The sequence below is a fragment of the Bactrocera tryoni genome, chromosome 3 (assembly GCF_016617805.1).
Source record: "Bactrocera tryoni isolate S06 chromosome 3, CSIRO_BtryS06_freeze2, whole genome shotgun sequence".
NCBI classification, from domain to species: domain Eukaryota; kingdom Metazoa; phylum Arthropoda; class Insecta; order Diptera; family Tephritidae; genus Bactrocera; species Bactrocera tryoni.
In genome coordinates, this window is record NC_052501.1 from 60,667,452 (window position 1) to 60,727,462 (window position 60,011).

Below are 60,011 nucleotides of genomic sequence, written 5' to 3' on the forward strand. Positions count from 1 at the left end.
GCTTTCCCGAACCAGTACAAATGGCATCAGGTTCGTAGCGACCACAAGAGGAAGTAACGCCAGAAAACATCTCAAAACTCCGTGAAATTTTGTTGGGTGAAAGTGCACTAAGTGAAATTGAGAAAGTCAATTAACATCCTTGACATTCATAGTTCACTCAAAATAGTGGATGAAGATGAAAACATACGCCTATTTTGAAGACCTTGAATTACACACTATTGAACCGGTATCGAAATATTGTAGGATTGTACCAACAAATGTAATAACTTAAGTTGAATATTAAGTAGAAGAATAAAGCCACGTTTTCATGCAAAAAAATTTAATTGATAGTTCAGAAACTTTTAGCCCACAGTCTGCACACTTATTTCTTAATTGAGTATCAAAATTTGCCTGCTTGGTAGGCTGAGAAAAGTGCGCATGCAATCCATATGATACTGTTAACTTGTACAATTATCTGTTATTATTCTCAAGCTTTCGCTCTAAAAGCAAAACTTTTATACTCACTATTCTCAATCTGCTATATTTTATGTATTTTTATACATTCGCAAGTTCATGCCAGTCAACCTTTTTCTTTCGGCTATTAAAATTCCTTTGCTGTTGCTGGTACAGATAGCAGTGCTGCTGTTTCATCGCCACTGTGTAGCTTTGCCACTGTAGGCATTTCATGTTTAGCTTTTTCAAGTCATTCTAACAGTCAGATGTGTTACTTTGGTGTGGACGGACGTGTTTGTTCCAAGTGGTGGTGCGTGGTAATTTTTTAAGTTGAATCTTCGTGCAAAAAAAAATATATACATATGTATATATATATATGTACATATATGCAGATATAGAAAAAGTGCGAATCATAAAAGTTTAATTCTTCCTAATTATTTTGATAGATTACGCATGTGCATATCAAGGAGACTTTCGCTATTTGTCCATATAGAAAGTTATTGAAAAAGTTGGCGAAAACCCCCTGCAAATATTCTACTCAATAAGTTGTGATTTTACATAATTATTAATTCTAAAAAAATAGAAATTGCACAGTCACTGTTGAAAATGGTGGACGTGTGTAGTTGATTTAAAAAATTTTTTTTCTTTAATTGTAATTATTATATATGTATATTTTTCCTTTTTTATAATAGACAATAAATTGTGCAGCAATAACAACAACGACACAGAGTAACTGCAGTGCTGTGAAGTTTAAATAGTGACAGTTACATATGCACATACGTACATTCATTTAAACGTATGTATGTATGTATATGTATGATTTGAATGCGTAACACATGCAAATACGTCGAAGAGGATAAGTGAAGAATAAAATTCTAATATATATTTTATTTGAATATACATACACAACGAAGGATACACGAAAAAGCAGCAAGAGTAGCGAAAGGAAACACATATCTGTGCCGAAAGTCAATAGAAAACGTAAGTGAAAAATCAAAACAGCTGTGATATTTTGTATGAAGTTAACAGATATTATAGTGAGACTTAACATAATTATGTTGGTTTAGTATAATTTTGGTAAAGGACATAACATAAGACATATGAAAGTACAAATGTACATACATATATATTATGTTAAAACCTTTTAAACATTAATATGTGTATTATAACTATAATTATAAAACATTTAAAATAATGAATTAAAAAAATAAATGTAAAGAACGTTTAATAACATTTTCAATAATATTATAATAAAGTCAAAAGAAAAATTAAAAATTGATCTAACTAAAAAAATTTAACCAGCAAAAATAATAAAAAAAACGCTACAATATTAAATATGGCAAATTAATTAGTATAATATATTACTGCAATATAATACCAAAATTTGAAAAACTTAACACAAAAAAGTAAACAATTCATTAAAAATGTAATATTGTTATATAGAAATAGTAAAACAATGCACTTTATGAAAATCATAAAATTATTACAAAGTAGCAATAAAATGTATTGGACAATTGGCTATTTATATTCTGGGAACCACATTCATTACACATTTTTTTTTGAAGTAAATTATGATTTATTACACACAATAAAATATTGCATATTCATTTAAGTATTTTGTTGAGTAACATGCATAATGCATGGTTAGAGAGCGAGCGAGAGTAAAGTGATAGTGCAAGAGGTGTAATAAATGTTTTGCACAAATTAATTGCAAATTCTTTGCTCTTTGCTTATATTGTGCCAAAGCGTTAATATGTACATACATACATATACAAATATGTACATATGTACGTATTGTAGGTACGTAAGTCTTTTCCACTGTTTTCTCAATTACATAATTATATGTATATTTTAATTTTTTTGTTGGCTATTTCAATGCTTAAACAGAGACATACTTATGTAAGTATATGTAAGTACCTCTTGGACTTTTTACATTGCAATTTCATCATGACCGTTAAGTGCTATTGTTCTTACTTAGGCTTTTTTATGGGCGCGTCCTGATTCTTTAAGCAATCATTATGCGATTATATTCGGTAGTCGAGTTAATTTACATTAAATTAAGCAATTTATAAATAAATAAAAAATATTAAAAAAGGTTTTTTTTTTTATATATTTCTAAATTAGAAATTGTTACAAAATTTTATACGCGTTCAGGTATGTGACAGCACATATTCAAACTTCAAAAATAATAAAGGAATACAAGATTTCTCCAATTAGTGAAGTCTTAAGTATGCAGCACATACCGTCACTAATTATAAAATGAAGTCAACAACAAATTTTAAGAAAGAATGATGCAAATATTTAGTTGGCACAACATAAAATATTTTCGATATTTTGAAGCGTTTTGTTATTTTTTTGAAATTGTTTTTAACGAATATACATATATATATATTTTATATATTTAAAATTTTTTCTTTGTTTATTGATGACCAAGAACAGTAGATTTTTTAAAATTTTCTTAAATATTTGCGTATATTGCGTATATATGTACATATGTATGCAAAAATAAATTTAAGTGCTCGGTAATGCAATATTCATATAAATATGTATGGTATATTCCACTTACATATGTATATTTCTTTTATTTACGCATGACGTCGCTGAGTTCATTAAAAGACTTTATAAAAATAGAAAATAATTAAAAACGAGAACAAAGAAAAGGTTAAAATTTTCTGAGAAAAAGTCAAAATACATTCGCTTATTTTTTTATTTTGGATGTATAAGCCTAAAATTTAGCAGAAGATATTGGTAGCCAATGTTTGGTCTTATAATATTATTATGTGAAATTTATTTTTTTTAAGTAATTAAAAAATAAAATGCATCAACAAATTAAAAAAAACCTTTCCAATCAAATGTGTAATTTTGTAAAAATATATGTACCTGCATATCACTTAGATTTTTGGGATAGATTTTTTAAATACATAAATATTATAACTTTTGCCCTTTTTTATTATATAGAAAAATGTTCATAAGAAAAGTCTAAATTTCCGAAGCCGAAGTTATACAGTAACAAATAAAATAGTTGCGAAATGTATAGGTTGCTTAGAGTCAGATTAGATTTGTCTTATTTTTTTATTATAAATACTTTATTATACCCAAAGCTTATTTTCAGCTACAATTCTGTTTTATCAGTTGAAAGTGCGTGCAAATTAACATAGTAATTATAGCATCTCAATAAATCAAACTTGCTGTGAACAATGTAGTTGTATATAACTTGAACTTGAAAAATTACTTATTAAAATCTCACATATACATATACATATGTATGCACGCACATATCGACATACATACATATAATCATTGCGCGTTTGTATGATATATTCGTGCTACATCAATTTAGGCCGATCACGTGAATTAGGCGTGCCTATATGCTTATATAAACGCTCTCACATAGAAACAACAACAATAAGATAAGTGTATATGAACTTACTGCATATTAGTAGACATTTATGTACATACATACATGTGCAAACAGTAATATACAAATACATAAATAATTAATTTTTTAACTAAGTCCACACACGTGTTTCCGCGTCTATTAATATACCATATGCGAAAATAATGTAACACAAAAAGTGCATTGGCCACTCAGCTGTTAGCGAAAGTTTACTATTTCCTTGCTAATTTTCATTTATTTGTGTTTCGTTTCCTTTTTTATTTACATACATATATTTGGCGAAAAATCAATTGACTACCCTTCACATTTATCTAATTGTAGACCTCTAAAGCTGCGCAAAATTAGCTTGCCATGCCAAAAATCCATCTAGTGCACCGTGAAAAATCCGTGTACGCTTTTGAAGTGACGTTCATAAATCTGTATACATAATATCAATCACAAGTGACAAACTCGTATGTATGTCTAACGTTAAGGCTCTAGTTGTGACGCGTTTGGAAACGTGTACGTACAAGTACATACATATGTACATTAGGGTGAGCTAAAAGCTACACCAACGAGTTTACATATGTGTTAAAATTAACCTACATACATATACACTCAGAAAAAATATCCATGCCAGAAAGGTGAACTTTGAAAGTTTCTCATAAAAATAACTGAATTTTTTAGGAAATTGTATCTGTACAAAAATACGTAATGTAAAAAATTTTACCATAAACCGTTGAAAAGTTATGGTATTTTTAATGAAAAATATTTTTTACGTGTAATTTTTATGGGAAATTTTTAATGCTTTTTAGTTCATCCTACTGTACATACATACATATGTATATTTAATCTTCGTTTTTATGGCCTTACTATCACTTTATTACGTCGTGTGCACTTTCCTGTTGCCGAAATGGAGTAGTTGTTGACCGCTACATGACACTGATCTCTGGCGATATCTCGCTGTGTTGAATTAAAAATGTTTGTACAAATGAACTTCTAAGCTCAAACCATATGTTTCGTATTTTTTTACTCAATATCATTTATTGTCTGCGTGTGGAAGACCTTCAATAGCAACGTATACAACAGTATTTACTATTGAAGTGCGGGCATTCATAGTTCCGAGATTAGATTATAGACTAGAGCAGTTGTTAATCGAGAAGCGAACCACTTGAAAAATTTAGATAAATCAGTTTTTTGTCTTTTAATAAATTAGTCACAACTTTCATTTGAGATAAATATATATTTATAGCGGAATTCTGTAACCAGTCTCTATTTGAGACATTTTGTGGTAAAGTCTCAATTTGTGACTAGTTACTATTCATTTAACAGTCTCTAGCGTTAGTCTCAAAATATTGCCTTAAATTTGAGACCTGATAGTTAGCAAGTCTCAAAACTAAAAAGAACTCTTGTCTGCCATTTTGAATATACTGAATAGAGATCATCATAGATATTAATCAACTGTCGTTTTTTTTATATTTTGTAAGCAACTCAAACTCGAAAAGGTTAAAAATAAATCAATTTTACATAAATGTTGTAAATATTATCATACAAAAGCAACATAGATTTTTATTTTTATTGATAACTAGCTGACCCCGCAGCCGTTGTCCTGCGTGAAATTATGTGTTTTGAAATGAAAAAAAGTTGAAATTGTATTGGGTCGAAAATGATTTATTTTCTATTTTTCTACATTTTTTTAATGTTGCGCAACTTAATAAACATAATTTTTTGATTTCTGTTCTGGTGCGTAAATATACAGAGAAGATGGGTTTCCAACTCGTCAACACGCCACATACTTATATCTGGCCGTGTGAAAAACATAGCATTTCCCGATTTCCTTGTGTCCTGTTGATTGTCAACGCAAAGGCAATTTTCCCTGGTAATTGAATACATTTGAACTGAAATGGCTGTCTTTTGTATTCGATAACTGCGTCATAATCAGTCGGGTTCCATTACACAGTTTCGGCGCATGAAGATTGTGAAACATAATAATGACAGATCCAACTTTTAGACGCAAAAGATGCACTCAAGCAATTGCAGTTACGATACTTTGACCAATGCTCGGATAAACATTCGTGATGAATTCATCTTCCGTTGAAGTGAATTGACAAAAGGGAGGTGAAATTGATATCAAACCACTGGAAGTATCAACCGAAATTTGCCCATTTCCAATTCTAAGCGAATATCCGTACAATGTAAAATTTCATCGGCAATGTCATTTTTTCGTATCCCATAATTAACGCGAATTTGAAGGCTGATATGTCGAAATGATCTTCGCGAAAAGTATGCGAACTTCAGTGGCATGCGAAGTAACTATCGCATTGTCCTGCACAACAGTCTACAAACTTTCATGAATTGCAAAAGTAAATATCCTACAAAGCGCTTTATTGCAGTTCCCACCCATTCGATACTGCTGATCTCATATCGTTCAAGGCCAATAACCGCTATGTTGTTTTCTTTGGAGACGTACTTGCAAACGTATTTGATCGATTTCACCAATCTGCAATATTCAACATTGACATGAGTTTTGAATGTGAATTAGACAAAATGGCGAATATGGTACGATCCATGTGTTGTCAACTTCGATGTGTTGTTAACGTCGATATTCACGCCTCTAAATGCTAAATGTTCTGCCATTGTCGTCTGGTGAGCGACGCCGATACAGTGAATATCCATCATTTCCCATTTCCGTTTCCGAAAGAAAAGCACATGAGTAGTGTTTCGTGCATTTATTGTCAAACATACAAACCAAAGTGGGATTGTAAGGTTCGCAAGGTCTATGAACCATATTGGTTTCCACCACTTCGTATAATTCTGGATATATCTCTGAATCAGGAAATTCCGCTGTAATGATTTCACCAATTTGATCTGGTGTAATCACCATCCACATCCAAAGAAGAATGTGTGTGTGCGGCAAATCTCTTTTTTGCCACTCAACAGAATACATTCAGCATCTAACAGCACCACATATACCATATGTTGCTTCAAGATAAAGACCATCAAACATCGCAGCTATTGTTTAATAAGTCGTGCTGTGATATCGTTACGATCGCTAGCTGATTGACCGCGATCCATAATTCCGCACGTATGTCATCGCATTTTGGGAGTACTTCTTGCCTTTTCTTGGGCAAAAAGAACGCCGACCAATATTAGCGCGACCTCTTCGTGGCTTCGTAACAAATTTCAATATGCAATTGATCATATTGTGTGAAACACACATAAAGTTTTCACTGAATAATTTTAAATAATTTTTCCTTTGGATAGCCGGAATAAAAAAGCAAGCGACCGCAATTGAACAATTTAAATAATTTACAAATCAAAAATTGAAAAACAAAACAAACAAAAATTGAAAAAAATGTGTATGGAAAATGTTACTTTTTAGAATTGTCCAATTTTCCGACTTCTCCTCATGAAAAGTATAAGGTATTTGTTTCTAAACCCTTCCCGATCCACAACAAATAACCTTTAAAAATTTCATCAAGATTGGTTCAACCGTTCTCTTAGTGTTACTAACAAACATTCATTTTTATATACATACATATGTATGTACATATGTATGTACATATGTATGTACATATGTATGTATGTAACGTTTGTATGGGGGAAAAGAAAAGGGCTGTTTTTAGGGGTTTTCCGGAAATTATTCGAATTTTTCGCGCCGTAAAAACCATCTTTGAACTTCAACGAACATTTAAGAAAAAGAATTAGCAAAATTGGTCCAGGCGTTATTGAGTTATGCGCGTACATACATTTTTGGTATTCATTTTCATTTATATAGATTATGTTTTTTGACTATGTTATAGAAAATTTAATATTTGTTATCGACATATTTATTTTCATTCAAGTGTAAAAACATCTCTGAATAATGGAATGTAATAGATTTTGTGACTGTCACTTACAGAATAGCAAAATCGTCTCAAGTCTCAAAAATTGTCTCTAACTTAAAATCTCAAATTGAGACTGTATCATAGCACACAATCGCACGGTTATTTTCAGTCTAGTGCAAAAACATCTCTGAATAATGAAATGTAATAGATTTTGTGACTGTCACTTATTCTGCAAAATCGTCTCAAGTCTCAAAAATTGTCTCTAACTTAAAATCTCAAATTTAGAAACTTGAGACTGTATCACAGTACAGAACCGCACGGTTAGAATAGTTAGTTCAGATTGTTGAAGTAAATATATTGAGATAAGTTCTCATCAATACACTTTCGATTGGATCAAAAGTGGTATCTTTATTCAAAGCTGTTTTTTTGAAACATCAAAAAATTATTTCAGATAATCATTTCTTGTTCCAAAAACTAAAAAAAAATACATTATTTCAAATTATATCTTTACATTATTATTATTAAAAACTAATTTGTTTATTATTAGTTCAAGATTTGCAGTAATATTTATATTCAGATATAAAAGTTTCTTTCAATTTGCCAAAATGTAGAGCGTGGCGATTCGAAATAAAAGGATACTCCTTCTCTGATAATGGTATGTCTGTGTGTCAAAAATTGGTTGAATCGGAGCAATATTTCCATTAGCCCTCATATACCTAATATAAAGATTTTCGAATTTCTGGGTGACTTTGTATACAGGCCAATACGTATGTGAGTTATCTCAATGAAAATAAGAGAGCGTGTTTCACTGATAGTACTGTGTCTTTTTATACTCTCGCAACAATGTTGCTAAGGAGAGTATTATAGTTTTGTTCACATAACGGTTGTTTGTAAGTCCTAAAACTAAAAGAGTCAGATATAGGGTTATATATACCAAAGTGATCAGGGTGACGAGTAGAGTCGAAATCCGGATGTCTGTCTGTCCGTCCGTCCGTCCGTGCAAGCTGTAACTTGAGTAAAAATTGAGATATCATGATGAAACTTGGTACACGTATTCCTTGGCTCCATAAGAAGGTTAAGTTCGAAGATGGGCAAAATCGGCCCACTGCCACGCCCACAAAATGGCGGAAACCGAAAACCTATAAAGTGTCATAACTAAGCCATAAACAAAGATATTAAAGCGAAATTTGGCACAAAGGATCGCATTAGGGAGGGGCATATTTGGACGTAATTTTTTTTGGAAAAGTGGGCGTGGCCCCGCCCCCTACTAAGTTTTTTGTACGTATTTCGGAAACTAATATAGCTATGTCAACCAAACTCTACAGAGTCGTTTTCTTCAGGCATTTCCATATACAGTTCAAAAATGGAAGAAATCGGATAATAACCACGCCCACCTCCCATACAAAGGTTATGTTAAAAATCACTAAAAGTGCGTTAACGGACTAACAAAAAACGTCAGAAACACAAAATTTTACGGAAGGAATTGCAGAAGAAAGCTGCACTCAGGCTTTTTTTAAAAATTGAAAATGGGCGTGGCCTCGCCCACTTATGGACCAAAAACCATATCTCAGGAACTACATACTCTACCGATTTCAATGAAATTCGGTATATAATATTTTCTTAACACCCTGATGACATGTACGAAATATAGGTAAAATCGGTTCACAACCACGCCTTCTTCCAATATAACGCTATTTTGAATTCCATCTGATGCCTTCTCTGTATAATATATACATACATTAGGAACCAATGATGATAGCGGAATAAAACTTTACAAAAATACGGTATTTGAAAAATATGTAAATGACGTATAATGAAATCTCGATTATCACTTTATCATGCGAGAGTATAAAATGTTCGTTGACACCCGAACTTAGCCCTTCCTTACTTGTTTAACCTTGTTTTACTTATAACTTTCTTCTTAAAAGTAATAAAATTGTCTAATGATTCTTACATTAATTTTGAACACATGCTTATGATTTGAGATATAATTTTGGTATTTATGAATTGTATTGATTTTTAACATAAAGCTACCTCCTCACCAATTTTCAGCCAAATCGGTTCAGCCGTTCTTGAGTTATAAATAGTATAACTAACATGACTTTCTTTTATATATGTATAAACATAGATTTGAGTACATATATATTTACACAAATTTGAGAATTTTTTTAATATTTTTTTTTTTATTTTGAGGTACACAGAAGATATTGGTGAGTCCATAGTTTTGCGATATTTTAGAAACCGCAGTTTTCATCTGAAAACATAAGAGGTTGACATTTACTTTTATTAGAAATAAGAATTAAACTTTTTATTTATTTTTTTATTGGGTTCAAAACAATATATCACTACTTTTTACCATTTTTTTTAATTTTTTGGCGAACAAAATTTAAATAATAACACCTTATCATACCGCTAATTTTGGAAATGATAAACTTAAACTAAATAAAAATATTTCTTTTAATGTGGCATATGTAGGTTAGTTTAAGCAAAGCATATCATAAGCAAATTCAAAGCATTTCTTTTTTATTTTTGCAAAAACTCATAGCAGGGTTGTTGATTTCGGAAAACACTCGCTAACCAAAACTTCAGAGATCCGAAACCGTGAAACCACAAAATTTGAAGTACAAGTATTTCCAACTAAATTCTCTATCTATATACATACATATTTACATATGTATGTATCTGCAATAATAAACACTTTAAAATTTCCTTGTAATTATAGAATCTGTAGCGGCTTATACGTTGAGAGGACTGCTAACACTAAGCTTTGTGGTTAATGACACAAAGCAACTGAGATTATTATTTATAATCATGGACTATTGAGAATCAAACTCGATATTTTTACTTGCTAATTTATTTATATAAAAACATATATGTATGTATACATATACATATACTTATTTACACTTACATGTATATAATATAATGTGCAAGCTTATAAAGGATATTTAAAATGCCTTTTGCGTTCTCTTCAAGCAATGTTATTATATTAAAATACAAGCAAAGATATACACATGCAAAGCCGCTTATGTTAATATGTACCTACAGCAAATCAAGTTTCTAAATAGAAATTGTAATTTTGCAATAAAAAATATATTGCGGAGGTGTCGCCGGGGATGCAAAACATCACGAGATATTCGCATAGCACTCAAAGTGAATAACAAATATGTAGGTATTAAAATAGCGAAAACGTTTCAGAATTTTTTTAATTCAATTGTCTATGGTATGCACACCCATATACATACATACATATATTCGTTTATAACACGAAATAAAAATTGTCAGTCACATGACATTTGTATAATAGAGTTAGTTGTTTATGCGAAGCCGACTCATGTTGACAATAACCTAAGCTTGAAATAAAATACTAATTTAAAGCATAATTTATATAATACACTCAATAAATTGCGACTAGAATCAATTTATTTAATTGAAATTAAATTAAATAGTGGAAAATTATTTGAACTACAAATATTTTTGTACTTTACGTTAGACTTAGGTTCGCAAATTGGTTAGATGAGTGACTAATTATATGTTTTAGATGCGCTGGAATGTGTAGCACAGCGTATCAAACAAGCAAGTGGTATAAATGCAGGATGATACTATAAGCTAAAAGTGATAAATAGCGAGCAGTTATACCAATTTTACTGAAGTATACACGTACGAGAACTCGCTTGATTTGAAATCAGTTGTTTGATTTAAAAAAAAAAATAATTTTTAAAACCATTTTAATGTTTTTCTTTTGTTTATGTATGTATTTACTTACCAACTGTTACATTTTTATTTGCACTTTTCTATTACGTCTATACATACATATGTACATGTATATTTGCATTCATATTGTATTTGTTAGTATAATGAAAGCTTTCTGTGTGTTATCAGCTACGTAAATCTGTACCACCCGCGCTATTGAGTACCGTTACTCATTACGACGCTTTGTTATTAAGTTTTGTATATTAGTATTATTTTGATATCAATATTTGTACTGGTCTCTTGGATTACGTGGTTGTAATTATAAAAAATGTTCTAGGCGACAGAAATCCGGGTGATCAAAGGTCGTAATACATACAAATCTACATATGTACTTATGTATGTACTTCAAAGTGTTTTTATAACAGTTATATAGACCTACGCTCCAACCGGAGTTAAAGGAACTGTATACATATGTATGTCTGTCCGTCCATATATACATACATATATGTATATTATACTTATATATACTTATATATGATGATACTCCATGAAATCTATTCTATATCTAAAAATTAAGTTACTTAAAAGAAACTTGGTACACATGTACCAGTAGCCAAATAAGCTTGAGACAATTCTGATAAGAACTGTTTCTAACAGTGTGTAAATGAATGAAATCGAATGATAACATACACCCTTATCATGAAACGGTACTGTTAAAAACTATTTAAATCGCGATAAATCTATAACTAAATACGCCAGAGACATTAAATTATACCCCCGAGATGGTATGATAAGTAAAAAAGTTTTGTTATGGATTATGGTGATTCGAGTTATGAAAGTTCAACTATGTATGTACTTGTACATATGTTCTATATATTTTCTTCTATTCTGGTCCACTGGTTGACGGTTTGCACCTTAAAGTATTACCCTGGCTTTGATTGCTGCAAGTAATCCGACACAAGCCCTTCCCTACTTGTTTCAATTGATATTTTTAATAAAGTTTTTTTTTACATTTTCATATTTTGGCCAGGTTATATTAAGTTTGCCACGAAAGGAACGTCGGGGACTTCATGAAATACATGTACATACATACATACATACAGCTGTTGACAGCTAATTAGAAACGCTTCCTTTTTATAAGGTGCTGATAAGTATAATGATAAAATGTTTTAATATACCGCTATTTATATTCCAAAAAACCTTGCATTGTTTGTGTTACTCTATTTACTACGAAATTCGCTCAGTTTTGTAGTTGCGCAGTTGAAGTTTTGTTAATTTTTTCCCAAATAAGTATTAAATTCGTTACGATATACAAGTAGAAGATGAATTAAGTGCGAAAGCTAATCAAGGTGTTAATTTTTATTAATAATATTATTGATTTCTGGTAAGGGTGTGTTTCAAAGTTGTGATTTAAAATATATTAAAATGTATTATTCAAGTTTTTTAATGAGGAAAAGCTGCAGCTGTACACCTGTCCTTCGCAGCTTTATTTTTGACCTTCGTCGGTCTAGAAGGATGTGCGAAATATTTTGAATAAGGTCAAATGCTCAAAATAAAAGTATTTGAATGTCATTAAGCATATACAGAATTTTAAAACTATATCCAATGTTGCACGCAAAGAAAAAACACGAAAAAATGCAACAGAAATAGACCACAGAATTAATAATATCTCGCGAAGAGATCCAAAAAAGAGTTCCACTGATATTCTACATGAAATTCAAGGGGAATACATGAAATTCAAAAGAACAACTTTGACTAAAATTCGTAGAAATGACGCGTAAACTTTGCCAACTCTTATTGATCTAGGACAACAAATCAACGGAGGTACATACATATGTCGTTTGGAAGGATGTAACAAAAAATTAATCGCTTAGGTCCTAATGGTCGAAGGTATGTTCGCCGTCCAATAATTCAAAAATTTGATCGCTATGTTCCACGCGTAGTTGAGTATGGTGGAAGATCAATCATGGTGTGGGGATATTTCATCTGGGATGGTGATGGTCCACTTCATAAGATTGATGGAATTTTAAACAAGGAGAAATATGTCTATCAGCCTAAAAAATATCATGTTGCCATGGGCTGAGGAAAATTTGCCTGTTATAAGGAAAATAACAATTCAAAGCATACGTCTAAGTTGACACAAAAGTTTTTTAATGAAAATTCTATCAATGTTTTGGAGTAGGAATCGTCCAGCCCAGACTTAAACCCTATAGAACATCTCTGGGTGATGTTAAAAGAGCTATATGCACCAAAAATATCCCAAATTTGGATGTTCTTTGTGATGAAATTAGAATGGCAAGCTACACTATTGGTCCGCTGTCAAAGTCTTATAACGTAAATTCGGAATCGATGTGAATCAATATTAAAGTAAAAGAGATAACCAACAAAATACTAACTGAAAGTAAGCAAGTTTTTGTAATATCATTATTTTTTGTTGATAAAATATTTTCGTTTCTAAATAGTTGTCGCACTCAAATTGTTGATTTCACATGTATTTGCTAAAATCATTAAAACAAAAACGAATTTTAAACAAAAATTTTTACTATTAGACTTTAAGTTTAACATAGGTTTTAATAAACTAAGTGAAAATATAATATATATACATATGTACGTTATTTATTGGAAAATAAAATCATTTACTTCAAAATAGGTGTTGTTTCTAATTAAATGTCAACAGCTGTACATACATACTTATATCTAAATGTTCAGCGTGACGAGCTTAGTCGATATGGCCATGACCTTCTGTCTGCCGGTCTGTATGGATATTTGCGAAGGAGCTCCTCAGTTTTAAGCTACCATACAAACCGAACGATCAAAATCAAGTTTCTTGTATAGAACGAGATATCTTCACGGAATTCAGAATGAATAATAATGCAAGGCAATGGTATAATCTGCGAAGAAACGGATCGGACCACTATAGCATATAGCTGACATACAAACTGGACAGTAAAAATTAAGTTCTTGTATGGAAACTTTTGTATTAGTCAAGGTTATTATAACTTCGATGTAACCGAAGTTGCAAAGCTGCAATCGAACGACTAATAGATTTCATGAGAAACTTTTATCTGTGAAAAAATAATCGAAAGTTTAGATATTATTTGCCAAGGGGAGATCACCAGCAAAAAGAAACTTGTTGAGTAATTTTGGATATTCAACGAGTGGTAATCAGTGTATTTGGTTTATACCAGTTCTTTTTATGATTCGCCACTCTCAACCACTTTTGGCATATGAATATCTAAGGCGCATTAATATTTTACGTTTGTGACGTATGACCATATGAAATATGGTAATAAATGTGTATTAGATTAAGAAGTATAATAGGAAAGTAATTATTTACACATACAAATGGTATTTCCGATAATATTTACAATTATGTTGCTGGAATTACACATACCTACTAACATACATACATGTATCTATGTACGTATTTCTGAATTTATAGGTTTAGATAACAGTTAAAGGCGTGCTATGCAAAGCAACCAAAGCATTTGCATAAAAGTTGCAGTAAATATTTCAACAGACGCTCTCAATACCAGCGCAATGACACTTATGTACGTATTCGGCCAGTTAAAAAAAATAATGTACTAACAAGGTAAATAACACTTCCATAGATAAAATAAAAAGCGTTAGAGAGTCAACACTCCTCACCGACAATTTGCCAAATTGGCTCTAATAGCCATTATTGTTTTCTATCTCAATTACACAGCCATTCCGCATATTTTACGTGCATGTATAATTAAAGACCCTATTTATAGACAATTTCGTTGTTTATTTTCTGTGCAAATAATGGCTCATAATATGCGCCATTGATGATTTTTACGCCCAATGTTTACACCGCATTTAAGGTCATAATTATTGCATTATATGTGACAGCAATTACTTTTGGATGATTTTCAGTCAACAAAAATATAACCGACTAAATTAATTTTTGTAATAATTCCCGTTTTGACAGTTTAATGCTTTAGCACCACTCAAAAGCTTTAGCGCTTGAAAATTAAATATTGTTTTGTGGTTTTTTAGATCAGATAAACGCAGTGATGTACTCCGAAAAAAAATTGTATAAAGAATTCAGATTTGTTTGGTTACTGATATAAATAGAGAATTTAAACTTTTTTTAACAAGTTTTATAGCATTTTCAATAATTTTCTTAATTTTTAATTTAATATGAAACGATAAAAAGTGGATATTTTATAAAGTTCATAGTTAAAAATATATTTTTAGAAGGTTTGCCTCCTCTCAAAAATTTAATAATTACCTGAAATTAAAAAAAAACAACATCGGTTTTCACACATTAGGGTAGAAGACAAAACGATATACATGCATATGTACTTATGTAAAATATAAACTAATCTTAAGGAGATTTATATTGGTTATAACTTGGCTATATTTGATGGCAGTACATTTATGTAATATTAGCCTAAAGCCGTGGCTCCGCTAGTTCCTTGTTTATGTAATATGATGAAGTGAATTGTAATCAACAAAAAACTCAATTTCTTATTTTTTTGACTATAACATAACTCTACAAAAAAACATTTCGTTTGACTGGATATGTTAGCAATTTTTGATTTTTTCAAATTCCCAAATCATGAATTTTTTTCTTGTTTTTAAGATTTTTGCATTACTTTCAATTTGATCAGTTATCGGTTTGTTAGCAATAAAACTCATTTTTTCAGTCATGTGTAGGATTATGCGCACCATTTTCACGCATCCAAAAATCATCAGACTCCCACCCTCAGTCTTCTTACCGAAAATATACGAAAAATTATGCCAAAGATACTTTCTCTAACTCAGTTTTTAATACTACATATACATATGATCAAGTTAGGAACGATGAAGCAATTTGTCAAACAAAACAAAATACACTATAAAGATGACGTCTATTTTTCATATTTTCTGATTTTTGTAATGTAAAATGAAAATAAGGGTTTAAAAATAGACGAGAGCAAATTTTACAAAATCATTGATCGTTCCATGAAACTAAATATATCAAAAATCGGTCTGTGGGCAAAAAATGATGAGACTTTGTTCATAATTTTAAAATTCTTAATTTATTCTTCAAAATCTATATCGTCCCCCTCAAAGTAACCCCCTTTGGCTCCAATACACTTGTGCTAACTAAACAGTTGTTGAAGTCTGAAATAGCCTACAATGCGCATAGCGATTCACGTTTAACTTATCAATTGACTCAAAACGTTTCCTAGGAGCGGCGCGCATTGGCAAAATTATCGTAAATGCAATTGCTTGAGTGCACGCGCAATTTTAGTTGCCAAAAATACCGATGTTAATGACTTAAACTGGAAGATTCAAAGTCAAATTTCGGGAGGTTTGCGCTCATATAAATCGATCGATCGTCTTGACAAGAAAGACGAAACCGTAAATTATCCAGTGGAATTTCCAAATTCTTTGGAGAGCCTTGGTATGCCCCAGCATCATGTAATGGAACCCGACTGATTATGACACAGTTATCGAATACAAGGGACAAGGAAAATTGGCCAGATATATGTGGCCATTTCATTTCAAACGTATTCAATTTCCAGGGAAAATTGGCCAGATATATGTGGCGTGTTGACGAGTTGGAAACCCATCTTCTTTGTATATTTACGCACCAGAACAGATATCAAAAAAATTATGTTTATTAAGCTGCGCTACATTAAAAAAATGTAGAAAAATCGAAAATAAATCATTTTCGACACAATATAATTTCAACTTTTTTTCATTTCAAAGCATATAATTTCACGCAGGACAACGGCTGCGGGGTCAGCTAGTTGTTATTATAATTTTCTCTACGTTCAAATAAATGTTATTGTGTGTTCTGATATTTAAAAAATAATTAAATACATTTTTTACACAATTCTTTGTTTTCTACACGTAAATCCAAATAAATTTATTAATTTTTTCAATGAAACTTAAGATAATTAATCAACACGACCAAAATAATTAAATTTCAAACTAAAATATTTTTGTCCCCCTAGCTTGTATTAAACGATACACTGTGCGGTGGTTTGTGTTTGCTGAATAGCCAGAAGTCTCACGGAGCTAAATCTGGAGAACACGGTGGTTGCGGCACGGTATTGGTTAAAAATTTGGCTAAAAACTCACGAAGAATCAATGCAGTATGCAACGGTGCATTATCGTGATGCAAAAATCAAGAGTTGTCAATCCATAATTACAGCCTCTATTTACAAACAGCTTCGCGCAAAAGACGCATAACACTCAAATAGTATTCCTTGTTGACAGTTTGGCTCACCTTTGCCATGATATTTGGCCGATTGATCGTCTTTTTCTGGGTGGTAGGCATAGATTCAAGACTCACCGCCATTAATAATATGTTTCATGACATCCTGGTAATCAGAAAGCACTATTTCACAGACGTTAATGCGACGCTGTTTCCAAAAAATTGAGTGATTTTGGAACTAATCGTGCTTTCGCTATTCATAGGATGAATAGTGGTTTTACTGATCCTTTCGATATTCCAATGAAGGCAGTAATATCTTTGACTGTTAATCGTCGATTCTCAAATACCAATTCCTTTATTTGTTGATCATCAATTGATGTTGATGGCCGTCCTGGACGTGGTTCTTCGTCAATGCGTTCTCGACACACTTTGAATAATTTCGCCGAATGCATTTAATGTACTTCAGAAAACCACAGAATACTAAACACTAATGATTATTTTAATGTGCCATTGGCACAGATGTCACTAGAAAAATTTCAACGAATGGCTTTTATTAAATTATTTGTTTTGTAATTTAGGTAACGATAGATAGGTTAAAAATATTTTATTTAATTCAATTGATCGAAAATAAGGGCAACAAACTAAAGAGAATTAAGTCGCAAATATAATTCAGCAATGTTGCCACATGTCTCGAAGCTGTAATAGACTATTTGTAATAATGAAATATTTTTATAAAAGTAAAGAGTTGCACTACACTTTTAAAACTCTAACATATCACTGATAGAAATAGTAAATACATTTTTTACATCTAAAAAATCTAATTTAGATAAATATCTAATAATTAATCCCACATATATAGCTCTTTTCTACTTATTTTCTATGTTTATAGTACATCCACAGAAGTTTTATTTCAGTCCACAGTTTTTTTTGGAAAACAAAGTACATTTTCACTTGCTTCACAAAATTTTAAGGTTAGACCAACAATGTAACATTTATTGAACAATGATTCATTTGAACACTGCATACATACATACATACATATATAAATATAATGCATATTTATAGCTTATGTACATATACATATGTATATTAGGATATAAATATATAAAAATCGTTTGCTATACAATATATTACTACATATGTATTTATTACCCAATATTGTACTATACTTAATATGAATTGTGATTTATTGAACAATTACAAAATATATTAAAAACTAAAACATCATTTTGAGGATGTTATAAAAATAAACAATATAGTTAATTAGTTTAAACAATTATTTATAACACTTAGACAGGTAAGAATATTTAACGTAAATATTATTGAGTAGGCATAATCGTATTTTCATTTTCATTTAGTATAAATATTGTTACGACAGAGTAATTATTGCGGGAAGAGTTAATGGAAATGTTAAATAAAGAAATTTCGGTGGAATGTATACATCTAGAAATTTTTTAAATCGTTCTCACGATCGTGGTATTTGCACAACAAGTACAAAATTTGTATTCGGTTAAAGATCCTCATTTGTGACTATCTTATGGCGCAACACCAACTACAATCACGACAATACTGATTTCAGTTGTTACGATTTTAAAAATATCTTCTTTGCTTCTTAATTAGGACGACTCACACTAATATTTTATAACATACTTATGTACATTATAATATGTATTTTACGTATAGTATAGAGTATTTTTAGCGTATGAGTCTATATTTCTGCACGTTTTTTACATTAACCATCTAATTAAATAAAAATTTCACACACCAATGATATACAAATAATCATATACTTATTTTAAGCAAAGTAGCTAACGTAACACCCAAGTAACATAAGAAGTTTATATTTAAATTAAAATTCGTTATGATTTGCAAAAAAAAAAAAAAATGAAATGACAAGAATAAATAAAATTGAAAAGTAATAATAAAGAAAGAAGGAATGAACATTTCAACGCAAAAGAAGGCGACACAGGAGTTAATAATCATTTGTATATAGACATACATACATACAAGTATATATTTGCATATTTATATGAGAATTTGTTAATTAAAACACAACAACAAAGTAACAATTAAAAAAATAGTGTAATAAAACCGTGTCTGTCTGGCAATACTAATGTTTATTTATAAGCACTGTTTGTGCTACATATACATACCTATACATATGTATGTACTATTTACTACAGTTTATAAATATATACAGATGCATTTATACTATATATTAATAGTATTTATATTTGTATGCGTGTGTGCCTGTCCAATTTCAATACGCATAAATATTGACTGTCTTATTTGGCCTTCTTGAAGTGCAAAGTCCGGATCGTTACGGTGTCTGGCTTGATTTCTTCAAATTTGTATGTGTGTGCGTGTATAGAAATACATACATACATATGTATGCTAACTTTTTAATATTTTTTTGCAAATTGTATTCCTTTTGCTGGTTTGCGAATAAAAATTTATTTGCAATAACTGAAATGTCATCTCTACCCAACAGACAAATCAATATGTTGACATAAGTGAGCTACGCGCGGAGATATTTAATAAAATCTTATTTTGAGTTGCATTTGATTTTGACAATGTTGTTTATGTTGCTCTGGTATCGACAAAAATACAATTTCGCTATAATTTTAAGGAATGCCTCTGAGTTGACAGTCCTCGAACGAGTACAAAACTAGGATCGTTCATTTACGAGAAACGGTATTTAGTAATTTGATTCAAAGAATTTAAATTTCATATTATATTTTCGTAAATACTTTAGTACTCATTACATTAACTATAATTATTTTAAACACTGTCTTTTACTTTAAACCCGTTATTCAACAGTTGTAACATTTCTGCAGCACACAATAGTTGTATTCTTCAGAATAAACAACTGGTATAAACGAAAAAGACGGGTCTAAAACAGGGAATTACGAAAAATCGACGTGCACTCTTCTACAGGTAATACATATGGTTTTCTTTTCTGATGCAATTTTTGGCAAGAGAGTTTATGTATGTACATAGTTGAAACATAGCTAGCAGAGAAATAGCGACTCGAAAACGCTTAATGAAAATTAGCCGTTTTTCGAAAACTTCCGAATCTTGATAATTAAATGCAGCTCTTAAATTTGTTATCCTTTTATACATACATTACTATCTGCTTGAAATGGTAACGCAAATAATATACATAGGAAAGATATAATGTTGTTATAGGTGATATAATCAAGTGAGAAGCGATATTAGATAAATGCTAATTAGAGGAATTCTAGTCAAAGCAATCAAATAGTATATGCAAGTGAAGGAATAAAGCAGAGGATATGAGTAGGGGGACTTAAGCCGAAAATACGTTACAATATTTCTCCGGAGCACAGTGTAGTTTCAATATACTTATCTGCTAAATGCCTTTACGCTTGAAGTTCAAATTTCTTCTTCTGCCTCATATGAAAACGAACATAGTATGAGAGAGTATAAGTGTCCGCCAAAAAGAGGGGCTCGACTGTTGTCAAACGAGTTCTGTATTTATATAAAGATTAAAGACAAAACTTAACTACACTGGTGCACACTTCACATGTGTTCATTTGTCAGTGATAAAAAAGTCCAATGTTCACAAAGCAGAGACGATTTCGCACACTTATTAAAAAAACCTATTTACATATACATATACTTATGTACATACTTATGTACATGCATGCGAAAATTTCTACATACAGCCAATCTTCCATACATATTTATGTATGCATAACTCTATTTATGTACATATGTACATATATAAACGCAAAAGGCTAGCAGAAAATAAATTAGTTGTATTAATTGAATTTTGCAGTTTTATATAAAAGATAAACACGTGCTACTTTTGGGTTCGATTTTTGTTATAAAAGTATTGATGAATATGAAATATGAAATGATAATCAAATTTTAGATGAGATTGAAAGATGTGATGAATAGATACAGACGTCTGTATGTATATAAGAATATATACAATTTTAATAAAGATTAGATTAGTACAACTTACTATGGTAAATATGGAATTAACAGAATAGCTTTTGTAGCCAATTTAATTTTCTACAAAAATTATCTTTTATTTTTTCCTATTGAGTTTTGACGATTGATATTTCGTAAATGCTTAACTTGATCAAAAATTTATGAAAGACCATTTTGTAGAGCTGTAAATTTCCTACGAAACTGTTTTAAAATTCAAAATTATTTTTTTATATACATAGTTATGTAGTACGAGTACAATTGAAAAAAAAATTAAAATAATCAATCTTCAGCCGTGAATATCTTTTATTCTGTTTACGAAAAAATCTTAAGAAGCCATTTTGTAGAGCGTTCAATTTCTTACAAATTTTATGAAACCAGTAATTTTTCAAGTAGTTGGAAGTGAGATACATACTTATATCTGACTATAAGAAGAAATAGGAAAATGTAAGTGGAGAGATTTTCGTAGAGATGTCTGAGAAACTATTTTTCAGATTGCAAGTGGAAAATGTGGAAAATATTCGGTTTCTTTATCCACCTTAGTGGACAATTGCAGAATTGGGTCTTGTTGTAATGTAATTTACTTGGTCTAGTAACACTCCTCATACTAAACTGAATTCGTGGGAATTAGAACTATTCTTTAGCGAAAAAGTTTGAAAAGATTGATCTATCTTTATACATAACTAGCCTTTTTTCGTAGCAAAAATTAGTGGTGGAATTTAGGATAGCGAGTGGATAACAGAAATAATCATTAACACAATCTCTAGAGGAAATTTACCCTTTATTAAATAACAATCAGTGTTACTTTAAATATATGTACATATAAACATACGATATGTGTATATTCTCAAACTGGCATACATATGTATAGTATATTATGAATAAATCTCTATAAGTAAAATTCTTACATAACAGTACAAAACATATAGCTCTAACATTAAATCATCACTTTTCTTTAACGAACACGATTTAATTTTATTTTTAAATAGTCAACAAGTTTATTATTACATTTTCATATTTTCTAGTACTGGTAACAAAACCTTATCGAAGCTAAAGTATTATAATCGCTTGTTTTTTCATTGAAATACTATTAATGTATAATGATTAACTTATAAAGGCACATTTTTGTGTTATCAGCTTCAGACATAATTTATATAACCTATGTATATCATAACTTATTTCCAACTTATCGTCTTATCTGTACTTCAATAAAATATCATTGATACCTATCTAGTTAGCATTGCAAGTGCTTAATGTTTAAGTTGACTATAAACGTCCGGTATTTTGTTTACAACACCAAAAACATGCATTTACATACTACTTTCACAATATCAAGTACGAGGTAGCAGTTATGTTAGAAAGTAGTCTGACATAATACATATTCATACAATTTTTTGAACAAGGTCTAAAATATTCCTAAATTAGTGTTTGTATTTTTTGAGTGCATATCTGTATGTTGTTATGAGTGTTATACTTAGGTATACAGCTGTTTTAATGTCCTTCAATTAACATTAAAAAATTTCCAATGTAGTTTTATTTAAATTTTGGTTTCACATTGTTTTTTTTCTAAAAGTTGTTATTCAGTGCAGAATTTACTAATTGCATCTGTAGTTAAGTAGAAGAGTGAAACTATAAGATAGTACATTGGTAACGGTACATATGATAATTCATATGAACAGCAAATATGTAACTGGTTTGAAAAAATATTTTTTGAAAGTAAAGCCTTCAAGTCTAATATAATTTAAATTAACAATTGTTTGTAAAATTTAGTGTGGGAGTCGTTTGAATAATCATCATTGTTGAGAAGCACGAAGGTTCCAAGACAGTCGGTTAACCGGAATGGACTCGGTTTTATATTCAGCCAAAGGTTATTCACTCGACAGTGTTCTTCTAAACTATTTGAGAAGAGGTTTATTGCACTTTAACAATAAAATCAGGAAATCCGGACGACCTCGGCATTATATTTACTGAAGTTCTAGTTAAATCATATTGTCATATGGTACTTGTCTGTAACTAGGCGCACTATTCCTTTACTTTTCCTCTTCAAAAAGATGATATTTGCCGAAACCGCCGACGTCGGGCCACTATATCATATAGCTGCCATACAAACTGTACGATCAAAATCAAGTTCTTGTATGAAAACTTTTTTTATTTGTTAAGTGTATATTATAGCTTCGGTTCAACAGAAAATTATTTTTTTTCTTTTAAATCACATAATATATCACTGGCCAAATACTATCTATATATAAATCAAATAAAAATTTGATCTTTCCGATTGAGTTTATATCGGATATATCTTATTTGATGATGATTTTAATTTAATTTTCGCCGACGGAAAGAATATATATATAAAACTAATTTAGTTTATGACCTCTAATATAAGTAAATAAGACACAAATTTATTTGCAATCCTTTTATGATTTCGTCGAACAATGTGCAAATTTTCGGTTACATCCGAAGTTAGCCCTTTCTTATTTGTTTTACTTCATGTTGTAAAAATTCATAAAAATATTTTTTAGCTGTTCTATAATCCGTATATCAAAATGTTATTTTGTTCGAGATACCGGACTTTTTTTACAAAAAGCGAAATACTTTCTGGAATTCAGTATACCTTTCATAGCCGAATGTACATGTATGCACGCGTGTAATAAACATATTGCAAATGTCAAGTTCAAGTTCAATTAGATATGGAGTTTAAATTTCTAAATATTTCAAGGTTAAATTAAATACCTGAAAATAGATTTTCATTTCATGTTAACACAAATTATTTTGTTAGTCAACAAATTTTTTTCCTGTCTGCCCAAAATATTTATGTACATATAAATGTACATACGTATTTACTAGGTAAATCAAATATTGTCTTAATTATTTTTTTGTTCGTTTTCTTAAAAAAAATGCATTACAAAAAACCGGTTTTGGTTAATACGCCATAAAATTGCTTTCACTGCGAATTGCAGCGACGTAGTTAATTATTTTATAATTTTTTTTTATTTGAGGTAAAGAACAGCAAGACTGGCTGTTACTTTTCGATACTACACACGATATAATAATATTAATATATACAAATACATATTTTCGAAGTTATTTCTATGACAGTCGAATTATCTTCATGTCTGGGGCAAAATATAGAAGTAGTCAATAAAATGCGTAAATTTTTATACAGTCACATATTAAAAACAAATATTTGGAGCGACTTTTTATATGACATTCATATGTATGTATATATGTATATGTACATAGATAAACATTTTACCAACGACAATTTATATCAGATAGTTAGAAGTCCAATCCAACCCAATTCAAATATCTCTACTAATTTTTAGACGCAGACACAAGATCATGGGGTTTATGGCGTATATTTTGAAAGTGTCCATACAAGATTTTTACGATAAATGGAGATGATCATAAAACTAATTCAGTACTATTTATTTGCGCGCTATGACGTGCGTTGTTTGTTTGGGCGTTTTATCTAAACCCCAAACTATGCGAGTGCTTACAGTGTTTTATTAAAGATTTGCGGTAAAGAAACTCTAAAACATACTTAATTGTTGAATAATAATATACTTAAAAAGATTTTTTCTTTGATAATATTTATATCAATGTTTATAATAGAATAGTCAATTACGTAACGGGTACTAACAGTTATTTTTATATTAATTATTACTGAAAATTGGAGATAAAGATGCTATATATTAAAGCCATCCGATAAAGTAGGTTATGACTAATAAACATTGCCTCACTTACTTCGATACTTTCTAGTTAGATTTGAGCTCAGGTCTCAGATTTATAAGCAAAGGTAGGAACACTGCTGATTGAACTGAGAGGCTACAGTTTAGGAGGTTGTAACGCAAAAACTATTTAAGATACCGTTTTGAAATATTAGTGTATTGTTTTTAAAGCTACATAAGTATGTAGAACAACTACCGTTTTTACCACTTTAATTGGAACTGTCAAAATATAAAAAATCGATTTTTTTTCAAAATTTCACACTAGGTGTTCAATTAAAGTGGTAAAAACGGTAATTATTCTACATACATACATATATGCAACATTTGTAATATACATAAGTGCGATATCGAATTATCTAAAAACATATGTATATGAATCTGTAATACCTGGACATAGAATTATGACAGTCTCTCGTATGTATGTACGAGTTGTTTCGTTCGGTTGATCAAGTTCGGGCGCATGTGGATATATTTTATAAATTTATGTCAGATATCTTTCAAACTAGGATGTCTGCAAGATGAGAAGACATACATAAATACATAAACAAATTCAGCTAACATTTCTGTATATTTAAGTTAATGGTAATATGATTAGTATGTATAATAATTTTGTGGTAATATAAATTGGGCACAAAATATTCGAACGAACATATGTATATATATTTCCCCATCCTTTGGCATACATATTTATAGTTGATATAAAGTTTATTTTTTAATCCAAGGCTCCAATTGTAAAGAAATTAACAGCTGATTTCATTAGCAGATGATTGAAAAATGAGTGTCGCTTTTGTTATGATCCTCACGGATTTTAAGTTACAATACTGTTGAGAAGCTACTGAGTTTCTTTTAAGTATAATTAAGTGTTACAAATCGGTTAATATATAGTTATAAGTGTTTAATTATTATTGCCAATTAATGTATGATAACACCAAAATATGGTTCATCATTCAAAATTTTACAAAATGAAGTATCCATTCTTTGCGTGAGACAGTTTCGCTTAGCCTAGATTGATGACTGGCCATCAATTATGACATATTGGTGTTTTTAACAACCATTTGTTTGTAGCGTCTATATATGATGATATAGTAGGTATGAAGTTGTTCGAGCTACGTTGTATATACCAGAACTGAAATAATAGATGAAGAAATGGAATTAGATATGGAGTGGATTCATATAGTATTTTTGACATACGTAGAGATTATTTTTTCAAGCGATATTTGAATTTTTCTATCGATAATAAGAAAAAATAGAAAACTGTAAAGCGGTTACAATTAAGAGCTCATACTTCGAGCGACTTTTTTAGAGATATCTAAAAACCTAGTTTTCAGAGTACCAAGAGTTAAAAAAATATTCGTTTTTTACACACCTTAATGGACATATACATATGTATGTATGTGGGTATATGTATATAAATCGTTCGATCTTTAAACAGTTCAATTTATAGAGTTTTTTATCGATTTATTCTTTATATATAAGTAACTATACATGAGACAATAAAGTTGTTTGATCATTAAGTTTTGATGCTGCACTTTTTATTAAAACACTTAAGCTTATCAGAAATCTTCTTCTTAATTGGCGTAGACACCGCTTACGCGATTATAGCCGACTTAACAACAGCGCGCCAGTCGTTTCTTCTTTTCGCTACGTGGCGCCAATTGTATATTCCAAGCGAAGCCAGGTTCTTCTCTACATGGTCCTTCCAACGGAGTGGAGGTCTTCCTCTTCCTCTGCTTCCCCCGGCGGGTACTGCGTCGAATACTTTCAGAGCTGGAGTGTTTTTATCCATCCGGACAACATGACCTAGCCAGCGTAGCCACTGTCTTTTAATTCGCTGAACTACATATGTCAATGTCGTCGTATATCTCGTACAGCTCATCGTTCCATCGAATGCGATATTCGCCGTGGCCAATACGCAAAGGACCATAAATCTTTCGCAGAATTTTTCTCTCGAAAACTCGTAACGTCGACTCATCGGTTGTTGTCATCGCCCAAGCCTCTGCACCATATAGCAGGACGGGAATTATGAGCGACTTATAGAGTTTGGATTTTGTTCGTCGAGAGAGGACTTTGCTTCTCAATTGCCTACTCAGTCCGAAGTAGCACCTGTTGGCAAGAGTTAAGCTTATCAGAATGCCGAAATAAATTTGCGCTTATCACATACATATACATATGTATGTAGTATAATAAAACAATAAGCAAACTCATAACTTAATAATTATTTAAAGCTTACATGTGATTTTTTCAATGAAAAACTTTTATAATTTTTTTTTTCTTTTTTTTTATAAAAAACTTTTTAGTACATTTTTTTATAATTCACCAAGAAAATTAGCTCTTAACTTTCATAGAATCAGACCTTAAAAATATTTAATCAGTAAAATTTGATAACCTTACCCTCAATTATTAATCATATGCAAGCTTAGGTGCATTAATAATCAAAAAATACACATATTTGGACTTTAAGCGGAGAAAATGCTTTTATGATTGTTGTTTGCATATTTCTAATAATTTTAAGGAAACTAAATATTTCGCATTGCTGGAAAAAATTTCGTAGGTTCAAAGTTAAGGCTTAGCATATAAAATTAATAGGATTTTTCATAAAAAAAATATATATATGTATATATTTAGAGCTATTTTTAGGAATATGGAACGAAAGATTTCAGAATTGCCGATATTTCGTCTTATGTTAGACTAATTTAATAATTATAGCGATTTCATTGGGACTTACCTGAAACAATTACTTAATTCTCTTAATATTTTTTGAATAGAACCACTCTTGACTGAATCAAGCGTTATGTGCAAACGCTTTAGATGTAGTAAGTCTAGATAAGTTTTTGTTTTGTCAAATTCTTATCAAATTTTATGAGGTATTTTATTTTAATATCAAAATAATAATTCGTATATTTTTTTTTGCTTTTTGCAGGCAACTTCGGATACCAGCTTTATATAGCAAAACAAATATTTTTAGCTATCAATACTGTAAGTGTTCATAATGAAATCAAGCACCCACTTTAATTCATTTTCTTTAATAGAGCCAAAAACCTTAAAATGTTCATACCGGTTGCACAGTCGGCCTTTAAGGCTTTAAGACAATCTTCACCGCGTGTTCGTGTTTTTCTTATTAACAGAAATGCCTACTCTACTCAGGTAATTTAGAAAAAAAGACTCATTTGTGAGCAATTTAATTTTTATTTCCGCTGTCTCTTACAGGTTGAATATAAGCCAATACGTTCGGTGCTGGTCGCCAATCGCGGTGAGATCGCCATTCGTGTCTTCCGTGCTTGTACAGAATTGGGTATCAAATCGGTGGCCATCTACTCCGAACAAGACAAAATGCATATGCACCGTCAAAAAGCTGATGAATCGTATATTGTCGGTAAAGGTTTGCCACCGGTTGAAGCTTACCTGAACATTCCAGAGATTATACGTGTATGCAAAGAGAATGATGTGGATGCTGTGCATCCGGGTTATGGTTTCCTTTCGGAACGAAGTGATTTTGCACAGGCTGTCATTGATGCAGGGCTGCGTTTCATTGGTCCCTCACCGAAAGTGGTGCAACAAATGGGTGATAAAGTAGCTGCACGTATTGCTGCAATCGAAGCTGGTGTACCGATTGTGCCCGGTACAGATGGACCCGTCACTACAAAAGAAGAGGCTGTGGAATTCTGCAAGAAACATGGTTTGCCAGTGATCTTTAAGGCCGCTTATGGTGGCGGTGGACGTGGTATGCGTGTTGTACGCAAAATGGATGAAGTCGAAGAAATGTTTGAGCGTGCCAGCTCGGAGGCAAAGGCCGCTTTTGGTAATGGTGCTATGTTTATTGAAAAGTTCATTGAACGACCACGTCATATTGAGGTGCAATTGCTTGGTGACAAGGCTGGCAATGTGGTGCATTTGTTTGAACGTGACTGCTCGGTGCAACGTCGTCACCAAAAGGTGGTTGAGATAGCGCCTGCACCACGACTACCCCAAGAGATACGCGACAAGATGACTGAGGCTGCTGTACGTCTAGCCAAGCATGTGGGTTACGAAAACGCCGGTACAGTAGAGTTCCTGTGTGATGAGACGGGTAATTTTTACTTCATTGAAGTGAATGCCAGGTGTGTACCAGAAAAAATTTTTGTTTTGAATTCGCTTAATCATAGGATTATGTTATATTTTAAAATTTGCTTAGATTACAAGTGGAGCACACTGTCACCGAGGAGATCACCGGCATTGATCTAGTTCAATCGCAAATACGTGTTGCCGAAGGCATGACTCTACCTGAACTCGGCTATACACAGGAAAATATACAACCACGTGGTTATGCCATCCAATGTCGTGTCACCACCGAAGATCCCGCCAATGACTTCCAACCCAGCACCGGTCGTCTGGAGGTATTCCGTTCGGGTGAAGGTATGGGTATACGTGTGGATAGTGCTTCAGGTTTTGCAGGTGCCATCATCTCACCCTACTACGATTCGTTGCTCGTCAAAATTATTTCCCATGCTAGCGATTTGCAGAGCTCGGCAGCTAAAATGAATCGTGCACTTCGAGAATTCCGCATACGTGGTGTAAAAACCAATATACCGTTCTTGTTGAATGTCTTGGAAAATCAAAAATTCTTACACGGCGTTTTAGACACCTACTTTATTGATGAACATCCACAGCTCTTCAAATTCCGTCTCTCACAGAATCGTGCACAGAAACTGCTGAACTACATTGGTGAAGTGCTTGTGAATGGTCCACAAACACCATTGGCAACCGGTTTGAAACCCGCTGATATTACCCCACATGTGCCAGAAGTGCCTCTAGGTAAGTAAGCAGTTTGTATGGGTTATCTGATCTCGTGAGAAATAAGTTATTGCTTTGTTGTGCAAAAGCTTTAAAACACTTGATAGGGAGCCTCAATAATTCCTTTGCCCTATAACATATTCATACCCACTCCTTCTCCACATATTATTTCTCTATTTTGGGGTGAATTGGTAATTATTTATGTATGATTACTTTTTACCTCAATGAAGATAAATTTGAACTAATCAATTTTTTTACAAATTATATATATTTTTTTTTTAATTTCAAAAGAAAAATTAAATCCATCGTGTTTTTTTTTAACTTATTAATAACCTTTAAAATATCAACTTGTATGTTTAGTTTTATATTTATTTCGTAATAAAATTTGAAGTAAATTTTATAAAAAATTGCAGTAAAAAAATATTTTTTAATTATCTTACAGTTATAGCCGTATTATTTTTATACCTATTCATATATCACCCACGCACCCTAACCTTTCCTTTCAAGAACTCTTATCGTTTATCCCTCGGTTTTATATCTTTTTTGTTTACATTTTATCTTGCCTTCCGTAGCGTCTCATAGCTGTTCTATAATATTAACCTTTCTACTAATTCTTATTTTACCTTAACTCCTTCCACATTCACTCTCTTTGTTTCTTGCTTTTTGTGAACTTTTCTTTACTTATATCTGCTCTGCCCTAACTATGTTAGTCCTTCCATTCATACCATTGTATTCACCTAGTTTCGTTTCCCTTTGTGCTGAATTCATCCATTCCAGAACTAATCCTTTAATGCTGCATTTCTTTTTCCTTCTCTTCCTTTTATCGTCGTAACCTCCCACATTTCTTATTTCTCAAATTTAGGTTTACGTTAATTATTACATTGCTACTCAAAGTTTATAAATATTCGACAATTAACACTATTATTAGTCCTCTTTCGTGTACGTAAGTGGCAAAAGTACACTCAATTTGGTTAAGGGGATTAAGAATTGAACGTTATTTAACAAGGCTGTGATTCTCTCAGACCCACTGTCTTAATACATTTCAATTATTTCGTTTCCCCAGAAGGAAAGCTGAGTCGATATAGCACTATCCGCCTGTGTCTATATATACGCGAACTAATATCTCAGTTCCTGAGATATCGATCTGAAATTTTGTCGAATCGGAGGATATTGGATCTCTATAGCATATAGCTGCCAAACAAACTGGCCGATTAAAATCTAGTTCTTGTTTATTTGACAAGATATCTTCAAGAAATTCGGTAGAGGTTATTGTCCAAAGCAACTCTACAATACCCGAACAAAGTTTCATAAAAGATACTTTTTTACATTAAATAACCTTAATTCGACACGAAATCGTGTTCCCTTAAATTTAAACCATAGCCGGTTAAGTCTTCTATATACTTGTGAATGGTATCCGTATTATAGCTTCGGTGCAAACGAAGTAAACATTTTTTCTTGCCAATACTACATTGAGTGCGTTTTCTCGATCAACCACGCAGAACAAAATAGACGAGTTTTTATTGTTATATTGTTTTTAATGGTGTAAGCTTTTGCCGTTTGCCTGCAGAAGTTGTTATCTTATATTATGTTTTATATCGTTTCATTAGTTAAATTTTTGTACGCTTTTATGTTATGGTATATATAATATTACGTTAATATATATCTATACCATTAATTATCATTACTCAATTCTTAGTTTAGTCTGTTTCCTCACCTGTTTTCCATACCATTCAGTTTATTTTAATTTCCGTTGTATATGTAGTATATATTAACTTTTCTTTATCGCCATTTTGTAATCCCATCTGTCACTACCTGGCTTACTCTCCTCGTTATTTTCCTTTTGCTACTTTTGTAAATATGATCATTTGCAACTTCGCATACCAAATTTGATTCAGTACTCTTGCTTTAACCCAACAACCTTTTTAACAGTTATTATGTTCAATTAACAACGCCTCGTCCTCTTTTTGTACTGTTTTAATAAAACAAATATCGCCAAATTGTTTCCTCTCACTTTTCCTCCGCCTCCACATCCCCACTCTCCTTTCGCTGCTTTTGAAAACACGCAATTTTAGCGTAACTTTTCAAAAACTTTTTAAAGAATTCTGCATATGTATATGTATGTACTATATAAATACATAGTTTAATGTACATATGTATGTACGTTCTTTTGCTTACTTCTCTTTTTGATTTCTTTAATGTTTCTTATCATTTTACGATTTTATTTTCTTTGTTTCATCGTGTGATTAATCCAAATATCAATCGAAAAACAACAAAATTTTCTATGCAAACAAAAAAATGCAATAACTCAAAAAAAAAAAACAACATCGCAAACAACACCATTTTGTAACATCACCGAATACAAAAACAAAACTCACATGATCATGCAAAACATACGATTTTTGAAATATATGATCACGATCACTTGAAGACCTGTCACCCGAGGCAATAAGCCGTGAAGAGCGCGGAGAAGCCAAAGGTATGTTTTGAAAATCTGCTACTTCTACTACTACAACAGATATCATTTTGAGTCATGCCGATTTGTAAATAAATATTTGGTTTAGTTCTATACATCCATATATATCACAACACATATATACATAGGTGTATTCAGGTGTGGTGCAAAGCTCCATTTCTACATATGTAAACATCATGATAAAAGGTTGTACAGAAAGTAACTTAATTGGAACAGTGTGCGCAAATTTCCAGGCGCTTAACTTATTTGGTATTCAAATTGGCCCATATGCTTGTAAGACATCATCGAGTTCACTGATCTTAAAATGTGTTTACTACTTTTTTCGCTTATCTTTTTCAGCGGTTTCCGGCACTCGATAGCGTTTGCAATTCCATTATTTTTATTACTTAATTTGGTTTTTAGTTTATTTTTTTGCTCCATACGATAAGGGTTTTGAATTAGGTTATACAATACCAGTTGGTGGTAACAGAAGCGTTCCTCTTTAGCGCCTCAAACTCAACCATTTTGCATCATCTTTAATATACTTGTTGTAATTATTATTTATGCGGTTTGATTTTATTTTCAATTTTTCCACGCATCTGTTATTTATAGTCGCTTAAGCTAAGGGTTTATGCTGCATGCCAAGGCAAGTGCTTTACTCCAATTTATACGGCAAAGTAGGCACTAATTATGTATTTTCATGACCTAAAGAAATTAAAACGCCTTAATTAGATTCAGAGCATAATGATAGTTAGCAATAATTCTTGAGAAAAACTGAATTTGATCTGACTTTGGAATTTTTTTGTATTTTCTGACAGAGAGAAGGTAATATACTCTAACATATGTACTATAATTTGAAAGAGAGCTGCGAGAATACTTTCTGGTCAATTGGTCTAAAAATAATAAAAATACATATATATTAAGTATTATATTTTTTCTATTTAAATATTTATTTCTTTATGAGTTGAACCTGTCAGCAAAAGCCTTTGACTTGTGACGTCATGAGCGAATCGATAGAAAACTTTGTTTACAAATGTTATGTAAATTTAGCAGTTAAATTTTCTATGACCGCGAAATCTCTTTTGTACAATTCTTGACTCAACTCAAATATTGTAAATACTAGAACATTGAGTAACAAAATTTAAAACCAATTTCATTTGCGTACCGAGTACCAATTGTGCGATTTGAGGTCAAAAATTTCGTACGAAAACCAAATTTTCAACTCCAAAAATGTGGAATAAAACCGGCTACACGTACAAAACATGTCCGTTCGCCGTATATTTGCGGAGTAGATGCCTAACTTGCTTTAAACTATACGTTTATAACTTTCATAAATAAAAAAAATAATAATTTACTTTGATATTTCCATGCTGATGCAGTCACCGAACCACCAAAAGGACTACGACATATACTCAAAACACAAGGTCCCGAAGCTTTCGCAAAAGAAGTACGCAGCCGTAAGAACCTTATGTTGATGGACACATCATTCCGTGATGCCCATCAATCGCTGTTGGCGACACGTGTCCGTTCCCATGATCTGCTTAAGATCTCACCATATGTCGCACACAAATTTAATAATCTCTATTCGTTGGAGAATTGGGGTGGTGCCACCTTCGATGTAGCATTGCGTTTTCTACATGAATGCCCGTGGGAACGTTTGGAGGAAATGCGTAAGCGTATACCAAATATTCCATTCCAGATGTTGTTGCGTGGTGCCAACGCTGTTGGTTACACCAGTTATCCCGATAATGTCGTGCATAAATTCTGTGATTTGGCGGTAAGTTTTTTTTATAATTATAAAATTATTTCTGCGGCGACAGATAAAAAACGCGAAAATTTACTTAAGTTAACTCTTTCGATTTACATACATACATACATATGTAAGACCTTAGTTTCATCTTAAATAATAATATAAAAAGCTTCAATATAATTTAATATCATAAAATATAATTATTTTTATCAATATCGATGAAATTTTGCATATGTCCTTTTGCCAAGAGGCTGCTCATTTGTCGAAAGCGCCAATATCGGCCTTTAGCAAAGAGCTATCATGCAAACTAACCGATCGACATCAAGTTCTTGTATGGAAAATTGTTTTATTTGATAAATAATTTTCACGAAAGTTGGCTTCTTGTACGGAAAACTCATCAGACGACTTTAACCACAAAATGTTTTCCGTTAACGTTTTTTCTTGATTTTCAAAAGTTTTAAAATTTTTCGATGGACTATTTATGAGACCTGTATTGCTATGATAGAATTAATAAAAAATATGATTACAAAATCTTCAATTTAAGTAAATTTGTTTTATATAAAAGAAAATTAGAGATCTTTTAGCAAAATTGGTGCCGAAAACGAACTTCATACGGTCTTAGTTTCTTCTCAAAAATACATTCGAGTGACCGCTATTTTAGAGATATTTAATAGCAGAAGTTTCTTAAAATGTATGGTTTCACTCAATTAAATAAAGTTGTTATGATTTGAACTCATACATTACAAGCTCATTTTAGTATTCTTCTTAGATTAAAAATCATAAAAAAATGCACGATACTTTTTACAGGTACAAACTGGCATGGATATTTTCCGTGTCTTCGATTCACTAAATTATTTACCCAACTTGATTTTGGGTATGGAAGCTGCCGGCAAGGCCGGTGGTGTTGTTGAGGCTGCGATTTCCTATACCGGCGATGTAAGTGATCCCGCACGTACCAAATATGATCTCAAGTACTACACCAACTTGGCCGATGAGCTGGTGAAGGCCGGCACACACGTACTTTGCATCAAAGATATGGCAGGCTTATTGAAACCACAAGCGGCAAAGTAAGTCACTTATTTTTTTATCGACCTTAATCACTCTCTTGTTTATCTGATATACATGCTAATTAAACGATACACTAAAATGATACTAATGTCAACCCCAACGTATCTATATTATCTTTACACCATACTACAATAGATTACTTATCACCGCAATACGCGATAAGCACCCCGATATACCAATACATATACACACACACGACACTTCAGGTGCCGGTGTCGCTTCTATGCTCGCTTGTGCCGAAGCGGGCGCTGATGTTGTTGATACAGCAGTGGACTCTATGTCCGGCATGACATCGCAGCCCAGCATGGGCGCTGTGGTGGCGTCGCTGCAAGGCACACCGCTCGACACACAATTCGATTTGCGTGATGTTTCCGAATATTCAGCTTACTGGGAACAAACACGCACACTTTATGCACCCTTCGAATGTACCACCACCATGAAATCGGGCAATGCCGATGTGTACCTCAATGAAATACCCGGTGGTCAATATACCAATTTGCAATTCCAAGCATTCTCATTGGGTCTGGGTGACTTCTTCGAAGATGTTAAGAAAGCTTATCGCGAAGCGAATTTGTTGCTGGGTGACATTATTAAAGTGACACCATCATCAAAGGTTGTTGGTGATCTGGCGCAATTTATGGTGCAAAACAAATTGAATGCCGAACAAGTGTTGGATAAGGCTGAGGAATTGTCATTCCCTAAATCGGTGGTGGAATTCTTACAAGGTTCAATCGGTATACCACATGGTGGCTTCCCCGAACCACTACGCTCACGTGTGCTCAAGGATATGCCACGCGTTGAGGGACGACCCGGTGCCAATTTACCTGCTTTAGACTTTGATAAACTTACGAAGGAGCTAAAGGAATCTCATCCACATATTAGCGAACGTGATGTTATGTCGTCGGCGCTTTATCCAGCTGTAACCGAAGACTTTTTGTACTTCCGTGAGAATTATGGACCAGTTGATAAACTAGATACACGCATCTTCCTTACTGGACCCAAGGTGGGCGAAGAATTTGAAGTTGCCATTGAACGCGGCAAGACCTTGAGTTTGAAGACTCTGGCTATGGCTGAAGATCTGACGCCAAACGGCGAACGTGAGGTCTTCTTCGAGATGAACGGTCAACTGCGTTCAGTGCTGATACGCGATAAGGAGGCCGTAAAGGTGAATATTGAAGCCATATAAGTGAACTCTGCTTTGAATTCATCATTTATTGTTTGATAATGTTTTTGATATTTATGTATTTTTTTCATACACAGGAACTTCACATTCATCCTAAAGCCAACAAGTCGAACAAAAACGAAGTGGGCGCACCCATGCCGGGTACCGTGATCGATATTCGTGTGAAGGAGGGCGATACTGTTGAAAAGGGTCAACCTTTGGTTGTGCTTTCGGCCATGAAAATGGAAATGGTTGTGCAAGCACCAAAAGCGGGCGTAGTGAAGAAGCTAGAGATCATCAACGGCATGAAATTAGAAGGTGACGATTTAATTATGCAGATAGAATAAAAGTCACGTGCCACAAACCACTGAAATACACACAAACATACATACATGCTCTCAAAACTATTGCTTAGACCGAATACTCAGCTAATATAAATTATAAATGTAACTACAATATTTGGCGGTTTAGCTGGTCTCAAGCAAATACTGATATCTACTTAAATAAAAGAAACTTGCAAGCATAAAATTAATGTGAATGTGGAAAAATCAAATGTTACAATTAATGTTGATATTTGTAGTAAATCAAAGGAGGAAATTGTTATATACAAGCATACATACTTACATACATACGAAACGGGAAAACTAGATACTTAAATATCTGCTCTATATATTTAGGAATATTTACTAAACCGGCATACATATATACATAATAACGGAACTTTCGGTCAAAACGAAATCTCTCAGAGAAAACCTTGGCTGTTTAATGCAAAAAATGACATTGTCAATTTAAGAAAAATAGTAAAAGTAATGTGCATACAAGAACATATATACATACATAACACACACAACTTCATTTTAAAGTTTGAACTTTTGTACCTTCATAGAGAATTTATATGTACAATATGTATAACAAATATAAAACTTAATACTGTTATTGCTAATTAACGCAGCAAAAGTGAAAAAGTTGTTGTAAACAACATTTTTTTTGTACTTTATGAGCAAACCGTTTTTACGCACAATTTTTTTGTTTCATTCCGACCCACTGTGCAGTTGCCTTGAATTGTATATATTTTTTTAGTATAGAAGTGAAAAGTGCAAACAAACACATATACATATGTAAAAAGACAGCTCCTAACAAGCTCAGACATGTGTATTTTGTTAGCAAATGTTAAGAAAAAAGCTAGCTTTTATTGTAAGTGATATAATGGTTTCCTTACTTTTTTTATATGTGCGTATATAGTGTGTGTTAAGTTAAGAATTACTCTAGTGAGCGACATATTTTTTATAGAAATTCTGTTGATTATTCGATTATTTTTATTTTTGATATCATGTTTCGTTTAAGTTTCATTAAAACAATTTAAAATATGTTCCAATTTATAATAATGGAAATTAGTTTAAATAAAATTTATTTCTGTAATGTAAAACATGTAAAAAATATGTATATGTTTAAAATTAAATAAAGAAATGTTGACAAAAATCTTGCACATTCTTTTCTGTACATAAAATTTAAATATTGGTTGAACCTGGGTTATATCTGAAAGCAGAACCTTAAAATGATAGACGTATGAACTTATATGTACTTATGTAATTTGAAGTAGTGGATCGTAATCAATAAAACACTCAACTTCAAATTTTTTGATCATACGTTATTTTGCATTTAAGGTGACGATATGTATGTACATATGGATGAATATTTCCATAAATTATTATTATTTTCACAATCTTTGCTGAATCAATAGATAGCGAAAGGTTCAGAACAGCCTGTGATCATTCAGTATTCATACCACCGCGATTATTGCCTCAGACCCTAATCAAAATCCTCAAGTAGCCGGCAGATCCTGAGGCAAGGACAAGGAAACAAGACAATCGGTCGGCCAGTCATCAACTGGATGTAGTGAATCGCAGGCAAGAACACCTACTTAGAAGACCTGCATTCTTGTGGTACAGACACACAATGCACTCCTCTCCAAGTAATTTCTGTTGGAAGGTTTTTGCAGAAAAACTTTAAACACATACGGTCCGCCATTCACAGTGCAGCCGTCAACATCTTCAACGACTCCGTCCCAGTGATTGGCATACTTCTTTAATCACCATAGCAGATGAGGAGCTCGAGTTACCACGGGAATTTAGGGTGACCCTCATTGTACAGTGAACTTCGTTATGGACACTGTATCAGGTTAAATTCCTACCTATCCAGAATCGAGACAACATACCATATGGTCATATATTTATATGTACAATGTAGAATGAGTCCCCGCACGTTACTAATTACCTCTTTGCATGCCCCATGAAGCCATCTCACTTAATCCCTTTCTCCCTTTGGTCCGAACCCGCGAAACAGATCATTTCCTGTTCTTCCTGTCACATGTTACTTTCCCCCAAACAGGGTCTACAGGTCAACACGCCCTGAAATCTAACACACCTCTCCCTATGGTACGACCCAGTCGAAAGAGTACATTTCCTGGTCCTACTGTTAGATGATTTCGATGAACCTTACCACACAAGTAATAATTGCAGTATTCATATTACTTGAGTAAACGTAATGATATAATAAGTATAATCAAAAAACACCCTAAAAATTTCGTTAAAATAAAATCTTTTGTTTTATTCATAATTGTACATTAAAGAAAACATAAAAATCAATATTAGCAAATTGTAAACCAATCAACTCCATTCGAAGTCAAATATATGTACATACATACTTAAATGCCATTGACGATGAACTCGAGGAACATCAATTCCTTGGTCAGCTCATTGACACGTTTATGGTGCCGCTGCAGGTATGGCGTAAGCACCTCCACTACATTACGCATGCCAGGCACGCCATGCTCAGTGGGCGCGGCAATGTAGTCACTCAGTAAGTAATGCAAAACAAGATTGGCAATTTTGCAGTGCCGTGAATTTGTCGTCCATGCTTTCGTATGCTCCATGAGAGTAACACGTTGATCACTGTTCAATGCATTAATTAACTCACGAACAGGCTCTGTGTTACGTTCACGCACGTAGTCACTCAGAATGTTATAAGTTGTTTTAGGTTTGCTTAGTTTTAGCGCCAACATAAAAGCTTTTTTCAAATTTTTCTTCTGATGTAGCAGCGATTGCAATGTTTGCTCTTGTTGCACCAGCTCGGCACGTTTATCAATTTCATCATTTCGACATACCGTTGTCACATCTTGCCATTGTATCAATTTGGAGTCTGCACCGCCGCTATAAAAGCATTTACCACTGCGTGTGGATATTGCTAGCGACCAAATGCGATCTGTATGCGCATCTAAAGTTTGCACACATTCGTTTGTTTTTATGCTCCACAATTTAAGTAGACCATCAGATGCTGCAGATACTACATATTTGCCATAGTCAATGAATTCAGCACGTAATACCGTACATTCTTGTTCGAACCGTTTAATACATGTTAGCGTAGCTAAAGACCAAAGGCGTAGTGTGCAATCGCTAGAAGATGTTAGAACGACTTGATCGGCTGGGGAGAAGCGCACACACCAAACTCCACGCGTATGACCACGTAGTGTACCAACTAATGCATTGCTGTCAGCGCTCCACAATTTTGCGGTTTTGTCTTGCGATGCTGTGGCCAATAACTTATTATTTGGTGAGAAACTAACGCTATTCACTTCTTTGTCGTGAGACAAAGCCGAATACTTCAAATTGAAGGAGTGTGGAGCATCCTTATTTTTCTTCAAATTCCAGACTTTAAGGCTGCCATCTTGTGAGACTGATGCGAAAAACGCTGCGGTGTTACAACCAAATGCAATGCAACCAATTGTGGAAGTGTGACTGCTGTTATTGCGGGCCACACAGTTGAGTGTAAACGTATTTGGATTCACTCTCCATAAACATATGCTAAGATCTTTGCCGGCTGAAAGCAAGAGGTTAGTACCTCCAGCAGCTGATAGCGTCATAACGGTGTCATTGTGACCACTCGCAATTTTGCAATTCATATTGGCTTCGGTATCATAAATTTTAATATTTTTGCTGTTAGACGCTACAGCTAGGAAACGGTCATTCTCACCCCAAAAGCAAATATCCAATATTTCATCATTAAAGCCGATTAACTGTTTTGCACATTCTACGTTATTTGCAGCTACACATTCGTCAGTGGCTTTGTATATCAATATATTTTGTTCCACTGTTATCACAGCCAATTGCTCAGAGCGTTTACAATGTAATAATTGGCGAAATTCTTGGCTGGTATCTTCCGTCAATGTTGTTAATTTTGATGTTTTACAATCCACCAATTTTAAAGCTCCCGCTGCACATGATACAACTACGTTAAGAACATCTGGGTCATTATTATTTTTAACCAAACACGCTACGCCCTCTAATTCTTCAAACATTGGTATAACTTTATATTGTGATGCATCGGCAAGACGCCATACAATTAAAACTTTGTCCCGACTTACAGATGCCAGGTAATCGCAACCATTTTCACCGCCTAAAAATGTTATAGCCGTAACTTGCGAAAGATGACCACGCATTTGAAACAATAATCGCTTTTCAGCATAATTCCAACAATATATCGTGTTGTCAGCACCAGTGGCATACACCTCTGTCCGCTTAATATCTGGATGGAATGCTAAAACCAATGCAGGTCCACTAAATTCCCGTAGAGCACACATACATGTGCTGCGCACATAGTCCCATATGCGCAATGAGGAATCAGCACCACTGGAACATATAATCTTTCCGCATGTGCTAAATTGTACTTTCACAATTGGGCCTTTATGCTGACCTTTCCACAATTTAACAACCTTTCCAGATTCGACAGACCACAATCGCAACAAGCCACTACGGTGAGCAGTTACAAGTAATGTATTATCGGGCGAAAGTGAAAAACAAGGAATTTCATCTTCCAGCTGATCATCTTCGTTCCTTTCTATTTTATTACCCGGCGTTAAATTATTTTCCGCTATTTCTGCCGTGGTACCATAAGCACGTACAAGTTGACCAGTAGATACATTTATGGCAGAAACTTCGGTGTTGTTTAAGCAATAAATGCGTTCACCATCTTCAGACCAAACAACGTCTCCCCCTCCATAGAAATTGCTGAATTTCGTTGCAACTGCAAAACTATTGCAATGAGACAGATATATTATTTAACATTGTATATTATTCACAAAATATTACTGTTCCTCACCTTTTCTCGCACAAACCTGACATATTCATATTTGATCATTAACAAACATATAATAATTTCAAAAATATCCTCGTGCTAGTTGTTTACGTTTTTCGTTTTTCTTTATCTACTACTTAACAACGTGCAAGCTACAGAGGCACTCATACGATTAAAAATTTAAAATTTTTTATTTACACATATGTTGCAGGGTAGCTATGATATACCATCGAACACATTAGGGGTATTCGCTTGCTCTTGCAAGATTGCAGATTGCAAAAATACTATACCGAAATATACAAGGGCACGAGAGCACCCATTGAAGAATCTAGTGATATATGAATGGCTAATTCGGTCAATTTGTTGTGAATGACTATTAAGCATGGCTATTGTGAATTGGCGCACCTTCTGCATACATTTTTAACAAAAAAAAACTGTAACAAATCTTTATATTTTAAATAGAAATAATAAAATCTATTTAAAACTTACCTTCCTCAACAATTTAATGACGTAATATGTCTTTATGTAAAATGACAGCTAAAACAGGGTTGCAATTATATTTTTACGTGACATTGCATGCAATATACATAGGTTTTGGTCTGACATACATATTTTACAGCCATTGCAAATAATTTTCTGCGTGTATTTGTTGTTGTGCCGGTGCATCAAGAGGAAATATATGCAATTCTTGCACCGTGCAAGGGTTTTGCAAGAGCAAGAGAATACCCCTATTTTATAATACTTATATATAAGAAGTTAGTTAAATTTAAATAATTTAGTGTAATCTAGGTAAATTTTGAGCAAATAAGAATTGTGTATTTGGGAGAAAAACATATTAGGGGTATTCTCTTGCTCTTGCAAAATCCGGTGCACGGTGCAAGAATTGCAGATTTACAACGGCACAACAACAAACACACGCAGAAAAATATTTGCAAGGGCTGTAAAATATGTCAGACCAAAACCTATGTATATTTGCGTGCAATGTCACACAAAAATATAATTGCAACCCTGTTGTAGTTGCCATTTTACATAAAGACATATTACGTCGTTAAATTGTTGAGGAAGATAAGTTTGAAATGGATTTTATTATTTCTATTTAAATTTTAAAGATTTGTTACAGTTTTTTTTCTTAAAAATGTATGCAGAAGGTGCGCCAATTCACAATAGCCATGCTTAATAGTCATTCACAACAAATTTACCGAATTAGCCATTCATATATCACTAGATTCTGCAATGGGTGCTCTCGTGCTCTTGTATATTTCGGTATAGTATTTTTGCAATCTGCAATCTTGCAAGAGCAAGAGAATACCCCTATTGTTAATATATTGATTTATAGAGTTCGTTACTATCAAAAAATCCGAAGGCAGAAAAAAAGTAAGAATAATTTCCTAGGTAAGAATAATATTTAAAATATGTTGGAAGGGAAAACCCTCTTCACAAAACCAAGGGGCCATTCCCTTTGATCTCTTCTTATAGCAGGAGTATATGCCTTTTTTATTAAAAAGTACTTATTATTTTAGTAAAATAATTAATAAAAAGTTACTCATACGCGCCGACGAATATCTGTCATTTAAAATCACAGTCATTTTAAATTTTTGGCATCAAGCATAATTGTGGGCAATTGCAAACGCAGTTCATGGTATACTATGTAGGGATGGAGTTGTAATGACCATTGAGAATTCAATGACAAATCCGTTAAATTTCAAAAGAACCGTTATTACAGTAGACAATTGTAGTGGAGTGGTTGCCAGATGGTCGTGAACTGTGTTCGCCAAAGAAAGAGCACCATAATTCATTAGAAGAGTTTGTCCAAAATCTTGTCGACTTCGACTTATACTACATAATTTGTACTATGTGAGGCAGTATCATCTGCGATGGTTATTTAATAAATAATATTTTTTCATTGTCTTTGCTCCCGTTAGAATATTTATATGAAGACTCTCATTTACTGTATATAGTACAATGGAAGTGGTTAAGAACGAAAATCGTGATGCTGCTGTGAGAAAGTGATGCTGGTAGCTTAACATACATATTATAATAGTACAATAAAATATAATCAAAGGTTTTATTTTAAAACAATGAATCATTCACCGTCGAACTGTCATCGTAACCGGTTGCTTTTCGCTCTGTGCTTATTGAGTTTGTTAAAACGGTATAACGGTTTGTTCTGCGTTTATATTACGCTCGTGCTTTGTTTGTGAATTAATTTTTTATCGTTTTATATCTTTTCAATCACTTAATTTCTTAATTTGTTAAACTAAAATTCGCGTTTACTATGGCCCCTGGGGCCACCAAATTAGGGGATAATAGGTTTTCCCTATTATCTCCAATAATGAAAAAGAAAAGAAAAAAACCAAATCCGATCCCGTTAGACCAATTTCCAGAATTACCAGTCTCAAACACGGATGATCCAAAATTTTTGGTCATGTCATCGCTGGACGACAACAAGCCACTTAATTCGTCATCATGCTTCGCTACGTATAAAGGTATTCAAGCAATCAGTAAGGAAGTAAGTAAAGTTACTGAGCTACGTGATGGTAGCCTACTGCTCTTTGTAAATAACAACAAAACAGCTAGCAAATTTCTTTCTGCAAAAATTTTACCTGGCGGAGGTCATATCAATGTCAAGCTTCATAATACTTTGAATACGGTTAAAGGCACCATATACGCCCCATTCTTGAATAACTTATCAGAAGAAGATATTGTTGATGGTCTTAAGGAGCAGGGTGTTTCTGCTGTACATAAGTTTTCACGAATTGCTGACGGCTCCCGTAATCCTACGGGTGTAGTTTTATTAACTTTTGATAAATACAAACTTCCTGAAAGAATTGATGTTGCCTGGAGGAACCTCACTGTCCGTCCGTATTACCCTAATCCTATGCGTTGTAAGCAATGTCAATTAATTGGCCACACAGCAAAATACTGCCGTAATTCACCTTCTTGTGTCTCATGCAACCTCCCTTCCGATCATACCCCACCTACTGAATGTAAGAGAATAATGTGTGCAAATTGCTCGGGCGACCACCCGGCATCATTTAATACTTGCCCTAAATATCAACAATCCAAAGAAATATTAAAAATTAAAACTATTTATAAATGTAGTATGCGTGAAGCTGTTACCAAGTATAAAATTCAATTTTCTCATACAACTTCTAATGCAAACTCTTTTGCCTCTATAGCTAAAATTTCTAACAATACTTATCAAATCAATAATGAAACAACACTTAATAACAAATCCAACAATCCTACCAAAACTAATCTAACAACAACTACAGACATCAATTCATCTAAACAATCCCTTCCAACCCATCCTACCTCCTCTTCTGTCACTTCTCCTTCCCCTCTCTTTTCCCCTTTATCCATCTCTGACTCTCCTCTCAATATCCTTTCCTCCTGTCCTATCACACCCTCCCCCACCCTCTCCTGCTCACCAAGATCCTCTTGCATTACCCAATTTTCCTTCTTACAATGAAGACATTTAGTTTAAATAAAATATTCGTAGCTTAACTTTTTTCTTTTATAAGTTTACATATGATATGATTACACTTCTTCAATGGAACATTAACGGTTATGTTAATAATTATATTAACTTAGAGTTACTTATGGGATCGTACAATCCATCTATTATCCTGTTGAATGAAACTCACCTATCTTATAATGCCTCAGCTTTTACCCCTAGGGCTTATGTGGGATATTTTATTAATCTCCCACATAACACCACCAACAAGCAGGGAGTTGCCATCCTAGTTAAAAGAAATCTACCTCACGTATTACTTCCCATACCCCTTTCAATTTTTTCTTCTGTAGCTATTGAGATCCTCGCCCCCTATAAAATTTCAATCATCTGTGCTTATTCCCCTCCTGATCAATCATTTTCTACTACTGAATTTTTAAATCTTATTCCTTCCGGTTCAAATCCTTTTATCTTGTGTGGTGACTTCAATGCTTGGAGTCCCCTTTGGGGCTCTGCTTCGGCTAACTCCAAGGGACGTAGCATTGAGGATGCCTTACTAAGATCCAACTGCATTGTTTTAAATGATGGTTCCCCCACCCATTTTTTCCACTCACTCTACCTTCACTAATATTGATCTTTCCATATGTTCTGCCTCCCTCTCCTCAAAAATATCCTGGTGTTGTATTGATGATCTCCATGGCAGTGATCATTTTCCCATCCTTTCCAAAATATCTACTTCTCGCCCTCATTCATTTTTTAAGCCCAGGATTCGGTTTAAAACTGATTCGGCTGATTGGGATAGGTTTGAAGAAGCCTGTTTTTCGCATTCACGTTATTTCCCCTTTTCTTCCCAATATAAATCAAGAGGCTTCTAGAATCCAAAAAATTATACGTTCTGCTTCTAACTATTCTTTTCCCCTTTCTTCTTCTAAACCAGTCAAGCTTGCTCCTCTTTGGTGGAATAATGAGCTTTCTGCACTAAGAAATCTGAAACAGATCGCATGGCATCAATTTAAACGTTTACGTTCTAGTGCAAACTTAATAGCTTACAAAAAATCCAATGCACTTTTTCGCCATAAAGCTAAGGCTGCTAAGGTTCATTGTTTCCAAGAATTTACGAATAATATCACTTCTTCTTCGGATTCTAGAAAAATCTGGACTGATATGAAAAGACTGGCTGGTTTATCACCTTCTTCTCCTATCACTTATTTAAATACTCCTCGGGGCACTCTACTATATCCCAAAGATATAGCCTTAGAGTTTGCCACCCACTTTTCCAATATTTCTTTGGACTCCAATTTCTCTTCTGATTTTTCCTCTAGTAAACTTTCTTCCTTTTGCTCTCCTTACCTTCCTCCTTCCACCTTATCTCAATCAGCTGAATATTTAGATGCCGATATATCTGAACTTGATTTTAATTTAGCCCTCTCGTCAGTCAAGGGCAAAACTCCTGGCATTGATAAAATCTCTTACCTTATCATCAAGCACCTTCCTCCATTCCTTATATCCCGTCTAGTCAAACTTTACAATAGTATTTTTCTCAGTGGCAACTACCCTGTCCTCTGGAAGACTAGCGCGATTATTCCTATTTTAAAACCTGGTAAACCTCCTGGTGTGGTCAGCAGTTATCGTCCCATTTCCCTTCTTCCTTGCCTTGGTAAATTGATTGAAAAGATTATTGCTACTAGACTCGCCTGGTATGCTCAATCTAATAATCTCATTTCGCACAACCAAGTTGCGTTCAAGAGGGGGCAGGGTACGTTGGATGCTCTCCTGCACCTTGATCACTTTATCTCTGATACTCTGTCCCACAAAAATCATGTTTCTATTCTTTCTTTAGATTTCCTAAAAGCATTTGACAGGATTGGGATTCATGTAGTGTTAAGACAGCTTAGTAGGTGGAGAGTGGGTTCTCGTATTTTTAACTTTGTCAAATCTTTCCTATCCAACCGTAAATTAAGTGTTATCATATCCAATGTTTCATCCTCTGTTCTACCATTAGATAATGGTACCCCACAAGGGTCACCGCTCTCGGTGATCCTATTTACTATTGCATTTGATGAAATCAGTACCATTCTATCAGATTTTGTTACTATCCGGCATCAGATTTATGCTGATGATTTAATTTTATTCTCAAAAACTTCAAATTTGACTTCAGTAACAATTACTTTCTCTGAAATTTTATTGCGTCTTTCTCGTTGGTCCTCTACTTCAGGCACATCAATATCTTTTCCTAAATCGAAACTTTTTCATATTTGTAAAAAACATCAATGTACTATCCCAACGCTCACATTTGATAATACAAACATTTTGTGTACAGATAGTATTAAGTTCCTTGGTATTGTATTAGACTCTAAGTATACATTTAAGAAACATTGTCAGTATATAAGAAAAAGACTTTTTGTTAATTTAAATATTATTAAATACCTCTCATGTAAGCGCTCACTCATCGGCTCGGCTTTACTGGTCAACGTCACTAAAGCCCTCATCTCATCTGTAATTAATTATGGCTTGGAAATTTATGGACATCATTCTAAGAATCATCTAAAGATGCTTGCTGCGCCCTATCATTCTTCAGTTCGTTGTTCTCTTCGAGTGTTTCCAACATCGCCAATTAAAAACATACTGACGGAAGCTGGCCTACCTTCTCTAAAAGATGCAGTGGAAGATAGCTTAAATAAGCTTTATTCAAAACTCATACTCAGCACGAACTTTACTATAAAAAAGGACTTTCAATCATCACTTTGCAGAAAGAGGTCTCCTAAAATACCGTCTTCTATTTTTAAAAGTGCTTTGTTTGCTAAAACCAATGAGTTGCCGCTTAAAATATTGCTGCCTTGCAGTAAATATATTCCACCGTGGAAAGTAAATGAATCTTCTTTCATTAGTGATCTTACTTTTCTTCGCAAATCCATCACTCCAAGCACTGTGTATAAATCTCGATTTTTGGAATTATCTGCGCACTTCAAATCTTTTGGTTGGCAGTTTATATATACTGATGGCTCCAAATCGTCGCATACATCTTTTGCTGTAGTTGATGATAACCAACAAAGAATATCGTATGGTTTATTATTTCCATTTTGTTCAATTTTTACCGCTGAAGCTACGGTATTCTCAAAGCTGTCCAGTATGCCCAACAAAACCTTGGTAAATTCATCATCTGTACAGATAGTCTATCGTGTTTTCAAGCTTTAAAAAACCGCAGTAACTACAATGACGTCATTATTGGCATTAGATCGCTGTTGTTTTTGTTAGCACATAGACTAAAAATAATGTGGATACCCGGTCACTCTGGAATCATTGGAAATACTTTTGCGGACTCGGTGGCTAAGGAGGTGTGCATCACTCCAACAACTACATCTGCCTTGTTTGTTAAGAGTGATATAAAACGGCTTATTATTCAACAAAGATCCACTAAATTGGCGCTTGATTGGATGAATTACAGACACCACTACTCTAGAATAAATTCAAATCGTATCAAACCATCCTTTCCGTCATCGCTTTCATCTAATTATATCATTCCATATATCAGACTTCGCATTGGCCACTCCATTATCACACACGCTCACATACTAAATGGCACTCAGATCAACCAATGCCCGTTTTGTGATTCAGATTTAAATCTATTGCATCTTCTGCAACATTGTCCAGCACTTCAAACTCATAGACTGTCAATCTTCAATAATACTGATCCAATAATTTTATTGATGGATCCCTCAAGCAACAACATTTCGAAAATCTACAACTTTTTGAAAGACAGCGACCTTCTTCGACGCATATAACATAACCAGTCGGCCGATAGCCCATGATGCTAGTGCTGCGTATTTTCTTAAGTTTGTATAATAATTGTATTATTATGTAAGCTTTTATAAAATAAAAAAAAAAATAAAAAAAAAACAATGAATTTTTTTTTTAATTTTTTATTTATGTTGTAGCTATTCTGCATAACAACAAAGGATAGCGTTATCGAGTTTTACAGTTAATTGCAATTTAAAAAGTATAAATAGTGCTTAATGACAAAATAATATAATCAATAGTGAAATGGTTTCATAAAAGAAAAATATTGAATTTCAAAAGCTTAATAAGTAGTTATATTACCTTAATTAGATCTGTGGAATGAATATTTGTATCCATTATGAATTTATGTAGGAAAATAGGTCGAGCAAAACATTGTTCAGAGGAGGAAGGATTGTGCGTCCAAAATTTGCAAGGAATGGGTCACAATGAGAATTGCAAACATATTGAATGTGTCCCAAAAATTTGTGTTTGATGCCCTTAAATTTCCGAAAAAGTTTAAAAAAGTAGAGCGGATGTTGGTCGAAATATTGCTAGATTGTCGAAACTCGATCCGTTTAACATCGCTACAGCTATTCAAAAAGAATTAGGTGCACAAATTTCTTCAAGAACGTTAAGCAGACGACTTGTGGAGAAAAATCTCTTTGACATATTGTCCTGAAAGGTGCTAATGCTAAAAAAACGGTATAGATGCAATGTTATTCCGTTTGCAAATCGACACTTTTATTAGGGTAGAGCTGAAAATTAAAAAAAAAAAATATTCTGTGGTCTGAATGCAAAATTAATGTGATAGGTAATGATGGTCGGACGCAAGAATGATAGAGAAAGAGATTACGCAATGCGCATGTTTGCTTTCAGTCAGCTGTTCTTGCTGACGTCACGGTTGACTTATTATTCGCCCGCGCTATTGAAAGTGAATTCGAATTGTGTTTTCAAGTGTTATATTATTTGTTAAATTCTATATTTTTAAAATGCGTTGTGCAGTGTTCGGTTGTAATAATAACAATGGTAAAAATACTGCTACGAAGTGGAGATTTTTTCATTTCCCTAAGGATAAAGCCGCATTAAAACAATGGATTCAAATAATGTACTGGAACAGATGACGGAGATGGTTTCATCAATGAGAGTCATTGGTAAAAATGGTTTGCTTCCATTCCAAAAAGGTAATACTCAAGCTACATATGTATGTATATATTTAGATAAGTTGATTTTCTACAGTTTTTGATTTTGCTTATGATTTACAGGTATACTCCAAAGCAATAATGCTTTGAAATTGCTGCTGGATGACTTAAGACAGCAGCACAAAATTGATTACGTTTTGACCTATCGATTGAACCAGGACGTTTTGGAAATTTTTTTTGGCGTAATCAGGTCAAAAGGCGGTCTTCACGATCACCCTGACAGGCAGGAGTTCAAATATAGGCTGCGTTCCTATATACTTGGTCACAAAGAAGGAGCGATCACAGAAGAAGGCAATGCTGAAGTCGACAACACACCAGATTTGGAAGGAAATTACTTATCTCTAACCGGTAATTATCAAAATATTACACGTACATAGTATTATAAACCTAAAACTACAGAAAACATTATTATATAAAATTGTATTGATGTTAACAAATGCAAATATGTACTTACATACAATCTAAGTTTTTGCATACTAACCACTGTTTTTTATCCTAATTATACTAATAATAATAACTAACAATTTATTCCATTTATTGATACGCATGTACATACGTATGTTTATTATATTTTTGCAGGTAATATTTTTCAACGTGTGTCAGTTGATCTAAATTCCACTGACCCAATCGAAAAAAATGATGACTTGGAGATTCTCTCAACGGACGGACGGAAAAAGAAAATTAAATAAAACAATAAATTGATACTTGGTTACAAAATATTCAATCCTTTTATTTACATAAATGTATATGGTTGAAACAAACACAGCAAAGATTGTCTCTTTTTAAATAATACAATGAAAATTCAATTAAATGAATATGTAGGTAAATGTCCACTATAAAATATTCACTTATATTGATATCTTTTATTAATATTCACTTATATTGATGTTAAATTTGATGATATTCATGATTTTGTATGCCTGCAATACAAAATTGCTTCTTATTGCAAAGAAAAACAACCAACTGAAAATCAGCTGATTGTAAGTTGGTCAACCGTGACGTAGATGCGCAGAACGAACAAAATTTGAACTCGTCATTGCGCAATCTTTGTCCGTCGGAGTCACGTCCGACCCAAGAATGATAGAATATAAGATTACGACACTAGTTTACAGTTAGTTTTTTTCGGTTTAGCTCGTGGCAATTCTTACAAAAACAAATACATTGTTCAACAATTTCGTGACGTAACAGTTTTGCGTTGAGAAGAACAAGCATAGAAATGCATACAAATTGTAAACAGAAAAGTAAACACTTTTGGAATTTCCAAAATAATATTAATTCATTCGTCTTTGCAGGAAAAATTTCAGTGGAATGTTTAGAATATTGTTGCGAGAAAATATATAATTAGTTTTAGGCACATCCACAATAAATAGAGTAAGTAGCATGTGTGGAAATTGTTCAAATGAAGAAAACCAGTGAAAGTGTACTGTTGTATTTATTTAAATTTCTAAGCATAAATATATTAATTTTTTAAAATGAAATGTGCAGTGGCTTGTTGTAATAATTATTATGCAATTAAAGGATCGAAAACGAGTTTTTTCAGTTTTCCGGCCGATTTAAAAGTTGCCAAAAAATGGGTGTTATTTTGCAGAAGAAATGATACCTATATTTAATACTAAATCCTCTTTTAATATGCAGAGATCACTTTAGAGATGAAGATATTATGAACCTCAGGCAATTTATCTGATACATCTAAACTTATAATATATGTATATATTTATATACAACACAAGAAACGTCTTTTCCATTTGAATCACAACTTAATAGACAATTTTATTATCAGTAGGCCGATATATTTCTTTAGAAATGATTCAAATCTTTTCACTCAACAATATTCAATCGCTTCACTAAAACTTTTCATTAAAATCGAAAGAATTAATAATATTTTGCGAATTTACAAAAGTGTTTACTTTTCTGTTTACAATTTGCAAACTATTTGACAGTTTTTCACTCTTGTTCTTCTCAACACGGAACTATGACGTTTCGTAATGGCGGTCGTCGTAATCTTGTATTCTATCATTCTTGACTCCGACGTCCATAAAAACAAAAAATGTGCATCCGCTACACGACTAAGTCCTTTAAACCCTGTGGCTGCAATATAATGGTTTGGGGCTGCTTCTCATAATGTGGTGTGAGAATTATTTTTTTGGATTTCAATTGATGAAACAAGTGCACGAGTGGTTTCAACGTTTTCAAAGTGGTCGTGAGGACATAAATAACGATCAACAATGGGGTCAATCAAAATCCGTGATCAAAAACCTGTGCGTAAATTCATCAAAAATCAGCCGAAATCATTATTGAAATTCATTGAAATAGAATTGAACATCTCCAAATTATCGATTTATACATTTTGACCGAGTATTTGGGCTTACGAAATGTGTGTGCTTGCTCAGAATCGAACATTCGAAGGACGATTATTTGACCAAAAATCACATTTTAACCATTAACCACTCCCCGTATTCACCTGATATGGCACCGTGCGACTTCTTCCTTTTCGGAAAAACGCATTTGCCCATAAAAGGAAAGCGTTATGCAGACGTAGAGGCCATTCAAAAGGCTTGCACCGGAATACTGGCGGCCAACGAGCTAAAACACTCGTTCGACATGCTTTTGGACCGTGCAAAAAGATGTATTGAAGCAGAAGGAGACTATTTTGTATAAAATAAATTGATTTTGCCGAAAAAACTTGTTTTTTTTTTAAGTCCTGTTACTTTGGAACGCACCTTGTATTTTCAAAACAGTGTGCTTAAGCAAAGATTGGAAAAAATCTGAGTAAATAAATATATTTTCTATATTCAATATAAATTCGTTTTTAATTTTTTCTCTCGCAACATGTTACACAGAGTATAATCTTTTTGTTCATATCGGTTAATTTGTAAGTTATCTAATCGAAGCGAGTAGGAACCTTCCCCTGATTACAATGCAGCCTAGTGCCAAAATCAGTTCCGTGCTATCCCTAGCCCACAAATAATTTATATAATTATTTTCAACGATCCGGTTGACTCTATCTAAGCAGATAGATTTTATTGGCCACAATGAGTTCTAGTGTCGAAAATGAATGAAATCAGTACAGACCTTGATCTAGTCCATATATCTAATATAATTATTTATACTGCTCTATATTTATACTTCCAATATGTATTAAGTGACTGAAGTGAACATGTTAACTCTTCCTTACATGTAGAAGTTATAAGCAACTTATTGGCAATCACCCAAAAAATTTTAGTTTAAAAGTAAAAAACAGTAAACAGATCTAGTCAAAGCTTAATATATACATATCAGTAAATATTTTGAAACAGCTTAATCGCTGAATCTCATTTGGACAGAAATTCGTCCTTTGTGTTAACATAAGCTCCCAAAGGTCGGTAACCAGATCTTCATTGATCGATAAATCGTTTTGTGCTGATTACAAATTTATTAAGGCGTTAAATTATCAAAGGTGTTTCTACCGAAATATTTCAATCTCAGCCTCAGAGAAGGAAGTGATAAGATGATTCCACCTCGTCTTCCTCCAAACAGCTTTGGCAAAGAGCCTCAGCGACAGAATATTTAGCCACACCGAGTGTATGTATGTAAATATATTTTACAGACACCAGTCAGAACACCAATAATTATAGAGAAATTAACTTTGCTAAAAGCCAGAAAATATAATTGGACACAATTTAAAGGAATGCATTTTAGATATTATTACGAGTATGCGAAAGTTTTGCGCACTCTTATCACATGCACTTTACTATTGTTGATTATCAAAACGTATAGATGGCGTTATCTCTTCAAAACAAACATAATATAATAATAATCACTAAAACCTAATCCAATACACAAAAGTCAGACCTTTGTTTAGATGTGCTAGTCATATTGTAGAGATAAGAAGCCTAGGATTCTACTCAGAGCGATCATTAACATAAAGCTACAGCAAACGACGCCTTAAACAATTGAAATAGTGAACAGTTTTTTTTGAGCTTTCACGTACGCAACAACTGCAATTTACATTTTAAACGCTTCGAAAATAAATTTACTGCATTTAGTGTATATTATATTATATTATTTATATTATAATACATAAACATATATTTGAAAAAGAAAATGGTTTTTGTTTGTGTGGATGATTTTGAAAAGAAGGCACATAGTGTGCTGGAGAAGAACGCTTTGGATTATTATCGCAGCGGAGCTGGTGAACAATATACACTTAATTTGAATCGTGAAGTGTTTAGAAGGTAAATTATAACGGCGTATTTATATTTCAAGGGTTTTTAATATTTAGATACAGATGCATGGAACATTTTGACCCGACATCATCCCGTGCTTGTATTACGATATAACATTACCAGATATAGAGCAAATTAATTGATAAACCCAATAGATGTACGAATAATATGTTATAAAGTCATGGGGGCTTAGGAGGGCAATAATCCCTGATTTCATCTATTTGTGATAAGGGGATATTCTGTTATTAGAAAGAGGTTCCCTCTGAATTTTATGAAGATTCCTTACATATTAAACTATAGATGCAATATAAAATCAACGGGAAGTTCCAAAATATTTATATTATCATTTTTAAAACGTATGATGGGTATTTTTGGGTAACCTCGCAAACCAAATTTGTTTGCTAATGGTCAGGTTGTTCCTGAGATCAAGGGTTTCATCTAAAGGTGGGCGGTGCAACACCGCTTGTTAAGGGATTAGATGGGTTTCAGAGGCACACAAAAAAAGTATTTTTACGATTTTTTTTTTAATTTAAACAATCATATATTTCAAAAATATAAAATGGCATATCAAAGGTACAAACAATGTCTCAGGAGAGATTTTGATATACAAATGTTGAAAATTCAGTCGTTGAGACCTCATCTCCCTGGGTCTCACAAAAAAATGCTCTCGCCGTGGACAGCACAACTTGTTATTGGTTTATTTAAAATTGAAAAACTAAAAATATACTGTTAGTAGATAATTAAATCTCGTTTTTGAACGAGAGAAATAAAAAAATTTAAATTTAAATTTTTCTCAGACTTTGAACAACATCAATTTTAAATTTTTGGAACAATATTTTAAGCATATTGTACTATTTAATACGATTTCTGAAATTTTCAAACCCACCCAACCTCTAAACTCCTGCTCCTATTACGGAACACTTTTAGTAGTTTTCAACATAACCGTTACATGGAGAGTGGGCATGGTTATTATCTGATTTTACACATGTTTACAGTCTCCATCTCAGCAAACTTGGTTGTTTTATATTCACCTATGCTAACGGGGTTAGATCGACGAAAAAACAGCCCTTGGCCGGATAAAATCCGGGTCAATTCCGGTGCGTAGAACCGAGTGTCGTGGGAATTGTCATGCAGCATCACTCACACCGGTTGGGAGGAGCTGGGTTTGCCTCGCGACTTAAGCCCCTGTACCACGACAAGATGCCTATCATTCGCAGAAGATCCTTTGCAGTTTCACGTCGCCCCAATAATTCGACGTAACGGAGCGCTGTCACTTTTTCCATACTCCATGTAATCCATGTATGTAAATCGCACCTTATAAATCTAAGAAAACGATGGTTATAATTTTTACGGCCAATACGACCGTCTTCGTTTTCTACGGAACAGGACCTTACTCTCTCGTTAGTTTTACTGCGCAATGTCTCTTACAAAAATCAAAATTACTGGTATTTATTGAGCTTTTTCCGTTTTTTTTTTTAATCCGCGGACACGCTATCTTCAGCACGCCATCTAAACAATAAATAATTTTGCTACTACGAGTATATTGGAAGGATTTGGTTTTTGGACGATAGAACCCACTTAATTTCTCAATAGATATCATATCTATATCTATTTCGATTCTTATTGACAACATAGTTTTTGAAATAAAGCTAATCCAATCTTTAATTTAACTGATTATTTCAGAATCCGTATACGCCCGCGTTTTCTGCGTGATGTCTCCAACATCGATACTCGCTGCAAAGTATTGGGCATTGATCTAAAATGGCCCTTGGGAATTGCACCCTCAGCTATGCAAAAATTAGCGCATCCGGAAGGCGAGGGTGGAAATGCGCGTGCAGCCGGAAATGCCGGTTCTATTTATATACTGAGCACACTGTCCACCATGTCAATTGAAGAAGTCGCGGCTGAGGCACCCGATACCAATAAATGGTTTCAACTTTACGTTTATAGAGATCGGTAAATTCATTATATGCCGTTGCTATTGCAATTGCTTTATCTAATTAATTTTCTTAATTTTTAGGGCGCTTACCGAACAAATGGTGCGACGTGCTGAGAAGGCTAATTTTAAAGCAATAGTTCTAACTATCGACGCACCAATATTTGGCCAACGTCGTTCGGATATTCGTAATAAATTCAGCCTGCCGCCACATCTTCATCTCGCTAACTTTGAGGGTATCAAAGCAGATGGCGTACGTACTGATGAAGAGGCAGTTTCTGGTATCAATGCCTACGTTTCCAGTCAATTCGATCCGACCCTAACGTGGAAGGATGTAGCATGGTTGGTAAACCTTACGCGACTGCCTGTAATCGTTAAGGGTGTACTAACACGTGAAGACGCCATTTTGGCGCGTGAATTCGGCTGTGCCGGCATAATTGTATCTAATCATGGTGCAAGACAAATAGATACTGTACCAGCTTCCATTGAAGCACTTCCTGAAGTGGTTAAAGCGGTGGGTAATGATCTAATTGTGATGTTAGATGGTGGTGTCACACAGGGGAATGATATTTTCAAAGCATTAGCTTTAGGCGCTAAAATGGTTTTTGTTGGCCGCGCCGCACTCTGGGGTCTGGCATGTAATGGACAAAAGGGTGTTGAAGACTTGTTAAGTGTTCTTAAGAAAGATCTTGAAATTACACTTGCTTTAGCTGGTTGCCAAAAGTTAAGCGATATCAGCGGTGATATGGTGGCATATGAGTCCACTTATGCCAAATTGTAGACAATATTTGTAAACATATTAACTACTGGAATAAAAATTGAGAATATCTAAAATTAATCAGTTTCATCAATGTCGAAGGGGGCCGTCGCCCTGGGCGCAACGTCTTGGGGGCGGAAAAACGATCTTCGCTGTATTTTAAAACTCCAATTCGGGCAAAAATTCCTGAAAATTGTGTCAAAAGTGTACATGATATAGGGCGAAAATGGGTTTTAATAAGATGTCTTGTAAATTTACTATCAATTTCCTCAAAAACCGTATTGTGAGAATTTTGGAACTTCAGAATCAGCGGTGGTACGTGGCCTTCCTAAATTTTATATACTTAATATCGAAGATATTTAGGTAGGTAGATAAAGGGGGGCGGCAGAACATCCTTGGCCCCGGGCGCCCGAAGTTGTAGCTACGCCACTGTATATCGCAAAGGTTGTCACAGTAGTACACAATTTTTTTATTGTCTGGTTACGTACTGATTTGCTTACAATCTTCATATAGCATTCATATCATAACATTTTATGGATGAGCAAAGTATGAGTTAGTCTGCACTACTGAATTGATAACTCGTCTCTCATTATAGGGAATAAATTGCGTGAGATGTATAAATTTGAATAGAAGTGAACTGAAGTGTTTAATATTAAAGCATTTGGGAACATAAACTCTTAATACGTGCCCTGCTGAAGTTCTCAACCCTTAAAAGCCCGATAACTCCGATTCATTCAAAATTTTGATATATACATATTATAATTGTCGGTTACCAACCACATTTATTGTACGATTTTTCTTAAAAATCATAATTTTCGAATTTACAGGGTGTTTTATTGATTGGTCCTTTGAAGAACCACTAGGTGCTCATTACATTTTAAGTACATATTTTTACACATATTTTTATATAATTATTATTACTTTCACAATAATCACTTGAAAATACAAAATTTTTCTTGAAATTATTTTTTCGATGCACTCTTACTCAAATCAAAACGTAAATGACTACAAAGCTCACTCACAAGTGGCGACTGAGCTAAAAGATAACTGATATATCAAAGCAACATGTGACGTCATGTAATATCTAAAAATGCATATTCATACATGATAATTTTACAAAAGCAGGGGTTGGTTCCTGGTAGAACCGCCAGCCGTTTAAGGATTAAGTTAGAAGGTGGTGAACTTATTGCAACATACAAGGTGCATTCCAAAGTAAACAGGACTTTCGGTTTTTCGGCAAAATCAATTTATTTTATTCAAAATAGTCTTCTTCTGTTTCAATACATCTTTTCGCACGGTCCAAACGCGTGTCGAACGAGTGTTTCAGCTCGTTGGCCGGTATGGCCGCCAGTATTCCGGTGCATGCCTTTTGAATGGCCTCTACGTCTACATAACGCTTTTCTTTCATGGGCAAATGCATTTTTCCGAAAAGAAAGAAGTCGCACGGTGCCATATCGGGTGAATACGGGGTGTGGTTAATGGTTAAAATGTGATTTTGGTCGTCAGTCAATTTGTGCGGAACAAACCGTGCACACACCTTTCGTAAGCTCAAATGTTCGGTCAAAAAGCGATAAATCGATGTTTTGGAGATCTTCAATTCCATTTCCATGAATTTCAATGATGATTTTGGCTGATTGTTGATGAGTTCATGCACAATTTCGATGGAATTTCCGGTGATCACGGTTTCATCAATTGAAACATTTCGGTAAAAGTTTTACCAGTTTTAAAACAAAATTTAGTGTTCGAAGCTCATTTTCGCACCGATAACGAAACGCAATAACTTCACTTCTAATCTATGAAGTGTCATGAAATTCTCACTGGACAATCGATAAAGATAGCAGATTCTAACGCACCAGTCGACATATACATAAATTGCGCCACCAGGGGCGCTAGATTCAAAAAGTCCTCTTTACTTTGGAACTCACCTTGAACAATGGTAATATTCCACTGATCTTGGTTAGCCAACGGGTGTGGGCCCATGGTCTTGTCCAAGTTTTGTGTTCGTAAGTCAATTGTAAAAAAACCATCCGATACTGCCGTAGCCATTTCAAGCAAACACTAAACATCAGTGGAGAAGTCTCTCTTCCAATCTTTCGATCAAGAAGGTGGCCTGGCCTTTGGCAGTATGGATTTAAAATCAACTCTGAAGAAAACATAAAACTTTTATTTTGCTTAATAAAAAATTTTGGATTTTTTTTTACCATACAAGTTGTTTGGAAATAAAACCATTTATTGAGAAATTTAAATAGGTGTCGAAAAAGCAATTCATTACAATGTAGAAGACATACATATAAGCCGATTCGATCTCAAAACGTCGTACTATCCCATTTAAAACATCTGAGTTTGTGTTTTCTTCATCACTGCAACTGCCTATTAAATTATTTAAACGGAAACCCTTTCCACTGAAAACCCTCTAAGCTGCCTTTGCTTGCTAAGGCTCTCATATTTATAAATCCCAGCTGTTTTTGTACAAGCTTTGTAGAAATAAAATTTTGTTTACACGTTTTGCTTGTAGTTTATTTACCACTTGAGCAGCCTTCGAAAAAAGTCTTTCAGAAGGTAAATTGTAAATTGCTGTTTAAAATCTGTCCATATCGCCAAAGGATTTTCATTTAACCGACCATCTAATGCTTTTAAGTAGACTGATAGCTCATCGGAAAGGCTTTCCTCGCTTCTATTGAATTTCCAATTTTTGTGCACTAATTTGTGGTGGTCACTCCAAAGACTGAAATCTTCTAAAGTACCGTACGATCTACCTGAATCGGATTCAATATGATTTTCGCCAATACTAATATTTATAAGATCTTTAATTTTTTGGATTTTTTTGAAACGTGGGTCCAATAGCGTGGAAATATCTAAAACTGCAACATTTTCATAACACCCATTCGTTTGTTTATTTCTTATAGAGTAAGTTTTTGTACCAATAAAACTGGTGTTTTTAGTTCCAAAATGGAATGTGTTTTTACTCCCAAATGCTATACTAATTGATTTTACCATGTTCGCAGCGTTATCAGTAACCACAGCAGAATTTGTTCCCTTTTCAAGTCTCCACCCATTGCAGGTATTTAACAGCATTATTGCTATATACCCATAAGTGTGCCTTTCATTGAGTTGATAAACTCCTAAGGTCACTGAACGAAATTCCGTACCCAAACCGAAATGTGTT

At 33.3% G+C, this 60,011-nt stretch overlaps 3 protein-coding genes across 7 annotated transcripts; 2 read left to right on the forward strand and 1 right to left on the reverse strand.

Moving 5' to 3' along the window:
- The first annotated feature begins 646 nt into the window (after positions 1-646).
- Positions 647-37,193, forward strand: LOC120773083 (pyruvate carboxylase, mitochondrial). 5 transcript variants are annotated; one of them, XM_040102034.1, is made up of 12 exons: positions 653-742; positions 879-977; positions 1,125-1,413; positions 28,106-28,161; positions 28,215-28,329; positions 28,393-29,282; positions 29,357-29,976; positions 32,384-32,431; positions 33,787-34,184; positions 34,965-35,224; positions 35,361-36,390; positions 36,486-37,193. In XM_040102034.1, the coding sequence occupies exons 5-12, from the start codon at positions 28,231-28,233 to the stop codon at positions 36,732-36,734; spliced, it is 3,594 nt and encodes a 1,197-aa protein (XP_039957968.1). In that variant the 5' UTR covers positions 653-742; positions 879-977; positions 1,125-1,413; positions 28,106-28,161; positions 28,215-28,230; the 3' UTR covers positions 36,735-37,193. The 5 variants fall into 5 exon arrangements, with proteins under 5 accessions (XP_039957971.1, XP_039957967.1, XP_039957968.1 ...); XM_040102035.1 differs by having other exon boundaries at positions 732-749; XM_040102033.1 differs by lacking the exon at positions 879-977 and having other exon boundaries at positions 648-742.
- Positions 37,194-38,968: 1,775 nt separating this feature from the next.
- LOC120772057 (transducin beta-like protein 3) lies at positions 38,969-41,652 on the reverse strand. Its single transcript, XM_040100440.1, has 2 exons — positions 41,542-41,652; positions 38,969-41,474 (listed from the first exon to the last, which is right to left on the reverse strand). Exons 1-2 carry the CDS (start codon positions 41,568-41,570, stop codon positions 39,092-39,094), a joined length of 2,412 nt encoding a protein of 803 aa, XP_039956374.1. The 5' UTR covers positions 41,571-41,652; the 3' UTR covers positions 38,969-39,091.
- A 12,204-nt stretch (positions 41,653-53,856) lies between these two features.
- LOC120771263 (peroxisomal (S)-2-hydroxy-acid oxidase GLO5) lies at positions 53,857-56,946 on the forward strand. The gene is made up of 3 exons (XM_040099180.1): positions 53,857-54,161; positions 55,836-56,108; positions 56,173-56,946. The coding sequence occupies exons 1-3, from the start codon at positions 54,031-54,033 to the stop codon at positions 56,867-56,869; spliced, it is 1,101 nt and encodes a 366-aa protein (XP_039955114.1). The 5' UTR covers positions 53,857-54,030; the 3' UTR covers positions 56,870-56,946.
- The last annotated feature ends 3,065 nt before the right edge of the window (positions 56,947-60,011 follow it).

Bases quoted from the DNA above. Each gene is read 5' to 3' on its own strand.
- LOC120773083 (XM_040102033.1), top strand. From the start codon at position 28,231: ATGTTCATACCGGTTGCACAGTCGGCCTTTAAGGCTTTAAGACAATCT. The intron at 29,977-32,383 runs GTAAGTAAGCAG...GATCACTTGAAG, and splicing joins TGTGCCAGAAGTGCCTCTAG to ACCTGTCACCCGAGGCAATA. The intron at 35,225-35,360 runs GTAAGTCACTTA...ATACTACAATAG, and splicing joins TTGAAACCACAAGCGGCAAA to ATTACTTATCACCGCAATAC.
- LOC120772057 (XM_040100440.1), bottom strand. From the start codon at position 41,570: ATGAATATGTCAGGTTTGTGCGAGAAAAG. The intron at 41,475-41,541 runs GTGAGGAACAGT...TCATTGCAATAG, and splicing joins TCAGGTTTGTGCGAGAAAAG to TTTTGCAGTTGCAACGAAAT.
- LOC120771263 (XM_040099180.1), top strand. From the start codon at position 54,031: ATGGTTTTTGTTTGTGTGGATGATTTTGAAAAGAAGGCACATAGTGTG. The intron at 54,162-55,835 runs GTAAATTATAAC...TGATTATTTCAG, and splicing joins AATCGTGAAGTGTTTAGAAG to AATCCGTATACGCCCGCGTT. The intron at 56,109-56,172 runs GTAAATTCATTA...CTTAATTTTTAG, and splicing joins CTTTACGTTTATAGAGATCG to GGCGCTTACCGAACAAATGG.